Source organism: Arachis hypogaea, chromosome 8, assembly GCF_003086295.3.
Source record: "Arachis hypogaea cultivar Tifrunner chromosome 8, arahy.Tifrunner.gnm2.J5K5, whole genome shotgun sequence".
Classification (NCBI taxonomy): domain Eukaryota; kingdom Viridiplantae; phylum Streptophyta; class Magnoliopsida; order Fabales; family Fabaceae; genus Arachis; species Arachis hypogaea.
This window is the reverse complement of record NC_092043.1, coordinates 41,965,115-42,032,629: the sequence shown is the minus strand read 5'-3', so window position 1 is coordinate 42,032,629 and position 67,515 is coordinate 41,965,115. Positions and strand designations below refer to the sequence as shown.

The 67,515-nt window shown below is 34.9% G+C and overlaps 2 protein-coding genes and 3 long non-coding RNA genes across 5 annotated transcripts; 4 read left to right on the top strand and 1 right to left on the bottom strand.

The window, feature by feature from the left end:
- Positions 1 to 6,883: 6,883 nt before the first annotated feature.
- LOC112708449 (uncharacterized) lies at positions 6,884 to 8,341 on the top strand. Its single transcript, XR_003156337.2, has 2 exons — positions 6,884 to 7,178; positions 8,099 to 8,341. It is a non-coding gene; the product is annotated as an uncharacterized lncRNA (long non-coding RNA).
- Positions 8,342 to 12,092: 3,751 nt separating this feature from the next.
- LOC112707550 (protein FORGETTER 1) lies at positions 12,093 to 42,544 on the top strand. The gene is made up of 32 exons (XM_025759311.3): positions 12,093 to 12,959; positions 15,944 to 16,009; positions 16,109 to 16,282; positions 16,380 to 16,510; positions 17,024 to 17,100; positions 23,649 to 23,830; positions 23,964 to 24,041; positions 24,275 to 24,407; positions 27,392 to 27,452; positions 27,544 to 27,625; positions 28,482 to 28,613; positions 28,722 to 28,865; positions 28,944 to 29,043; positions 29,123 to 29,254; positions 31,301 to 31,371; positions 31,463 to 31,635; positions 32,516 to 32,609; positions 34,927 to 35,024; positions 35,226 to 35,361; positions 35,499 to 35,605; positions 36,960 to 37,055; positions 37,158 to 37,245; positions 37,345 to 37,465; positions 37,574 to 37,685; positions 37,765 to 37,888; positions 37,989 to 38,066; positions 38,158 to 38,276; positions 38,782 to 38,835; positions 38,917 to 39,019; positions 40,551 to 40,679; positions 41,563 to 41,674; positions 42,019 to 42,544. The coding sequence occupies exons 1-32, from the start codon at positions 12,447 to 12,449 to the stop codon at positions 42,048 to 42,050; spliced, it is 3,852 nt and encodes a 1,283-aa protein (XP_025615096.1). The 5' UTR covers positions 12,093 to 12,446; the 3' UTR covers positions 42,051 to 42,544.
- A 7,432-nt stretch (positions 42,545 to 49,976) lies between these two features.
- LOC140174615 (uncharacterized) lies at positions 49,977 to 50,789 on the top strand. Its single transcript, XR_011864352.1, has 2 exons — positions 49,977 to 50,156; positions 50,260 to 50,789. It is a non-coding gene; the product is annotated as an uncharacterized lncRNA (long non-coding RNA).
- A 3,051-nt stretch (positions 50,790 to 53,840) lies between these two features.
- On the bottom strand, positions 53,841 to 57,151 carry LOC112707547 (non-specific lipid transfer protein GPI-anchored 14). The gene is made up of 3 exons (XM_025759310.3): positions 56,121 to 57,151; positions 54,954 to 55,046; positions 53,841 to 54,276 (listed from the first exon to the last, which is right to left on the bottom strand). The coding sequence occupies exons 1-3, from the start codon at positions 56,455 to 56,457 to the stop codon at positions 54,113 to 54,115; spliced, it is 594 nt and encodes a 197-aa protein (XP_025615095.1). The 5' UTR covers positions 56,458 to 57,151; the 3' UTR covers positions 53,841 to 54,112.
- An 849-nt stretch (positions 57,152 to 58,000) lies between these two features.
- On the top strand, positions 58,001 to 60,860 carry LOC112707549 (uncharacterized). Its single transcript, XR_003156102.3, has 6 exons — positions 58,001 to 59,339; positions 59,432 to 59,485; positions 59,580 to 59,836; positions 59,967 to 60,081; positions 60,191 to 60,269; positions 60,373 to 60,860. It is a non-coding gene; the product is annotated as an uncharacterized lncRNA (long non-coding RNA).
- The last annotated feature ends 6,655 nt before the right edge of the window (positions 60,861 to 67,515 follow it).

Genomic DNA, 67,515 nt, shown 5'->3' with positions numbered 1-67,515 from the left:
TCGACCCAAAATGAAACATGTTACTCAAGTGACACTCATAAATATACTTTTGGGCATTAATTCAAGCATGAAATTACAAATTTGCACTAGCTCATAACCTCCGCAGAATCACCTTCTCGTATCCTAATACACGACATGCATTCCTTCACGTTTCTAAACCCCTAACAAGGTGTCTTTATAGAATTTGACCCCACACCGGCCGCAGCAAAGATCCAACAAACCATAAGCCATATCCTAAGACGTGAATAAAAACCATGAACGCCTAATAAGTTTGTATCCTTATCGCAAGAACGACAACTCCAACTACACAATCAACAAACAACTCGTAAGCAGCAACGATTTTGCCTCAGCTCTGTGTTCTTCTTTTCTAAGGATACAAGTCACTTCGAAATGGACATATGGGCCTCACGCTTCAACTCTTGCACCTCTCATCGAAAATGTTTAGTCCTGTCTCCGACAACAACTGCTCAAGAGAGATAAATGCAGCATCCTGCGTAGCTTGTCCCTCATCTGTGGACAATTGGCTGCTTGTAATTATATTTACCTCTTTGCCTAAGGATTGAAGGACAACAGTGAAACAGAAATATTTCAAGCCACCCACGGGGATGCTGTCTCGCCCGAGGAAAATCAGAGTCCCCACCCGAAGCTGGCAACATGTTCGATTTAGCAGCTACTCCAAGCCCTCCATAAACATAAACTCATTAACATCGAATTTGGGAACCACTTGCATGTCTGCTGCACCATTAATAGTATAACAAGTAACCACAATAAGCCATGCAGTATCATTTCAGCACCAATGTATGAAAAAGAATATTCAAACTTTACCAATCTCTGATGAAACCATTGTAGAGATAGCTCATTGCCCTACGCTTCTCCCCTCTCTGTTGACCAAACAAGACCCACCCAGTTTCAGTTTTCGATTTTACCGACCAAACCTTCTCCATCGATGCCACCCAGTTTTGCCCTCCTAGATCGAGGTCTTTATAGCCATGCCTCATCATCATCTCTGCGCATGAAGCCTTTGTACTCGTTGTTGCTGACGCCATCTTCTACTTCATCATTGGCTTCCTCCCAGTCCATGTATATCCCCCGGACGTCCTCCCACCCGAATGGCATAATATCGAAACCTCCCTTATTTCATGAACACCACAAACACGTAAAACATGTGCCTTACATGTAGAAAGTATATATAAAGAAGAGTATCTCTGTATTAGTGCATGTGATATTCTTTCTTAGGCCCCACTAAACCCTTCCACCAAGCCCGTTTCAATATTAATAACGGTTGAACACAACCTCCCACTACTACAAGAAAGTTGTAGGATCCCATAGTATTTATTCGCGAATTTATCAAAAAAATTCATTTTACCGCTAGAATAAATCCGACGCTATAAATTTTATCGATAATTATTTATTGACAAAATTTTTGTCTGTCGTTAATTACTAGTAAATTTTTAGTGATGGATATAAATTTTTAATTGTAAAATTCTGGAGCTTGTTATTGTCAAATTTTTCTCTCGATAAATCCGACGGTAAACTTATATTTTAATTTTTTAAAAAATTTGTTTGAAAATTTAATATATAATTTTAAATATTAAATTTAATAATTTATAAACTAACAAAATTCAATGTTTTACAATTTTTTATAATAATTTGTCTATAATTTTTAGTTAAAACTTCATAAACAAGTTTAAATATCAAAGTTTATTATTAAAAAAAAGAATTCAATTAAGCAGAGAAATCATATTTAAAATGCACCAATTAACTAACAACTAAAAATTAACTAATTTATCATCTACAACATCAACCATACATTGTCATAAATTAAGACAATACAATTATCAAATCAAACAATAATACCTAACCAATAAAAATTTCATTGTCAACTATCATTAATATTAATTGTCTGAGACAATTCTAAAAGTTAAAAAGTAAATAGGTTTTCATACTTACCAAAGATTCAGTCCTAATTCTTTGATTAAGTTTGATATAACTTGACCTGTCAAATTATTATTTCATAGAAATTTGCAACAGTCAAAGAGAGTCCAATAAAAAAATAACAAAGAATAAAAAAGATAAAAAGAACTACAGGAACAATATATTAATAATCAATAATAAGCAGTAGATAAAATTATTGTCTTCTAGATATTATTATGTGATATTATTAGATTAATTTTATATTTATTGATACTATTTTACTATACCAACTTAGAAGATGGCGTTATTATTAGATTAAGTATGCACTTAGAGTGTAACAAATTTATTTTTAATAATGCCATTTCTTTAAAATTATTTTTGTAGTATTCATAAATAACTAGTACAACAATACAAGTATATTTCTTTCTATTGAATTAAATTAAATTATAATCATCTAAATTTTAAATTAAATATTTTTATAATTTTAAATTTAAAATTATTTAAATTAAATTGGATGAAATAGAATAATAAAAATCAAACAAATATAGAGTTAAACCCAAAGTGGTCCCTGAGATTCACGATTTGCACCAATTTAGTCCCTAACTTACCAATCACATCGTTTATGTCCCCGACTTTGTTAAAATTACACCAGGGTCGTCCCTCCCCACATCTCTAGGCAAATTAACTGCCGCAGTGACATGGTGCTGAGATGCCATGCTGGCGTAGATAACAACTAGCTGAGGTGACAATTGAAACAGTTTGACCTAATGTGGTCCCTGTACCTAGTTTTAACCCTAATTTCTAGGATGACATCATTATCCCTCTTCATCTTCTTGTCTCTGTCCAGTAATGTTCTTTTCTGTCCAGCAACGTTCTTCTCCTACTTCGTTATTGTTACTCGTTGAACTAAAACGAAAACTATGATTGGGTGTGCAAGCCAGGGTCAAGGAAGCTCTACACGATCGACGACGAGAACGTGGAGTCGGACCAGACCGTCGTGGGTGCTAGAGCGCTGTGGGTATAGCTGTCGGCCCGAGCTTCGTTGGTCCGAAACAAATACCAACCCAGATAAGCTCTTCTCCGGTTGTCCGGATTACAATGTGAGTTTTTGGTAAGAAAAATTATTTAGTGATTTTTCTGTTCTTTACTTCTTATCATATCTCATATTCATACGAAGGGCAAAACATGGTGTGAATTTTTTCTCTGGGCTGATGATGTAGAAGAAGAAGAGGAACATGAAAGAAGAGTGGATGCAACTACAATTGACAATGAGCAAGTGAAAGTCAATTTAGCTTGGAGGATTGAGAAATTGGAAGCTAAAGTGAGGACCCAAAAATGTATGATACGATTGTTAGGCATAGTAGTGTTTTTCACTGTAGTTGTTATATTGGTTATGACTTTGAAGTTCTGACAATGTTGTATGTAATGTGTTCTTGGATGAATGAAAGTAAGAGTTGGTTTTTTATCTTCAATTATATGCCCTATTTTTGATAGACTAGTTATCATAAAGAGAAATAATTACAAATCATCTGACATCATAATAGCATAATGCATAATGCATAATTACAAAAGTAGCAAAGATAAATATATTTGAGTAGAAAACATTAACATGTTTGAGTTGAAAACATTAAAGGAACAAAAGAAGTACCATAGCTAAGATATCAAGCCTGTCAATACAAAAGTTTTGACAATTGTCCTAAACAAAGCTACTATCTATTAATTGCCTTTAACAAAACAAAGAAGTACTGTCCTAAAACATCCTGATATCAAAGTCATCAATTGTTCTTTTTCCTTGGTGCTTTGAAACCGAGAGTTGGAACAAACTTCATAAAATTGGCCAATCTGAAAGATGTTGTCACACTGGCTCCTTGCATTAGATCTACACCAATGGATTGAGGTAGTGGTGAGCTCCTCCTTTTGGGGGGCAACTTCTTTGGCCTTGATGGTGCAGGTGCAGCAGATCCTGTTATGTCCCACAGCAGAAAAATAGTTCAACACATGAGCCCAGATAACAAAAAAAATATATTTTGTTATGTTGTGACGTCAAGAAGTGTATTACCTGTGATCCTTTGTAGTTTAGTTGTGATATCTCAATCTCCACAGCAAGAGGTTTATCAACTGGTGCAGCAGCAGTATGAGGTTGATGGCCAGCCTCAGAAGTAGAAGCAACAGCATTTGATTTGACTTTATCTGCAGTAGCCTTTGCAGCTGCAACAGCAGCAGCTACTTCATCCAGCCTCTTCTTTGAGCACCCTCTCTTAGTATGCGCTTTTACCCCACAATACCTACATGTGAATGACTTCAAATGCCTTTTCAAACTTCCACTTGATTTGGCTTTCTTGTTACTTTGAGCACCCTCATCAGCATCTTTTCTCCTTTTCTTTGTCAGAGCTCCAGGCCTCCTCCTAATGTTAGGGGCCTGTGGCTGAGTGTACATAGATTTCTCCCACAATGATTGGCTAGGAAGAGGATTAATGTGATGGGCATAAGTCTTGTTGTATGCCTCCATAGTACACAATTGGTGGCAAAAGTCTTCCGGCCTCTTGTTTACCCTTGCAAGGGCAGCACAGGCATGAATACATAGAATGCCTAGAGTTAGTGACACAAATGCAGAGTAAGACAATCACAGTCATCAAAGTACACAAATATTAATAATTAAGTCAAAGAGATTGATAAAGGACACCGGTCAGCATCCAGAATTGGCAAGTGCATAGTCTTTTTCCAAGATCCACCACCATGTTTGTTGGATGGCTATGAACCTCAAATTTTTCATAGTCTTCATCACCGATCCAGATAGGCATCCAGTTTTTTTATTCTTTTTGATTTTATCTAGGCGACTTTGAATTACAGTGGGGTATGCCAACATGATTTGCCAGTTTTACCTTATTCTTGGCAATAGTTCTCATCACAAACATTCTCACCTCTTCAAGTAATGTGATGATGGGTTTGTTTCTGGCCTCTTTGATTCTTGCGTTGAAAACCTCATAGGCGTTGTTGCAAACGTTGTCTAGTTTTGGCCTATGGCTGAACTGGGACTTTGTCCATGACTCTCTAGGCCATTTGTTGAGATATGCCCAAGCCTCCTTGTTCAACCTCTTAATCTTGTTCAGATTATCAATGAAATCATGGAATGTTGTTGATCTGGAACATTTCCAAAGCAGTCCCCTCAACTCAAGGTCCTTCCATTGTTTGTTGAAATTCCTCCAGAGGTGCCAAACACAGAAACGGTGGTAAACTTTTGGCATCACCTCCTAGACAGCATGAATTAAACCCTACAAACAATGTTACACTATGTATCAGAACCAAAAAGTGATGTACACACTTTTTATCGTGCCACAGAACAGTCCATGAGTTTATATTAGTGACCCTAATATAGTCCCTGACTTTTGCATTTTAATACAATTTAGTCCCTTCATTTAGGTGTAAAATGCACGATTCATCCCATGTGCTATTTGGACATAACTAACTGTGCATATCAACAACCAACCTCATACATACAAACTCCAGAGGTCATATATAAGATACAAAGTTAACAACCATTATTCCAAGACAATTCACTTACATCCAGAGACTCATAGAAATTTAAAAACACATGAAAGGTAACATTACCTTCTGCATATAAAAAATAAAGCACCATTCGTTAGTCTTGTAGTCTCCAAGATCAGCATGAAGCAGCTCCAGGAACCATTTCCAAGTGTCTGTATTCTCTACTTCAACTATAGCCAGGCAATCATGTAAATGTAATGATTGGCATCTTGTGCCACAGCAGCCAAGATCTGACCTCCAAATTGTGTCTTCAGAAATGCCCCATCAAGCCGAATCAAGGGGGTGACAACCTGCCTTGAATCCCCATCAAGCCAGGATTCGTCTTCAATAAAGTCTCAGCATAGTCCCTTAGCTTCGCATATTGTGCCTTCTCATCCCCGTGTACTACATTTCTTGCATCTGTTAGTGCTCTTGCAATGGAATTTGAATTCAGCATAAGGTCACACTTTGTCCTGAAGTACACAGCAGCCTCATATTGCTTGAAATTGGGGTATTTTATTACCTTTTTCACTAATTTACTAGCAACCCAAGCCCTATTAGCAGCCCTGTTGGTGTTCTCCCTCACACATGTATGATCGCCGTTGAAAGTTTTTATTTGCCAACATGAGTCGTCACAGTCCCTTGAGGCATACACAACCCAGGCACACTCTTTCACCTTGCACACAGCCCTGCATCTAATATTGTCATTTTTCTTAAACTTAATTCTCCTCCTGTCTTAGATAGTATACTCTCTTATAGCCTCTTTGAACTCATACTTGGTGTTGAATTTCATACCCACTTGTAGTTGTAGCTCACCGAATCTTGCCCTATTTCTAAAGATTGGGAATTCATCTGAGTCCTCATCAGATTGTAGCTCATCTTCAGAATTAGAGGAGTCTTCATCTCCTCTGAGTGCCAAGAATTAGCACCATCATACTCTGCACCTGGGTCAAATGTTTCATACACATCAATAATCCCTAGAGTTTCCACAAACCCCAAGTCCACCTCTCCATCTGACACATCCTCAACCAATGCATCATCTGGTTGCATTATGTTCTCTTTTGTCTTATAAGCAGCATATGCACCTCTCTTGATGTCTTTTAGTTTCTTATTTCTTGGTTTGGACATACTTGCATTGTCTTTACTAGGGGTGTTCAAAATCAAACTAGACCAAATAAAATCGGCCAACCGAACCGAAAAAATCGAGAACCGAATAAACCAAAAATCGAAAAATCGAAAAAATCATATTTTGCTATTTTTTATGCAACATTCGATTCGATTTTCAGTTTTGATACTGAAAACCCTAACCGAACCGAACCGAACCGATCAACTAAAAACCATAAAAAAACCATTCGCCCTCCTACCCCCCAAACGACCCAAGCCCAACCCATCAGATAACCTAACATGACTACTAACTCAGTAACTCCTATTCTCCTAACCTAGCGCAGCCAAGAAACCCTATTACCCCAACCCCTCCTAGCCCCCTCCCAGCAGCGCCTCCCACTCCCACTCAGTAACCCCTATTCTCCTATTCTTCTATTCTCCCAACCGCCTCCCAGCCCCTCCCACTCCCAGTCCCGCAAACCAGTGCCTCCCAGTCCCGTAAACCAGTGCCTCGCAGCAACGCCTCCCAGCCGCGCCTCGCAGCAACGCCTCCCAGCAGCGCCGGACCAGCCACCCAGTAGCACCGGACCAGCACCTCCCAACACCGAACACCAGATATGGAGGATCTAAGTCAGGTATTAATTTGAATTATTTTTGTTTCATGTTCAGTGAATTTTCGTTTGAATTTCTGGTAATTGTTAAATAATTTTATTTTGTTTGAATTTATGCTTTTGTTTGAATAATTTCTGTTCTTTGTTCAGTGTAATTTTGCTTTTGTTTGAATAATTTCATTTCTTTGTTCAGTGTAATTTTGTTTGAATTTATGCTTTTGTTTGAATAATTTTGTTCTATGTTCAGTGTATTTTTGTTTGAATTTCTGGTAATTGTCAATAATTTTATTTTGTTTGAATTTCTGCTTCTGTTTGAATAATTTCTGTTCTATGTTCATTGTTCAGTGTATTGTTGTTCATTGTATAATATATTTGTTGTTAATTTACTAAAATTACTTCTGATGGTTGGTTTGTTGTTCATTATTTAATGTTCAAGCTCAAAGGATGTCCTTAACAATTAACATAGAAAGCTTTTCCATTTTTTGCATATGGTAGTTGTTAAAAGTTTTTTGAAAATATAATCCACTTAAGAATCAATTTTACATGTTTTCATCTTCAAATTATATTAAACTTGCATAGGGTTTAAATTTATATTTTACTGTTATTAATAATGTGGTAAGAACAAAGGGTAATTTTTTATGGTGAACAATAACAAAGAAAAGTTATTGTCATCACTCACAACATTGCATAAAATTGACGCACAAGTTTATATAAAAAAGTAATAATACTGTGATTTAGGTGTTCTTTGATCCAAACTTATAATGCATAATTATAAGAACAAATAAGTACTTGATATAGACTAGACAGCTATTTGTTTTTCATTGTTTAGAGAAATTTATTGTTCTATTATTTTACTTGTTATTGATTCATTAATTTCATTGTTGCTGGATGTTGTTTTATTGCTGATTCAGTGTTCATTGTTTTATTTGTTGTTCATTCTTCAGGAAAATTGATTCTGATTGGTAGTTCACTGGTTCAGTGGGTTTCTCTCTATGCATCAATTCTAGACCACATGTTTTGTAAACAAGATCTTGATTTTGTAAATTGCTTGTAAATTGATTTTGTTGTTTAATGTATTTGTTTAGTATGTTTGATGTCAGTTCAAGTGAGAATATGGGTGACACTGGATTGCTGATTTCAATTGTGTATTTGTGTTAGTCAATTTCAATGTATAAGACTTTGTAAAATAGTATGGTAGTATTTTTTGGAGTTGATTAAAAAAACCGAACAAACCGAACCAAACCAAACCGATTTTAATTGGTTTGGTTTGGTTCGGATGGCCTCGACTCAAAAACCGAACCAAACCGAACCGCAGTTTAATTAGACGATCGGATCGGATGATATTTCTCTCAAAAATCGAACCAAACCGCACCGCGAACACCCCTAGTCTGTATTGCTAGAGCTGTCTTCTTGGATTGGCTTAAATGAACTATCCTCTGAACTATCATCATTTACAGTTAAGTCAATATGAAGAGCTTCCTTGCCCTTATTAGCAGACCTTCTAAATGTTCCAGCAGCCTGAGATCTTGTAATTCTCCTAGGTAAGAACTAAGGTTTGGACTTCATTTTTGAGTTGCCTTTACCTTTTGCTGTGGATCATGCCTTGGTAGTCTCTCTCAACTTGGTTTTCAGGCTTGGGTTGGGCTTTTGAATGAGCTTTTCAGTCAATTTGGGTTTAGAGATGGATGTTGGATTGGGCTTTGACTTAAGCTTGGGCTTTGGATTAGAATTGGGCTTCATAATGGGTTTGTCATGAGCCCTAGCAGGATTTGGATTAGGGGTTGTGTTATCATCAATTGTGTTTGGAATAGTGACATGGTTGGTTTCAGGGAGGGGGGTTTGGAGTAGGATTGTTTATGGGGCTTGGATTTGCATTTGGGATAGGATTCGGTTCTGTAGTTGGGTTCGACGTGTTACCATCAGCTTTGGGACCCTCACTTGTATTCTTCTTGCTCACCAAGTCTCCCTCACAAGTATCATAAAGCCATACTACAACTTCCTTCCCTGCAATCACCTTTGGTGTGGACACCCCATGCTCAAAATACACATCAACAACTCCATCATTCTTCTTTGCAACAAAACACATCTCTCTTAACTCACCATCACATGTAAGAGCCCTCAGTCCACCATCTAAGCTCTTCCCCGGAGGCAGCCACCAACACTGAAGTATGTTGTCATACCCAAGCTCCTTGTAATAGTTCCTTACGAAGAACACATCTAACGTGTCCTCATCTAAATCTCCTAAGCAAGTTCTGTTATCTGGTGAGTACACTAGTATTCCATCATATTTTTTTTAAATGTTCCCTATGATAGAACATAATATCCATCAAAGTCTCCATCTGCATTATGCAAAAAATCAAATTGAGGAATCAAACAATCAGATTCACACATGCAAAAACAAACATTGACATTCAACCACATACAAAACACCAGAAACACCCATCAACCAACCCAACTAAGATTGCATTAAAAATAGAGCATGGAAAAAATTTCTCCACTACCCACAAAAATCCTAATAGATAATGAAAAACTTTAAACTTTCATCAACCAAAATTAATTTTTTCAACAAACACAGACATTGATGCATATCTTTTTGTTGAAAAGCATTATTTTTTGCGAGTTCAGACGTACCTTTGTGTGCTCGCGATGAACTCCTTCTCCTTCTGTCAGCGACAACGATCGCACAAAACTATCACAGTGATAGCGAACTCCATGGAGCCAAACGTTTTCAACATTCAAATTCTATACAGTGGCCAGAACTCAGGATTTCATGGTGCGTTGTTTTGGTCTTCAAAAGACAAAGAGGAAGATGAAGTGATCACAGAGGTTTTGTTTCTAAATATATGCCCAACGACGCCGTTCCATCCATCCATATTATTAGCGCCAAAATGTACACTCCAGCGTGGCACCCAGCGTGGCATCTCAGCGCCATGTCACTGCCGGCGGCAGTTAATTTGCCTGGAGATGTGGGGAGGGACGACCCTGGTGCAATTTTAACAAAGTCGGGGACATAAACGGTGCAATTGGTAAGTCAGAAATTTTGGTACAAATCGTGAATCTCAATACCACTTTGGGGTTTAACTCAACAAATATAACATCAATTCAATTATACATGCATTTTAGTAATTGAGATTTGAGACGTCATTTGAAACTTTGTGCATATCTCGATACCGAGAATTTTGCATGTATCTCAGCAACTCGATACCCATTTAGCTCTTATGACACAGTGTCTGAATATCCGAGATTTATTCATTTTTTTAAAATTCATTCGATAACCGAAATGTAATACATTGTGCATTTAAGTAATTACGTTATATTTTATATATTTTCATAAATTTTATATTTTTTAATTTAAATAAAAAATTCTTCGAAGAAATTTGGATCTAGGATTTTTAAATTTGTGATAAAAATATAATGAATCGTGTCAATTTTTCTGTCTGTCACATATGCCACTTTATTTGCCACATCGGACCAAAACGTTAATGAATCATTCCTATTTCTATAGATGTGCAATTTTTATACATTTTAAAATTATTTAAGAGTATTTTTGTCAAAAACAAAATCAAAAATATTTTTGTCTAAAATATTTCGAGAATATGTTTAATAATTTATCTAATACCTTAAATAATATATAACGAATGATAGATAATAAATCAACATAAAGCTATATAATATAAGTTACTTTTTGTTTAGGAAAAATTATTGTAAAGGACCGTTAAGAAGATTTAATTATTAAAAAAAACCTTTAATACCAAAATTAGTAAGAAAGACCAAATCTTTTTATAATATTTAAGAAGAAAAATCAAATTTTTTTATAAGGAGATAAATATATCCTTAATTATTTTTTATAATCTTTAATATATGCTGTTTGATTCTCAACGTTATATAAATATGTATGAATATTCACTTGAGATTAATTAATTAATTACTTAAAAAAATTACTCTAAAAGAACGTTAGAAAGATTTAATTATTAAAATATTAATTTTTAACTATTTATTTATTTATTTTTTATAATTTTTATATTAACAAATTTTTTCTAAAATTTTAATAATTTTTATTATTTATTTATTTTTTACTTTTATGATCTTTTGTCTTTTTTTCTCTTTAGCTAAAAATCACAAAAACAAAAAAATAAATAAGTAATTAATAAAAAATAATCAAATAATAAATGTCTACCATTCAATTATTAGCAAGAGTATAAATGAATATTCAAATATCTTAATATTTTTTGAATTAATTTTGTCCGAAATTATTTCATGTATACGCTATTGTTGTACAGTGCACCTATATATAAACATGTTTAATATGTGCAAGATTCACACAAATTGGAGCACCATCCAATTTTTTTTCTCACTAGAAAGGATTCATTCCCTAAGATTATATTGTCTAAATGGCTCTTAGTGCACTTATATATAAACATGTTTAATATGTGCAAGATTCACCTGAAACACAAATTAGAGCACCATCCAATTTTTTTCTCACTAGAAAGGATCCATTTCCTAAGATTATATTGTCTAAATGGCTCTTAGATGGCTTGTTCACTCAGCTTGCCATGTTTTGGGTATTACCTTATCGACAAAACTGTTGAAGAAGGATTGACCCAACAATAGTATCCTACTACTTATTCAAAATTTCATATGAAATCATGGAGGAGTGGAAGGTGGATTTGCTTCTTCAGCAGTATGGGTTAAGCTTCAAGGACACCTTTTATGACAAGAGAGCTTTTTATAAAAAGATTTATCTCTTTATTATAAAAAGATTTGATTCGTCTTCTTAAATATTATAAAAGATTTGGTTCTTCTTACTAATTTTAGTATTAAAGATCCTTTTTAATAATTGAATCTCCCTAACGGTCCTTCAGAATAATTTTCCCTTTTGTTGTTTATTTTGTCGTTGTCATTTGTTTAACATAAGCTAAATTAAATTCTGTTTTATTTGTACATGTTTGATTAATTAATTTTAGGATTTAATAGTCAACAAAAAAAAAGTTTTTTTTTTTTTTTAAGTATTTAACCAGTAACATTACCGGCTAAATCACCGATCTAGTAATCCGATATCTTGACCGGTGGATTGCTGGGGTGGTTTCAATACCTATGCGGCTATGCGGCTATGCCTAAACCCCCGTCAAGCACAATACGAAGTCCCAACATTGGCCTCATTTTCTCACACATCCACAATCGCCAATCAACCCAAAACTCAGAGAATCTTCCGCCAGGAAGCACAGCAAACAACCCAATATCTCTCTCTTTTTCTCTATTCTTAACCCATCCTATTATTCCTCACCAAAACAAATGACTCAGCAGCCATCGGTCACTCACCAGCCGCTCTCGGCGCCACCGCCGATACCGCCACCACCGGCTCACCCGCCCTCACAGACCTCCGAGAGTGTCCGCGTGCGCTGCGCCGGCTGCCGCATGATCCTGACCGTGGCCCCTGGCCTGACCGAGTTCGCTTGCCCTAGCTGCAGAATGCCGCAGATGCTTCCTCCGGAGCTCATGCCTAGGTCCCACCAGGCGGCGCGAACAACGCCACCGCCGCCCCCTTTGCATGCGCCACTGCCTCCGCCTCCTCCTCTTCCTCTTCTGTCTTCGCAATCGCAGCCTTCGCACGTTCCCGCTCATGGCATTGATCCCACCAAGATCCAGCTTCCCTGCGCTTCCTGCAAGGCCATCCTCAACGTTCCTCACGGCCTCACACGCTTCGCTTGCCCGCAATGTGGGATTGACCTGGCCGTCGATATTTCCAAGGTCAAGCAGTTCTACCCTTCTGTGCTGCCGTCGGTTCCTCCAGAAGAAGTCAACGAGGTTCGGCTCGGTTACCTTGATTCTAATTGCTCTTTACGAGTCTAATTGTGCTTTCCCAGTAATTTTTTTGGAATGTGAAGTGATGAAAAACGAGTAAACCACCAAAACTACGATACTCGAAGATTATGGTACTTGACAAAATGAACCCAAAAGAACAAAAGTCCCTCCTAAAGATTAGAACGATTGACGAAATGGTTCTCCTGTGGTCCATTTTGTCATCTCTGAAATATTTGATATCGTGATATTTGGTGGTTATATTGGTTGAAAAAGATATAAAAACAATATAAGTGTGAGCTTATGAAGAAATATTTTATGAATAAGAAGAAGTCCCAATAATGAGGAACTGGACTTTAGCTTCATCGTGTGATCATTTTGCTCTGAAAGGAATTCAATGTCAAATGTCCTATATAGCACAGTTGAATACTTAGATCTCTGGTGATTGAGTAGAGCTATTCTTTCCTTTTATTCAGACCTTATAATGGCCTTAAACTTAGGTTTGAAAGCTTAAAGCGAGTGATTTCATTTGAACGAAGAATACTAATAGATATAGAACAATAGGTTCTCCTTACAAAGCAAGAAGCCTACAGAAATAAAAACATTATTAAAGCAATGCTTTCCAACCTCTCAATATATTGTAGAGGGAAATCCCTCTAACTTTACACCGAGTAGAAACCAATTTCTAATCTTGCCCGATAAGAACATGTCAGGAAGCTTCATATATTGTAAAGTGTAAACGTGGAACTGGGTGTCAGTTTCCTAAAGTAAGTGAAATTGTGTAATGGTCTTTAAGTCTTTTGCTTAAGTGACACTACATCTGCAGCTATTGTCAATGATAAACAAAAAGGATTTTGACCTTTTGGTATTTTGTTCTACTACAAATTTATGAAAGGTTTGTTGTGAAAGTGGAGGAAGTTCATTTATATTCTGATTGAACATTCCCTTCGTTCAAAGATATTTTAGAATGGAAATATATGTAATGAAATGACAGATTATCATGTAAGTAATCAGTCATCCCATATTTGTTTTAATAAACATTTTAAACTCATCTCAAGATAGAATAGAAATACTAACTGTCCTTCCTTGCCCTTCGTCTTCCCACCAACGTCTTCGATCAGAGCATTTTTTCTTTTTTGATAAAAGAAGAATTTCATTAAGATGAGCAGGAGGATAATACAGGTTAGATGGTAAGAATTCCTCTATACAAAAGCAAAACAAACCAAGATTTATCTGTAAGGCAAAGTTTCCAATCTCTCTACATGTTTGTTAGAAAATTTTTCATTGAATGTGTAGCATTATGTTCCAACCAAATACTCCAAACACTGGTGTGTATTGCATACTGCCACAAAGATATTGCCTCTTTCTTGCTTCCAAACCCAACAAGCCTAATTAATAGGGGGCAATCTAAAGTTCTGGGGCACACCCAACATGTTACCAAATAAATTGTTCCATAAAAACACAGCCACAGGACACTGTAAAAATAGATGTGAATTTGTTCCTGAAATTGCCACACATAACACACACAACAGGAGAGATAGCCTTATGAGGCCTTCGAACTTTTGACATGTCATTTTCATTAATTTTATTAAGAATAACTGGCCGTTCAAACGATTTGTAATTAGAGGGAGCTTTGAATTTCCTATTAGGTTTTATGAATATGGGAAGACATTGTATTTGAAGACAGAGTTCCAAATTGGAGAAAAGGATTTACAACTAAATTTACTAGAGGAGTCAAGAGGCTATATCCTTTTGTTAGGATTAGAAAGTAGTAAAATTATTGAGGAACCTAAGATTATCTAAAGTTCACAGGTATCATTTAGGTTATGAAAGAAATGGAAGTCAGAGAAGGAAGAACCCTGTGTAGTGTAAAAGGACTGAATAGTGGAATTATGCAAGGAAAATAGATGATAAAGATGAGCAAAGTCTAGTTTAGAATAGCTATCTCCTATCTAGTGATCTTCCCAAAAGTTAAAGTGTGACCCATCACCTACCTTAAAAGAAAGAAAGGGTGTGAAAGTACGAAGTAGTATAACCTTGAGAAATGAATTTCTAGGGGTTAGAATGAGCAGCCTAGGCAGCAGCATTAGCATCCCCCAACCATTCCTGTCCAAACCATACTTACTTCTGATAACTTGGTGCCATGGAGAGTGAGACTCTAAAGGAAAGTGCTGTAGCTATTTTCTACCAAAGTAATGATTTTAGACACAATATTGCCAATACCCAAGCCTCCTTCCATTTTAGGGTGGGAACAAACTCTCTAGTGCACCAAATGATCCCTGTTTGAATCCAAAGCACAACATTGAAGAAAGTCCTTTGCAATCTTTTCAATGTGTTGGCCACTGCCGCCGGAATATGGAACAAGGATAATAAGGAGGAAGAATGGCGGACAGTCATGACTGAATGAGAGTGATATGGTCCATTAGAGAAAAATGGTCCTGTTCCAAATCCCAAAATGCTTAGGAATCTTCTTATCAACAAGATCCCAAATGAGAGTAGATCTAGGATTGCAGTCAACGGAACTCCTTGGCCCTAGATAAACAAGGGGCCACTCCAAAATTGGACTCTCACTTCAAAATGCTTACCTCTTGCATTATGACATGCAATAAACTTGGTTGAGTTGGTATAGAGTTGGCTGGAGGAAAATTTGGAATGAAAAAATGCATTTTACTTGCTTGTTGTAACAGCATATGCAACATTGTAAATTGTAAAACTCTTGGTTTTAGCCAAAACTCTGTTGAAATTTCTCGGTTTTACACCTTCCCACTTTTCATTGACTCGGCCAAGAAAATACTGTATTTCTTCTAGAAGCATGAGATTGCCGCAAGTAGTTCTAGTATCTTTTCCTTGCTCTTCTCCATTTATCTATTGAAATCATTTGTTCAAAAGTTTTGAGGTCTTTTTTTATTTTGAAATAAATTGTTTTGAATATTTTAGCTTTCTTATATTTATTCTTCTTGTTTTTTCTGTTGTGCATTAAATTAAATCAGCTAGCTGTTGAGGTGGAGCGGGACGAGGATGAAGGAGGGTTGCTTGGAGAAACATTTACAGATTATGTGAGTTGCTAATTGTTTCTTTTCAGAGCGTTATATTTTAGAAGTTTTGTTTGGCTGAAAGAGGAACCTTTTTTTTTGTTGATATATCTCTGTGTGCAGCGACCTCCAAAAGTATCCATTGGGCCTCTGCACCCAGATCCTGTCGTGGAGACATCTTCCTTGTCTGCAGTGCAGCCACCTGAGCCAACTTATGATCCTCAAATAAAAGATAGTTTGGAAAGTTCAAAGGCTTTGTCATGCTTGCAAATTGAGACATTGATCTATGCTTGCCAGGTTTCTTCTATAACGTAATTCATAATTGATAATATGTATATATCTATGTTTTACCTTTCTGTTGTATTGATCTGGCCTGTGGGTTTCCTTTTGACAGAGACATCTTCAACACCTACCTAATGGTGCTAGGGCAGGATTTTTTATCGGAGATGGAGCTGGTATAGGTAAAGGTCGAACTATTGCAGGGCTAATTTGGGAGAATTGGCACCATGGAAGGAGGAAAGCATTGTAAGTTTAGGTCATAGTCTCCAAATGAAATCACGCTTTTGTTTATTGAAAAAATGTGATAAATAATAGTTAATGCACCAGATGTACTTTTATTTGTTCTTACAATCACCTTTTTTATTGCTTGTTTGTGATTTTAACCAAGTTCTAGGCTTCTAGCACCATGGAAGGAAAAAAGTTTTACAAATTTAGGTCACAGTCCCCAAATGCAATCATGCGTGTGCTTTATTAATAATTGTGATAAACACCCATTAACAATGTAGATCCAATTTGTATGTTTGAAATGCACATGTTTAGTATCTCTTTTGTGCCAACATGGGAGTATCCCAGTTGGTACCCCTTAGAGTGGTTAGATTCCCCCCTCCCCAATGACTCGGTTTCGAGTCCCTTGTCAGACCAAAAAAAAAAAAAAGAAAAAGAAAAAGAAAAATCATTTGTGATTTCAATTAGGTTTTTGGCTATAAACTGGAGGTTTTGTTTTGATTATGTTGCTATGTTTCCAATGATCTTACACAGGTGGATTTCTGTTGGTTCAGACTTGAAGTTTGATGCAAGAAGAGACTTAGATGATGTGGAAGCAACGTGCATTGATGGTAAATTCTTTGCTGATTTTAATTTTGTTGTATTGACATATTTGTTAATTATGTGGTGTATTTATTAGTGTTTGACACTTTCAGTGTGCTTCCTAAAGCAACTTAATCTAATCTAATCATGTTTCATTTTTTTTTTATTTTTTTCCCATTTGCTTAATATATATATATATATATATATATATATATTGAAATGTGAGGTGTGTGGATAGAGGTCCCTTATATTTCGTTAACTGAAGCTGTGTGTAAACTCTTCTTGATCTTTTTATGTATGGTTTGCACCCGAATGGTTGGGGCAATGATATTGCAAGTAGGATAATATACATGTCTTTTGAAATTCGTCTCGAGGGTTACCATAATGTTCTTTTTTTATCCTTCTATTTGGTTGATGATTCTCGAATTAAAATTTGGTAAGATACTTAGGATGATAATGATATTGTTTCCTCTCATTGCCCATTTATTGTCTATCATCCCTTGGTTTGCTATCTTTTTCATGAAATCACTTATCCCAGAAGTTTAAGCTAATATGAGAAAGCACATGAATGGTTATATCTGTAACATGCCCTTTCGTGCAATAGCTTCTTTTGGGCTTGAAGCGTGATTATGCATAAGTATTTTTCTTTCTCTTTTTTTTTTTGCCTTGTGCTAATTTTTTTCCTGTTTCGGGAGTTACAAGGATTGAACTTTAGTTCTTTTGGTTATAGAAACACTTATACCGCGTCGTGAAACCACTTTTCCCAAAACTTTAAATTGATAGGTAGAGATACTTGAATGGTTATGTATCTAATACACCCTCTCCAATAAAAGCCACTTTTTGGGCTTAATCTTTGATTATACATATACATAGGTCTTTTTCTATCTTTTTAGTTTACCTTGTGTTGAATATATTTGTTCTGGGGGTAATAAGGACTCCAGACCTTTTGGTCATATAAAAGCTATACCGTGTCATGAAATCACTTATCCCAAAGCTTAGACGGATGAAAAGGTTACTAAACTAGTCAGTCCTTCATTTCCTTTACCCTATCCCCTTTTTCAAAACTCCTAACACTAGGACTTTAGCACTTGACAACTCTATTATTTTCTCATGTAAGCAGCTTTATCTTTCCTCCACCTCCTCCTCCTTTTTTTTATTTTATTTTATTTTTATTTTTTCCAATTCTTGACTTTCTCTGCTGAACATAGAAAGGTAAGTTAGTTTTTCCAAAAACCTCACAATTCTTGTCTTTAATGCAACTAGCTTGATCCAAATCTCTCGTTCTTCTTTCTCAACCTTTTGCAATTTTATATATACCTCTTTCCCATTCCTTTGTACCCAAGGACTGACAAAGACACTCATATGTTCTTGTTCTTGCTTCGTTTATTGCCACTTTTGTCTCTTTAGCCATTTTATATTTTTTGCAATTTTCATTGTTGTGGCACAAAGACCACTCTTTAAAACATTTTTTCTTTACCATTACCTTCTCTTGTACACTTGTATTCCGCCACCATAACTCCTTGTCTCTTGCTCCAATTCCTCTAGTTTTACCAAAGCTTTCTTTTTCCACTTTTCCGATAACTTCTAACATCTCACTCCACATCTCATCCGCACTTCCAGTCCTTCCCACCTTGTTTCTTCTTCTACCCGTCTTTGGAAGTTTCTTTGTTTCTCACCTCTTATCTGGCTCCTCCTCCTGCTGGAGTGCTTTTCTTAATGTCTTTTCCTCACCTTTTGGTCAGTGCGAAAAGGATATACTACTCTTATGTGATGTGTTTCATAAGAGGATTCTAGCCTCTATTTATAATAATAATAAAACCTTTATACTAATAAGGAAAGAAAAAAGGAGAATAATGATAAATATATAAAAAAAATCATAGGAGATCATATTTGGTACTCTGATTTGATATGATATGATTCTATCCTGATTTCTAACACTTCCCTCAAGCTAAAACTCGCTAACCTTTAAGCTTGTAACAATTTAACCCCTTGAAAATATAAAATCATCTCCATTGAAGACTAGCAATGCAACTTTGGGATTTGGATATGTGAAATATAGCACAAGGTAGTTGGAATAACCATCAACTTATCAACTTGTTGATCAATTGCATTATTTGGAAGAAGGCCATAAGTGGAGTTTTTTTAACAGAAATGATGGCTATGAATTCTAACAATGATGGTGGGAGAAGGCACACTGAAAGCAGCGGAAGTTTCCTATACATGCAACAATAGACTCCAAAGAACGACATAAGGAACTTCTGAGAACTTGGAGACCCAATGAAGCCTTGAAATGGCCTGAGTGAAATAACAAATATAGCCATTGGTTTGATTCTAATTGGAGGTTGGAAGGAAAACTCAATCCAATATTCATCACTTTATCCCATGGGGAAAATTAGAGGTGAAATGCAGAATAGGTATGTTGAGGCACTTGGAAGGTGGCTTACTCTTCCTCAATGTGACAGTGTCATTGAACAATCAGCCAAAGGCAAATCATGAACTTAAATTTGTGAGCAGAGAAAAGGCACACTGTTGCAAGCGGATAACATAGGTAGCTAAGAAGACATTTCACACTACAACAACAACAACAACAACAACAACAAAGCCTTATCCCACTAAGTGGGGTCGGCTACATGAATCAAACGACGCCATTGTGCTCTGTCATGTATCATGTCTACAGAGAGACCGTTTACATGTAGATCTCGTTTGACCACCTCATGGATGGTCTTCTTAGGTCTTCCTCTGCCTTTCGCCCTTTGTCCATCTTCCATCTCATCCACCCTCCTGACTGGATGTTCTATCGGTCTTCTTCTCACATGTCCAAACCACCTGAGACGCGATTCAACCGTCTTTTCCACAATGGGTGCTACTCCAACTCTCTCCCTTATATCTTCATTCCTTATTTTATCCAATCGCGTGTGACCACTCATCCATCTCAACATCTTCATCTCTGCCACACTCAGCTTATGTTCGTGCTCTCCTTTAGCCGCCCAACACTCCGTACCATACAGCATAGCCGGTCTTATAGCGGTGCGATAGAATTTACCTTTAAGTTTTAAAGGCACTTTTTTGTCGCATATAAAACCAGATGCACTCCGCCATTTTGACTAACCTGCTTGGATCCTATGATTTACATCATGTTCAATCTCTCCATTATCCTGTATGATGCACCTAAGATACTTAAAACTTTTAACTTTTCGTAAGGTGTTCTCTCCAATTTTCACCTCTATATTGGAGTTTTCCCTTCTCAGACTGAACTTACATTCCATATATTCCGTCTTGCTACGGCTTATGCACAGACCATACACTTCTAGAGCTTCTCTCCATAACTCCAACTTCTTATTTAGGTCTTCCCTTGACTCTCCCATAAGGACGATATCATCGGCAAAAAGCATGCACCATGGCACAGGCTCTTGGATGTGCTCTGTGAGTACTTCCAAGACTAATGTGAAAAGGTATGGACTTAAGGATGATCTCTGGTGTAATCCTATACCAATAAGAAATTCCTCTGTCACACCACCTTGAGTCTTCACACTAGTTGTGGCCCCATCATACATGTCTTTAATTGCCCGAATATATGCGATCCTTACTCTCCTCTTTTCTAAAACCTTCCATAAGACCTCCCTTGGTACCCTATCATACGCTTTTTCCAAATCAATAAACACCATGTGTAGATCCCTTTTATTACTACGATACCTCTCCATCATCCTTCTTAATAGGTATATCGCTTCAGTGGTAGATCTGCCTGGCATAAATCCAAATTGGTTCTCTGTTACTTGTGTCTCTTTTCTCAACCTCCGTTCTATCACCCTTTCCCATAACTTCATAGTATGACTCATAAGCTTAATCCCTCTATAATTTTCGCAACTTTGTATATCCCCCTTATTCTTGTAGATAGGTACCAAGGTGCTCTTTCTCCACTCATCAGGCATCTTTTTTGACCTTAAAATCTCATTAAAAAGCTTGGTTAACCAGTTGATGCCTTTTCCTCCAAGACCCTTCCAAACCTCAATCGGGATATTATCAGGTCCTACTGCCCTGCCATTTTTCATCTGCTTTAGAGCCTCTTTTACCTCGAAGTCTCGAATCCTTCGATAGTAGTCAAAGTTTTGATCTTCTTCCCTTGTGCATAATCGACCAAGGCTCGGAAGAGTCTTCTGTCCCTCATTAAATAACTCGTAGAAGTAGCTCTTCCACCTTTCATTAATCTTCTCCTCTTGAGCCAACACCTCTCCATCCTTATCCTTTATGCACTTAACCTGATCCAAATCTCTCGTTCTTCTTTCCCGGCTCTTTGCAATTCTATATATACCTTTTTCTCCTTCTTTCGTGTCCAAAGATTGGTAGAGACCCTCATATGCTCTTGTTCTTGCTTCACTTACAGCCACTTTTGCCTCTTTCTTAGCCGCCTTATATTTTTCCCAGTTATCTGCATTGCGGCATAAAGACCACTCTTTAAAGCATTCTCTTTTTATCTTTATCTTTTCTTGTATACTCGCATTCCACCACCAGGACTCCTTGTCTCTTGGTCCTATTCCTTTAGATTCACCAAAACTTTCTTTTGCTGTTCTTCTAATAACTTCTGCCATCTCCCTCCACATCTCTTCCGCGCTTCCATTCCCATCCCACCTTGCCTCTTCTCCTACCCGTCTTAGGAAGCTTCTTTGTTCCTCACCTTTCATCCGCCACCACCTCGTCCTTGGGTTCTTCGTATGATGTCTTTTCCTCAACTTTTGCTCAACGCGAAAATCCATGACGAGCACCCTATGTTGTGTTGTCAAACTCTCTCTCGGGATAATTTTACAGTTAATGCAAAATTTCCGGTCGACTCTCCTCAACAAGAAGAAGTCGATTTGAGAGCTTGTCATGCCACTCTTATAGGTTATAAGATGTTCGTCTCTCTTTTTAAAACATGTATTTGCGATGAGAAGATCAAAAGTTGAGGAAAAGTCCAAAATAGTTTTACCCTCGGCATTGATCACCCCGAAACCATGGCCTCCGTGAATACTCCCATATCCAGTCACTTCTCTCCCAACATGGCCATTTAAATCTCCTCCTAAGAAAATCTTATCTCCCAAAGATATGCCTTGAACTAAACTCTCTAGATCCTCCCAAAACCTTATCTTGTGTTGTTCGTCCGAACCCACTTGCGGTGCATAGGCGCTAATCACATGAAAAGCACCTCCCTCCACCACAAGTTTGATAGAGATGATCCGATCTCCCACCCTCTTGACATCAACTACGTCCTTCTTCCACTGCTTATCCACAATTATTCCAACTCCATTCCTATTCTTCACCTTTCCTGTATACCAAAGTTTGAAACCAGAAGAATCCAACTCCCTAGCCTTTGCACCAACCCATTTCGTTTCTTGTAGGCACATAATGTTAATCTTCCTCCTTATCATGGTATCCACCACCTCCATGGACTTTCCTGTTAGAGTGCCTATGTTCCATGTCCCAAATCTCAACCTTTTGTCGCTTCGACCTTTACCTTTTCCTTTGTGAACTAGCTTATTTACCCTCGTCCGTTCACGAAAACGCGAGAACCCTTGCTCATTTAACACTACATCCGGGCACCGATGCAGCGGCTCTTGCTTTGACACCGTACTCGAGCCATACGGCGCGTTACTTCCGGGTAACGACCTAGCTTTAGCGCAATAATGTCTTTGATTCATGTCATGGGGGGTTCGGCTATATTTTTACGTTGGTTGCCGAAGACCTAACACAACCCTCCTCCTTTATCCGGGTTTGGGACCGGCTATGTACCGCAAGTGTAACATAGGCGGAGTTAAGAAGACATTTCACACTGATCCGAGAATTTTCGTAGGACATTTTCTTCCTTCTTGTGAGGATGTCGTATTTGCTATGTGCTCTCTTTCAAATTGATTTTTAGCATTTACAATATGTACATAGCTCATGTAGATTCAAGGTAGGATTTTATTGTTGGTGATTTTAGGTGTGTGAATATTGATGTCCTTGGGTTGAAAAGATATGATGGAAGTTAGCATCTTGGTGAGAAGAAGTGGGAGATGAAGAAAAACTGTTGATAAAAAAAAATAAAAAATAGTTATTTGGATGATTCTACCTTAAATGTGGTTTATGATAGAACACTCTGCTGATCTCTGATTCATGTTGCCATTCTCCATTACTGTAACAAGGCTTGGCTGTTTTATATCATTAATATTGGTGGTGGTGTTTCCCCTTCCTCGTCAAAATTTGTGGTCTCATTACTTTCAGTTTGTTTCCTCTGCTTGGACCATACATCAACTTGAAATTTCTTGTCATCTAATGCTGCAGGCTTATCATGCCAGAATTGACGCACTTGGACTTCATAATAGATTATTTGTTTTCTTTGCTCATTCTCCTACATTATTGGCTACAATAATTCATTTTTTTATTCATAGAATGAATAGTTTTTGATGAGTTGTTGTCTTCATGGGAAAAGTTCCTTTCTGTAGTCCATTTCAGATTTCACTTTTATGTAGAGTTGAATTTGAAAAAGTGCCTATATGTTTCTCGTCCACGAGCATATAGTATTATTATGTATTTAAGTTTCTTTATTTTTCTTCCCCTTATCCAGTGCATGCTTTGAACAAACTGCCTTATTCTAAGCTTGATTCAAAGTCTGTTGGGGTCAGGGAGGGAGTTGTTTTCTTGACATACAATAGTCTCATAGCATCCTCTGAGAAAGGTCGTTCACGTCTCCAACAGCTTGTACAGTGGTGTGGACCAGGGTTTGACGGTCTTGTAATTTTTGATGAGGTATGGAAATATTTCCCAATGTTATTCGCATGTCTATTCAATTTGAAAGATGGTGATTGGTGATTTGAGTGCTTATTAGTTCAATTTGATTTTCTTTACCTTTTCTTACTAAGGTTTGATTTGCTGATTGTAGTGTCACAAAGCGAAAAATTTGGTCCCTGAATCTGGAAGTCAGCCAACACGAACCGGAGAAGCAGTGCTTGAAATTCAGGTTTGTTCTTTGTTCTCTATCTTTTGAAGACTTGGATTATTATTAAAGTGACCTACAGAAGCTCACATGTTTGACAACTACTTATAAGATTGGTGACTAATCTAAGGCTGTGTGCGCGCGCATGTGTGCGCATTTGGTCCGTCTGCAATAATATTTCCGGATATGGTAATATTTACTGTTGAAGTGGTTGATAAAAGTGGGTTTCTGTAACTATTGCTATTTAAATTAAACAGGACCGGCTACCTGACGCTCGTGTTGTTTATTGCTCTGCTACTGGTGCATCAGAACCTCGCAATATGGGTTATATGGTTCGACTTGGTCTTTGGGGAGATGGGACCTCTTTCTCTGATTTCCGTGAATTTCTAGGTATTGTTTTTCTTCCTCCTTTTCTAGTATTGAAAATTTCCCTTTTCCTTACTTAACTGTTAGTATTCTTGTTTCTGTTTTTGTTTTTGTTGTGTTTTTTCTTTCTTTTAGCTTTTTACCCAGATTTTGAAGTTGATGCATTTATACTGTTTATACCCATATATTCTCTTATTATATTCCGTGTCCAACTTGTCCTTAAACAGGAAATACAATTATAGCTGGTGATCTTGTTCTGAAGAAGTCTTTTCTTTCATTCACAAAAATTGCTTGATAAGTTTGAAACCTTTTTCGTTTTAGATACTTGCTGCTGTTACTTTCTGAGTCATACATGATTTGTACATGACGACTACATTATGATTTTCATTAATAAGCTGTTGGTGGATATTGATTGAGAATAATTTGATGTGTTTTGCTTACACAAATGCTGAGGGAGGAGGCTTGAAAAATTTGGCAATGCTTAAAAGTGTCTCGCTAAGTTGGGGTGTAAGTTAGTCATCAAAAGGTCTTTGGTTATAGTAGACCTGATATAAGAGATCAAACTACTAACAAAACTTTAGTAAATGCCTGTATTGTCTTATGTTGATGTTAGTTACTTCATCAATCAAGGATAATTAAAGGAAGTAGAACATGTAAATATTTTGATGGAAATGGTAACCTACTAACCTCTGTACAAGTTATTTGCAGTTCTTGCATGTAATTCTATGTGATTCTATTACTATCAATGCTACTTATCCTTTTCCCTCTAACTCTGCATGTTTCTTTCCTTTATATACTTTGATGCGTACCTTTACTACTGTTCCACTACCTGTGCATTTTCGCAAGGTGAAATTCTGGAAATCGCTTAGTAATGGCTGAGCATTTTCCCAAGTATTCTCAAACTCATCGTTGTCCTTCCACTTAATTAATGTTGCCCAAATCTTTTTGTTCACCTTTCACAGGAGATGCCACAAAAGTGCAGGCCTTATTTTGTCTCTTATCTGTTGATCTAGTAGTTCAGAGCTAGCGTCTCCTATAATTTGTATTATTCTGCTGTCAATTATGACTGCATCATGCTTTTTGACATTTTTATAGAAAGCTTGGTTTGCAAATGGACTTTCAACAGTTTCTTTTTACTAAATTCAGATGCTTTGGGATTCACAAACAATGCAAAACTGTGGTTTTTTATTTAAATAAATAAAAAATTAATTATTTCAAACAAACAAACGTTGTAGAAGTTGCAAGTATACGCAACTGATACCATTTCGCAGTAAGGTATTGCGTTGAATAATTAAACTGCATTTCACAGCAGGGAAATGTGAAATCAACATGTTTCATGCAACTATGAACATTTTGCATTAGGGACTTGGGGGAATTGAGTTGTTCTTGTTCCACTCATGTTGAATTTCCCAGTGGGATTTGAGTTTCACACAAAACTCAAGCACATTTTGCATGTCTCCCATGGGGTTTTAGCTTAAAAAACAAAGTCAACACATTTCCCATTACCCTCATGCAAAATGAGTGGAACAAGTGCGCCCAAAAAAAAATCAACATATTTCCCACTAGCCTGATGCGAAATGAGTAGAACAAATGCAAAAAAATTAACTCAATTTTCCCAACCGCTTCATGCAAAAATGCTCATAGTTGCATGAAACATGTTGATTTCGCAACTCCTTGGTGCGAAATGCAGTTTAATTTTTCAATGCAATGCCCTATTGCGAAATGGAATCAGTTGCATATATTCGCAACTTCTATAACTTTTGCGTATATTTGGAAATAACTATATTTTTTAATTTATTTAAATAAAAAAACCGTAAAAGTGTGGCAATGCTCATCCTTTGCTATTTTCTGGAGATTTTGCTAGAAAGAAAATGCTATAGTTTTCAAACTGGTTTCTCCATCTCTAGACAATATTTCGGATAGGATTAACTTCTTAGTTTCTTTGTGGTGTTCTGCAAACAGTCATTTGTGAAGTGGTTGTTTGGTAGATATGCAGAGTAAATGGCATGCCTTATTACATTGCTCAGTGTTATATGTCCCATATTTTCTTTTTCTTGTGAGAATATTAAGATTCTCTGTGTACTGCTTGCTTTCTTGTTTATAAGTTTATTTTTCAAGAAAAATAAATCTAATCATATAAATGCATTTATGAATATATGGAGATAAAAATTATTGAAATTGAAATTGACTAGGTTTTTGGGTTTGGTAGTAGAAAAGAGGAAAATTTTGTGGGATTGTGTAGTTTTTCCCACTATTTGGACTATTTTCATCCGAGTATAATGCTCGCACCTTGATTACAAATTTTCTGAAAAGCATGTTTTGTGGGATAGGATTAGAAGCCTATCCCTCTGAGGGAAGTTGAGACATTTGAAAGTTTTGCTTTTTAGATAAATCTTTTGTTTGCTTTGCTTTTGTATATGGAAGCCCTTATCCCCAATTTGTATAATCCTTCTGTTCATCTTTATTAATTTTTTTTAATTAAAAAAGGGTATAAAATTGGATATACAATTAATGGGTACGTTTGTAAGGAGTTATAATTAATAGTAAGTAACAAGTAACAACAAATCTCTTGAGGGTATTATGTGTGGGATGCTATTGATTGAGAAATTAGAAATTTAAGAACTTCCGCGAACAAGGAGGCAGTCAAATGTCCCTACTTCATTATAATCTAATTGAAAAAATATTGAATTATGTTAGGGGCTTGGGTATTATGGGGTGCCCAAAGTCCCACATCGAGTAGTATGGGATACTTCATGTTGTATTTCAGGAAAGTGGTTCTTTCCCTTAATAGTTAGCTTTTAAGGTATGGTTTTCCCCACTTCTTAGGTACTTAAGAAATTAGTTATCTAAATTTTCATTTTTTCATTTGATTTTTCTACAGAATATTGGTTGTTAGTGTTAAAGAATTTCTTATTCACCAAAATGAAAAAGGAAAAAATGTTCTTTCTCTCTGAACGTGTTTCTGTCTCTGTTAAATTATTGAAAATAACCGAGTATATATTATCCAGGTGCTCTTGACAGAGGGGGTGTTGGAGCTCTAGAACTAGTTGCCATGGACATGAAAGCAAGGTTAAAAAATTTCTAGTGCATGCCAATCCTCAGCTTTATAAGCATATGTTTTTCAATATTTTATCTGTTGGTTTCACTTTTTCTGTTTTAGGGGGATGTATTTATGTCGAACACTTAGCTACAAGGGTGCTGAGTTTGAGGTTATCGAAGCACCACTTGAAGATGAAATGATGGTATGGGGCATGAATTTGTTTATATCCTTAGTCTTGTTACCGGATCTGTATTTGCCCTTCAAAAGTAATACTGTTTGGGATTATTTTGTGAAATGTTGGTTAGCTGAAGCATAGATCATGGCATTTACACTTAACACGAGACTCTGAATTAAGTGAAACACCAGTTTTATAATTGTCTGACAAGGACATGGCATATACGTTCATATACATAAATATTAACATATATGTTACAAATTCAACGCCAAGAAAATCTCTATTTGATATTTCACCATGTTTTACATATATACTTGTGAGATTTAGTATAACTTTATGTATTAATAGAATGCTTTATTAAATATATATCATTTATATCAGTCTTATATATTTATATTAACAAATTCCTGTGTTGTACACTACACTGAAAGTACAGTCTTGTTATTTTTAGCAGATGGCTTATGCTCTTTCTTAGAGGTTTTTCTTCCCCTTCATATTAAAAATCTCTCTCTGAAAAAGCTACAGAGGAAATTTTTTTTTTGGCAAGGGCTGGTATCTTGAAAAATATAGATTTCCACTGTATTATTTCTCAGACATGTTGAGAGACTGGAAAGCTATGCTTTATAGACAAATCTTCTGTTTTCTTTTGCTTTTGTATAGCAGAACCTTTATGCCCAATTTTTATTATGCTTCTCATCTTAGTGAATTTATTTTTTTATCAAAAAGGGAAAAAAAAGAACTCAGAATTTCCCATCACTTTGTTCAATGTTCTTTTAATATCATATTAATTTATAATAGTCATCTAAAGTATCTGCAAGTTTACACATTTACCCATGAATTCAATATTTTCATCTCATGTAATTCTCCATATCATACATTTTAGGATATGTATAAAAAGGCAGCAGAATTTTGGGCAGAATTGCGTGTAGAGTTACTAACGGCCAGTGCCTTCCTGAATGATAAAGATAAACCTAATTCTAGTCAGCTTTGGAGATTGTACTGGGCAAGTCACCAGGTATTAGATTTAAGTTGTTGCTGATACAATTTCTTTTCTTTCTGACTTCTTTTTGCACTAAATATATGTAATTGTTGCTTTTCTGTTAATGTTACTTGTCTGTTGTAGCGTTTCTTTAGACATATGTGTATGTCTGCAAAAGTTCCTGCTACTGTTAGACTTGCAAAACAAGCTTTAAGTGAGGATAAGTGTGTGGTCATTGGTCTTCAGAGTACAGGAGAGGCAAGAACAGAGGAAGCTGTGACAAGATACGTATGTTTTCAAATGCTATTGTTATTCCTTAAAGTGTAGTTTAGTTTTCTGGTACTTTCTAATTAATGTTTTGTATAGGGTTCTGAACTTGATGATTTTGTTTCGGGACCTCGAGAATTACTGCTTAAATTTGTGGAAGAAAATTACCCATTACCAGAAAAACCTGAACTTCTTCCAGGTTTGAGTCTTGTTTTGCTAGATGCTTTTCATTATTATATAATTGGTATTATCAACTCTTCTTTTTGTTTGTCTTATAGGGGAGGATGGGGTAAAGGAGCTCCAAAGGAAGAGGCACTCGGCAACACCTGGTGTTTCAGTAAAAGGAAGGGTCCGAAAAGTTGCCAAATGGCAACCTCCAAGCGATGTTGAAAGTGATGAAGAATCTGAAAGTAAGTCTTGCAAAACAGAATTTTACATCTTCTCTACTTATCCTTGTTTCTGTTGTGCTAAAGTTTGATCTCTTATAATGCTCTTATTGGAACCATTTACAACCGTGACCTTCCCTAACTATATTAGGTGCACTGCATAACAAAAATAAAGCTATTGTTTTCAAAAAGTCAAATATTTAGGAAAGAGCAATGGTATGGTCTATGGACCTATATTTATAATGCCAGGATTTTTGACAAAATAACGTTTTAAGTATTACCCATATATTCATCTTTACATGGGACTTTCCCTCTTAAGAGGTTGAGTCTAGAAGGCTGTGTGTTTATTGCCTAAGGAAATTGAGAAACCATACCTTAAAAGCTAGCTATTAAGGGAAAAAAAACCACTCTTCTTGGACATTAGGCACCCCATAATACCCAAGTCCCTAACAATACACCGGGCCTAGAGAGCCATATGGTGGCTTCATTCGACACTGACCCAGTGGTAACCACTTGGCTGTCAGCTTTCTGTATTCAGTAATTACTCTAATCCAGCCTATAGGTAATTCTTTCTATGCCATCTACAACCAGGCTTGAAGCTTGATAACATTGTTAAGTACCGAAGGAAAGTGCAAACACCTTAAAAGCAAGCTATTAAGGGGGAAGAACCACCCACCTTAAATATAACATCAAGCATCTTATACTAATTGATGTGGGAGTGGGATGTTGCGCACCCTATGTTACCCAAGTCCCTAACACTATGCTTTTAGATAAACCTTTTGCTTTGTTTTGCTTTTGTATAGGGGAACCCTTATTCCCAGTTTGTATTATCCTTCTCCTCATCTTAGTGGATTCATTTTTATCAAACAAATAAAAAATGGAAAATGGGCTTGCACTTTTATGTTAGTTACAGCTGGTACAGCTATCATCCTAGCTGGCTGAAGGTAGTTACTGCTGTCCTAATGTTCTAAGCCTATCTGTCACTTCCAAGTTTTCTCTATTAATGTCAATAAGCCTGCTACGTCACTGGTTTGTGTGAAAGATCTCTCGATATACAACATGTTTTGCTGTACCTAAAGTATTCAAATCAAAGTCAATCTTTCTAAGTTCATTCCACTACCATTTTCTTTCTAAAGTATTCAAATGACAGTCACTGATGTCTCTAACTTCCTCTTTTTTGTTGGGGTGTGGGGGCTGTTGAAAGAAAGGGGGGGGGGGGTTGGACTGAGAATCTTCATGCAATGTTCACTTGTTGATTCGTTACTACACTCCTCTATTGGTATTTATGTTAGATATTGATTATGGACTAGCATTTTGAAGTCCATGGTTGTCTGAAAGAAATGGAAGATTTTAGTGAAATCCATAACTCAAGTAGTTTTCTATTATGCAGGACCTGGCTTGAGATAAGATTCTGCTGCTTGCATTTAGTTGGTACAGCTTTTCTTAGATAATAGGATGTATTTGCGTGTACGTGTGAGGGAGAGTAATTAAGGTATGGAGACTGGTGCAGTGCCTTTCACAGGGTCAGAATTATTTATTACAGCTGGTGTTCGTTATTCCAGCTTGCACTGGTGTAATCCTAACCAACACACACTAATACAATCAACTACACTCATAAAATCAACTCACTCCATTATTACTGTTTTCTCTGTTTTGCAATATGACACATTAATGTCTTGCAACATGTTGTCGACATTGCAATTTAAAAATGGGCAAATTACATTGGCTTCCCTTGGGGTTTGGTGAAACTTACCATTTCCTCCCTATATTTGTCTAGTGATGTTGACCTCCCCAAAACCATGCTACAAGGGATGTTAGTGTTGCTTAGAAGGGTGTCTAGTGTTATATTTTAGAAAATACAAGACTACCAGGTGTATGATTACCTAATATTGGGAATTGACTAAAGGGGGTTGAATTTCACCTAACTGAAGTGGAGTTTTTTTTTGGTTGGCTTTTTTGAAAATGGAAAGCGAGTTTAATATGGTCTTTAGAGTTATATAATTTCTTCTCAAGGTATTAGTGTTAAATTCTTAAGTTGCATTTTGTTAATATTCTTTTGGGTTGGTCCAGGTGAATCGGCTATTGATTCCACAGATTCTGACGATGAGTTTCAGATATGCGAAATTTGCACTACTGAGGATGTAATCTTTCATTTGATAATTTCTTTAAAATAGAGGGAAAAATAAATATTTTGATGATGGTGATGCTAGATTAATTTATTTTATCCTGCAGGAAAAGAAAAAACTATTGCGGTGTTCCTGCTGTGGTAAATTAGTTCATTCAGCTTGCTTGGTGCCACCAATTGGTGATATAGTGCCTGAAGAGTGGTCGTGCCATTTGTGCAAGGAAAAAACTGATGAATATCTTCAAGCAAGACAAGCATACATATTGGAACTCCAAAAGAGGTGTACAATATGGACAATTTTCTTGACTTGTGGTATTGCTTTTTATGGTTATGAGTGTTTGCTTTTAGGTAGCTGTTTACAAAAGAAACTGCATGTTCCATTTTCTTCAGTAGCGAAAAGGGTAAACAACAAAAAATGCATCTGAAAGATTTAGGATCTGACAAACATAACTATAAATGATGAAAATGATTAAAAAGCTCCTAAAGATACCAAAGAGCTCTAGAGATCGGATATGATGATATCTTTCCATTGCTAAAATTTGTTGATTTTGCTCCATGTGGTTTTTTTTTTGGCGATATTATTTTAAAAAAATGATAAAAGGGGTTTAATGATCGAATTTTGCAGTATCTATTTGCATGTACATCCTAAATAATTATCCAAATGTTTATAAAAAAGGTTGGATAGAATGCACAAGCCAGCTGCCACTTTCAGAAACCAATGGTAGTTTCCCTTTTTTTTTTTGTTATTTTTGTTGAACTAATACCATCTTTTGGTGTTTTTTGTTTTCATATTTTTAAGTTATTACTTTTCCCCGTCTTATTCATTCTGGGTGTATTTTGGTAATTTACCTGTAGCAAAAATTAGTATAGTAACCTAATAAAGTTAATTGTTTGTCTGAGCATAGGTTATAATTCACCTAGTCAGGTAAAGATAAAATACCTCCAGCTGTCATAACTAACTTCAGAATAGCTTGCTGGTCAATCTTCTGCATCAGTGTGTAAATACCTTATACACTGGAAATCATAATGCAAATATCTCACCCGTCAATTAATTAAAAATTCTGAGTCTAGATTTTGTGTGTGGCCCTGTGTGTGTTGCTATTTCAAAAAGTGTTGTTTACAATAACTAGTAAGGAATTGATTAATGTTATATGATGCAGGTATGATGCTGCCTTGGAACGCAAGACAAATATATTAGAGATCATTCGTTCTTTAGATCTTCCAAATAATCCTTTGGATGATATTATTGACCAGGTAGTGTTTTCATGTTTATTGTCACTATTGCTTTGTAAAATATTCCTCAGATTATTTACTTGGTAATGATAAAATATTAACCTGTTATTGATCACTACTAAAAAATAGTAGCCACTTGTTGGTTTCCTAATATATGTGTGAATGTGAAATTTTATTTTATTTTTATAAAAGAATAATTTCACTAAGATGTGGAGAAGGATAATACAGCATAGAGGATACGATACAAAAGCAAAACAAACAAGCTTTATCTATAATGCATAGTTTTCAAATATCTCAACATGCCTAAGAGGAAAACGGTGGATGCTTCCCTAATAATGTTCTTTAGCTTTTCCCTGTCTTCAACTCAAGACACTGTCCTTTTTAATCCCTGAAGGAGTGTCCAGTTTAAACTTTAAAGGGCCTCCCATGGTAGGTTGATCATCACTAGGATCCTAATAATCATCACAAAACTAGACAACATTTGAGATGGATTTCTCCCGAAATATAAGTTGGGACAGTGGAGGAGGGGCAGTGTATTGGTTTGTTTTCGATAGCCTTGGCAGGATCAGATACAAAGAATTCTGCAGAAGCCTTCCCCAATTGGTTCCATCCGATTCCCAAACAACCGTTGGGAACAAGTACCAGTGTAATAAAACTCATAAGAAACTCCCTCGTCAATGGCATATCTAGTCCTCCTCAGTCTGTTAGATAGGAGAGACATTCAAAAACTTTGAAAAATGGGGATGAGAGAGAAGAGATAATATTTGTTTTTGCTGTTTAATGCAACATGATTAGCATCAGGCAAGGCCTGTAATTAATGGTATTGAAGAGACCTTCACTCCTTTTTTTTTCAACAATTGAATTCCTCTTATTCTTGTTCCTTTGCTGTCTACTGATATACCAACTACACCCTACATCTCACTAATGCTTAACAATTAATTTTTTTTTAATTTTCTTATTTATCTTTTTAGAAACTAAATAAGGTTTGATCTCTTGCTACTCTTGCTCTATTAAACACTTGAATAGGATTAAGCAGTTAATCAATTTGTTAGGAAGTTAGAACAAGTGCCAGATAGGATAGACTTCCCTAACTAAAGCACGCAAAGACTCTTCTGCCCTTTACACTAGTTTGCTGAACAAGCTTCTCCTCTATATATATAAGCTCAGATTCAATGCTTCAATGATGATGATTTGAGAATGAACAATTCGCATTACACTCTCTGATTCTCTACTTCCTCACTCCTCTCTCTTCTCTCACTTTCTCAAATACTAATATGGTGTTAGAGCCTATCTGATTCAAATTTGTTGGGCCACCCATCCGCAAATGTTTACGCTCCAAATGATCATTCTTGGGCATGAAGGCGGTGTATTACAAGTTCCACATCTATCAATGGTAAGGTCTCTATAGTGTGAGGCAACCCTCACCCTTTGAGCTTGCTTTTGGGGTGAGTTAGGCCTATTGAATTCTAATAGCAAACATGGTGTTGCACCCAATTATTTACTGTTAGTACCAAACGATTTTGGATTTGAGGAACAGGATTTGAGATTTTATGTGAAGAACTGGGTTTGCCGCTAGGATTTGTGTTGGTCTCGGCTTACAAAATTAACATATTTGGATTCATAAGTAATATATGAGCCCTACATTCTGCTTTCATCATTCAACTTTTCTTGGTTTCCACTTCGGCAATGGAAAGTAAAAACAGAATTCTCCTTGTTCAAATTTTCCCATTCAATTTTCTTGCATCATAGGTGTTAAGACAGTGATTTAATATGAAAGCTTGAGGTTACTGAACTCCTGAGCTTGTATATTTATATACACTAGCTAATCATTACACATAATTACATTACCTACTAAAGATAAACACAATCATTCATAATTGATCCTAATTGATTCTAATCTAACCTAATTGACTGAATATAGCTGATTGACTGAATATAATATCAACAATAAGCATAACTGTATTTGTATTGGGAAAGTAGTTTGATCTTGCGATATGGATACACCATTACAGCTTGGGCAGATATGATAAGAGCTTATTTGGTTTGTGTTTTCATTTTCTATTTTCATTTTCGTTTTTAGTGTGTTCTATTTTCAGAATTTGGTGAAGGAAAAAAAAAAAAAACTAGAAATGGAAACATGAAACAGGATATCGTGTTTCAGTGTTTTCTTTTTTCTTTTTCCCATAAAATTCTAAAAGGAAAACACATAATAAAAGCGGAAAATGGTTTCTCAAACCAAACAGATCCTAAATTTAGTTTAAAGTTAATCTTTTGCATATTGGGGGATGCAGTGCTGAGACTAATTCTTTCCTGTTACTGTAATCTAACTCAATTGCAGCTAGGAGGCCCTGAAAAGGTTGCTGAAGTGACAGGAAGGAGAGGAATGCTTGTGAGGGCATCTACTGGGAAGGGTGTAACTTACCAGGCTCGCAATACGTAAGTTGTATTTTGTGTCCATCAGTTTTATAAAATTTTTGAAATGGGATGGTTGAGAATTGATGATTATGCACTAATGAAGTGGATTTGGTATTAGAAAAAAGATAAAGGATGGTGAGGAACTGTGCTATTATATGTAATAAAGAACATATTTTTGTACCTCTCTGTACATAATATACTGTTTTCTCTGCATCTCACTAGAAAGGATGTCACTATGGAGATGGTTAACATGCATGAAAGACAGCTCTTTATGGATGGTAAAAAGTTAGTTGCTATTATATCAGAAGCTGGATCAGCTGGTGTTTCCTTGCAGGCAGACAGACGAGCTGCAAATCAGGTATATCAAACTAATTCAAAGTATCGTTTCCCAATTCTGCTCTGTCCTACATTATTTTGTCTTCAAATGTTCAGCTTTGTGTTTCTTTCTCTGTTCAATGATCCTCGTTCTGTGCTCTTCTTACTTTAAAAAAACAGAAAAGAAGGGTTCATTTAACTTTGGAACTTCCATGGAGTGCTGATCGAGCAATTCAGCAGTTTGGAAGAACTCATCGTTCAAATCAAGCTTCAGCACCTGAATATCGGTCAGTAGCCTCAGTAGGCATTATTGACTAAATTTGTGTACCATGTTTCTTTTTTTTTCCCCTATTGGTTACATATCATTCTTTTGTTTTTGTTCCTAGAGCTGTATATTGAGTTCCATCCACACACGGAGGGGTAAATAGTAATTTGCCTGGAATTAGTTGTCCTTTAATTTAGTGGGTCTGTATTTGCCTGGCATAAACTTGTGGGTTGCCCATAAATTAACATGGTCTACAAATAACTTAATAAATAGATTTCTCGTTACTTTTTAAAGTATAATGTACTAAATTATTTTCTGAAAAGAATTATACATTTTGTTTTCGCGCATCTTTTGGGTTTGGTTTAGTAATACATAATTGTACTTGTACCAGAAGTATATTCAGGCGAAGCAGTCAATCTTTAGTATTGGGCCTCCCACAAAGCAATAGCCAAACAAATAATTCGACTTTGGGGGTAACCGCTAAGCACCACACCTTGATAATTAAGTTAGCGTCGGCCACCACGATACTTGAGATTTCCTACACCTTTTGATCTTGTACATTTAGTAGAGAATTTTCCTCCAGCTCCCTAGAATGAAGTTACCTCATCTTGTTATTCTATGCTTGAAGATATATCATTTAAAATTTCCTGCAGTTGCTGCAACCAAGTCTACTCCCTCTCATAGGGGTTTCTTAGCCAAGTTAATCTACAATGCCAAGCATGACATCCCATATAATCTTGGGAATAAGTCTTTGAGACAATAGTAACTAGACAAATGAAAAAATCTCTGCTACGTTATTGGGAATAAGTATAAAAGGGAAAATATAATACCAATGAAACAGTGAAATTAAGTAGGAATTAAGCTAAAAATGGAAAAAACAGCAGCAACAGTACAAAAAGAAAGTCAACACTGTCTTATCTCTCGGTATCAGTTACCCAGGGGCCATTGCCACAACCTTTCAGTATACACCTGCAATCATGCCTTCAATGAGCTGGTTTCTTTACTCATATAGCTTCAAGTATTAGACAGGCTGAAATTACCTCTGCCCAATTACTCATATAGCTTCAAGCATTAGACAGGCTGAAAATACCTCTATAGCTCTTGGTATCATGAAATAGCAATAAAACGCCATTAGGGTGTGCAACCCTCTAGATCTCTATTGTTTGTATCAATTATTACATGATTAAATCTGTTAATTTTACGGATTGAGATAGATATGCAGAGGCAAAATGATTTTCTTTCTAGGGATTGTGGCCCTATCTCCAACTCTAGAGTCTGTGGTCTTATTCTTGCACAACCACTTTGATGTTCAGTACAGCTGTTGCATTTTCTTTTCTTGGCCTACCCTTAATTTGCATTCTCATAAAACTTTACAGGTTACTCTTTACTAATCTTGGTGGAGAACGACGGTTTGCATCAATTGTTGCCAAGAGATTAGAATCACTTGGTGCTTTGACTCAAGGGGACCGCAGGCATGTGGTACTTGAAAACTTTTTCTCTTTTGTCTGAGCTAAGCATGGTTGAATGCTGACATCTTTGGCTATGTTGTGTCTGCTTTCCTTGAATTCCTATAGAGCTGGACCTACATTAAGTGCTTATAATTACGATAGTGCTTATGGAAAACGGGCACTCATGATTATGTACAAAGGAATAATGGATCAGGTCTAATAATTTTCTTTGACAATGCAAATATCTATATTGTAATGTTTAGTTCGCATGCATTGACTTAAATCTATCTCTTGATGAAAATGGTTTCTTTAGGATTCTTTGCCTGTAGTACCTCAAGGATGTTCATCTGACAGACCAGAAACTATTCAAGATTTTATTAATCATGCAAAAGCTGCTCTCGTATCTGTTGGAATAGTTAGGGACACAACTATTGGTAACTCTTTTATGGCCATCATCTGAGAGTTAGATTTGTGGTATGATTGTTGTAAATATTCATATTTTATCTAATATTCACATGATTAAACACATGCCTATTTTGTAGCTAATGGTAAAGAGCTTGGAAGGTTGTCTGGTCGCATTATCGATTCAGATATGCATGATGTTGGACGATTTCTCAATCGGCTTCTGGGACTACCTCCTGAGATTCAGAATAAGTCTGTCTTTTATTAATCGAAAGCTTTTTAATGCCTTTTAGTATTTTATTCAATATGCTAATCACAGCTGTAATAATAGGTTATTTGAGTTATTCGTTAGTATCTTGGATCTTCTCGTTCAGAATGCTCGCATTGAAGGTAACCTTGACACAGGCATTGTTGACTTGAAAGCTAACGTCATTGAACTACAAGGGACACCAAAGGTATTGTATTGCTTTTTCTTTTTGAACATGTGGTGGCAACTTATTTTGTGTTAATTTTATCTAGCTAATACTAGCTGGAGACATTTTCTTGTTCATGCAGACAGTACATGTTGATCAGATGACTGGGGCTTCAACTGTTCTATTTACATTCATCTTGGATCGGGGAATCACGTGGGAGGTGATTGGTCTTATGCACATTACTAAATTAACAGTATGCTGTATTTCAAGCTTAAGACAATGACCTATTATTCACAATTTTAACTGACCAGTCAGCAAGCACCATGTTGAATGAAAAGCAGAAGGATGGGCTTGGTTCATCTAATGATGGGTTTTACGAGTCCAAGAGGGAGTGGCTGGGAAAACGTCATTTCATTCTCGCATTTGAAAGGTATAGTTCACTATTTCCGTTAGACTCACATAAGAAAAAATAGCATTATGTTGACATCAAACCTGCAGCATGCCATAACACTGTCCATTTGTAGCGTCCCATCCTGTTCCTCTTCAATATTCTTGAAGAAAAGTTGGTTCTTTTGCTTATTGTCACTGTTGAGATCCATGATTAATCAGGGAAATAATAGAGTAAATTAACAAATGAGGCAATGAATATATTACTCTTTTGTACTCGACAATGAAGGAGACAAAACATATATATAGGAGAGTAATCTATGCTGTTGGGCTGCACCATTCGCGTTGTATCTCTACCTGCTGTACACCTGCCCACGTGTTCATAATGTCTATACTTGAGGTGGAGTGTTAGAAATACACAGGTTCATAATGTACGATGCCATGTAATTAATATACAAATGTCTACTTGATCACTTCTATTTACTAGTGAGTTAAAGTTTTGTTGTTGATCACTTATGTTATTTTCTTGTTTTGTTTATTCTTCTCAGTTCTGCTTCGGGTATGTACAAAATAGTTCGCCCTGCTGTTGGAGAATCAATTCGGTATGTAGTGCTATTTGTCAGCCTTGACCAGCCTTTGCATTTAGTTGTGTTTTTTAATCACAATTTTCTATGCTTATACAGAGAGATGTCTCTGTCAGAACTAAAAAATAAATATAGAAAAATTTCATCGATAGAGAAGGCTCAGACTGGTTGGGAAGATGAATATGAAGTTTCATCTAAGCAGGTATATTGCTTCCCTGAATTATTACTCTTGATTTTATTTTTTCCAAGGGAACTGGTGTTAATGAAATATTGAAAGGGGTTTGGCACAGAAATCAACTGCTACATTGCAATGTTCAAGCAGGGTGGCAATCTTTAGTGAAATGTATCGGAAGATCTTTTAGCAAAATATATAGTTCTGTCTACTATTTACTGTTTTAGCCAATTTTTATATAAATTTTAAAGTTGAATTGATTGGGATGAGAAGATGTGCCTCGATCAGTAAGGCTGTATAGTTGATTGCTCTTTATCGTGGCAAGTATGAGACTGCTTGTCATTAAGTTTGAGTGACAGAGATGGAGGCGGTTTCCTCAATTCAAATGAATGAGGGGGCGGATATTCCATCTGCAGTGTGGTATTGATTGGAATCTCCATTGCGCTAGTAATTCTAAGCTCTGGATACCGTAGTAGAGATCTGAACAGAGAGAAAGAGAGAGGAGAGGTGAAATTTCTTTTAACTGAGTACGGTGCATGTCAAGTCCTCAATTGAGTGACTTGTAGGGGAAACTACCCTAAGGGTAGTTTGGACCTTTCACTGCTAAGTTTGTTACAGCTAGTACAGCTGTCATCCTAGCTTGCAGAAGGTAGTTAATGCTACTTCTAGTTCTGTAGGCCTAGCTGATGTGGGTAGGCTTTATTGTACAAATTGACTATTAAACCAGCCACACTTGAGGTATATAATGCCTGGTCTACTGAATTTTAGAATTACTTGAACGACGTGACCATGTGCCTTGAAGACAGTAATAATATCTTTAGTTTGCTTGATAAGAACTAAGAATTAAAATTTCAGTTGATATTTGAATATGAGAAATGCTAGGTGAACAAGTTATTTTTGTAATCAAGTTCAACTAAGTCTTTTTTCTTCTTCTTATGCATCTCCTTCTTCAATTGGTTTTTATTGTGCCAATAAGCTATTGGACCAACTTGGTTGAACTTGGTTATTAAAATGACTTGGTCATGTAGCATCATCATATTAATATTAGGAGAAATCAGCTTCTTTTTTCCAAAACAAATTACATTTTTCTGCTACCTACCCAGCATACAAGTTCTCGTGTCACCTCACGGTCACTTGTTCATTCCATGGAATCACTCACTAATACTTGCATCAGGTTGCCTATTTTGTGCAAGTTATTTTAAATGAATCCAAACCTTTATTGTGTTGCAAATTGGTCGTATACTTAAAAGCTGTGCCCTCCAACTTTTGCATGGATTATTATGAAAAACCTTCAATACTTCAAAAGTAATTTATGAATTGTTATGAATCTGTCAGTCCAGTTGTCGCACACTGAACTGAACGAATATCTAGAAATGGATTGATTAATTTTAATATCTTGTTGCTTTGATGTTGAGTTTCTACACCATCTATAACCTATCCCATGTGTATGTTGTGAACCGAGAATTCATGGATACTAGAACCTAATGATGGTTTTAACTATTGGACGAGAAATTATATATTGTTGACGTTTTTGGTACCCTGTTTTTCTTTCTGTTGGCAGTGCATGCATGGTCCCAATTGTAAGATAGGTACTTTCTGCACAGTAGGCAGAAGATTGCAGGAAGTAAATGTCTTGGGCGGCCTCATTCTTCCTGTTTGGGGAACCGTTGAAAAGGCCCTGTCTAAGCAGGTATGTCACTGGCATAAAATATCTTAGTGTGGATAAAAAGGTCTTTTTCATGCAAATATTATCAATTCAGACAGTGATTCACTTTCTTGTTTGAGTTCGGTTTCCAAATGGTTCCGTACTTCCGTTTGTACAGCTACAATAATGGCTTAGTGATAAGAGTAAATGGTCAAATTAGGCCCCGAAGGATCACTCGTTCTTCAAATTGGTTCTCGAAAGATTTTTTTAATCAAATTCGTCCTTTAAAAAATTTAAATTAGTCATGTTAGTTCTTCGGTCACTTTCTTTGTTGATGGTGCCAAAATTTGCTAATATATCACGTTAAGTGACACTCCAACACACTTAGGAGTCTTAATTGACTATTAACATAATAAGTTTATGAAATTAGATCAAATCAAAACCTAATTGAGGGGAGAACTTGAGGCATTGGAATCTCTCAATTTGGGATTGATTTGATCTAATTTCATAAACTAATCATGTTAATAGTCAATTAAAACTCCTAGGTGTTTGTTGGGTGTCACTTAACGTGCCACATTAGCAAATTTTGACACTATCAACAAAGAAAGTGACGGAAGGACTAACATGACTAATTTAAAATCTTTAAAGAACGAATTTGATTAAAAGAATCTTCCGGGGACCAATTTAGAGAACGAGTGATCTTTCAGGGACTAATTTGACTATTTACTCGTGATAATAATAAGTAATTTATTAGTCGCTTCTGGTTTCATTAAGAGTTTATTTCATCATTTCATGACACAATTCCGTTTTCGTAAGGGCTGTGGTTCGTCTCACAATGATAATGGGATTTGGGCCACTATGTATTACTTTTTACTTTAATTACAATCATGTATTTTTTGTGGAAAATGCTAAGTTAGAATCTATACAGGCTCGTCTAAGCCATAGGAGGCTACGTGTTGTACGCATTGAAACTACTGGGGATAACCAGCGTATTGTTGGACTTCTTGTTCCTAATGCAGCAGTTGAAACTGTGCTTCAAGGTCTCTCTCTCTCTCTCTCCCAATGTGCATTACATTAATTCTTATACCACTTTTGATCTTCATGCCGTTTGACCCTGGTTGATGTGGACTGTTAACTTCTATCACAAACATGGCTTTGTTGCATCCTGTGGAACTTAACACTCCCCATTAAACACAAGTCAAACAACTTGAAAATGACAAATGGGCAGGAGAGCCCCTTGGTTCAATGAAAAATTGAGACCAGCTTGTCTCACAAATTTTATGGACCAATTTACCATTTACTAGATGATTTTGTTTCAATCTAATTCATTTTTGTCAGATTTGATAAAGAGATACCATCCTAATTTTTCCTTCAACATTTGCAGGTTTAGCATGGGTTCAAGAAATCGATGATTGAATGCGTATGGTACCTTAGTTGAATTATTCAAGTTTGCATACAGTTGCGGCCATCTAATTTCTTGTGCAACCGCCAATATTGGTGTCCTAGGAAAATGCTCAGCCTTAGCGCTGTAATTTTTTGGGAATGGGGAGGACTCATCCTCTGCACCGGTAACACATACGTGCAGCTGCATTTAATTTTGTTTTTCTTTCATCCATTTTGTCTTGTATAATTGGATTTTTGTATATTTGTAAAGATGATCCGCTGATAAAAACGGTGATGGCTAGGTTGTGTTAACGTGTAGTCCAGTCTGTATTTTAAGTAACTCGTTTGCATTGGATATAAATGATTGCTGAAATTATAGTTGAAGTACATATTCCATTTGTGCATATGAACACAATACAATTCCAGCAATCTTGATAATTTACTTGAGTACCGAGATTACAGCGGGAATACTCAATGGAAGAAACAGTCAGGTTTAATATCAAATCTCATAGGTTATCCCTTCGACACATTGATTGGTGTCATTTGCAAAGCAATATGATAGTTCCTGCACTCATTCTTTATTCTGCTTCTTGTATGGATACAAATTAATTGATTCGGCTGTGGATCTAACTCGGCTATTCTAGATTTTGGAAATAAGTGGTTATTTTTTTCAATACACCATGATTTGAATATGTTCATTCATTTAAAGTACTTGAGATTACATATTAATACATCTGATGTAGATCGCGATCCTGATTCAATATTTACCTTTTGAATCTTGAAACTCTGTTAAAGATTTTACTCAAGAGACTTACCTTCCTATTGGGATATGGAAGCTCAAGCAACTGAGGCATCTTTCTGTGTCTTCATATTGGATAAGGAGTGAGACTTTTCTACCAGATGCGTCAGCAGAAGATTGTTTTCCAAATTTCTAAAGTACAAATTGTGAGTGTTGGAGGAAGGACAATGTCTCATTGTTAATGGAAGATTCCCAAAGCTGAGGAAATTGGGTTTACTATTGAATGTAAGAAGAAAAGTGTAATGTGCGAAAAATTATAAGGGTTGCATCAACTAAACAACTACAAAACCTAAGATTAGTGGGAATTCAGGAATGGTTGTAAGCTTATAATTGAAGATAGTATTTGGTACGTTCTTAACCCAAACACTATCATATGTTTATTAATCGGTTTTGGCAAGTTCTTTTTTCCCCTTCCTCATTTTATATCTAGGATAGGCTTTGTTGTTTCTTCAAAAGGTTTACGTTTTTTTTTTTTTTGTCTATTTGACTTTATCAACCGAAAATCTTCATATTAGTTTTTGACTGAAATACAATATAAGCATCCCCATTTATTGTGTACTCTTTGATTATTAACAATGATCATAATGCTAGAACTAAGAAGCTTGAAGTGTCATGCGAGTTTTTAAATTAAAAACTTGAGCAATATGCAGTCTATATAGTATGTGTTGTTTCAAGGCTTGACACAAGTAATTTGATTATGTTGTCTGGGTTGGTAAAGGTGGCTTCTCACGAATTCAACAAGAATGTGATATTTCTTTGTAGTTCTAACCAAAACAATAATTTTGCTTCACAGCATATAGGACTGATTTGTGTGCATACCTATCAATCTTACTACATACTAAAAAAGAGAGATAGAAATCAAGAGACTAGCTTAGTTAGCTGAAAATTTCTTTTCATAACATGGCAGCATGCTATGAATGATTTTTTTAATATCATTTTCTATTTTTACTTGCTTGTTAGTAAAGTATTTTTCTTTCTTCAACGTTTATGAGAAAAGGCTTTACATAAACGTATTTGATATGAAAAATGATTGCATACACATGATAATTGAAGAAAGTGAATAAGGCATCAATGTTGTATTCATCATGATAGCTTTTCAATTTACAATAATGGTCTTAATTTAAAGAACTTGAAGCTCTCAGGTTCAAGAGAAATCGACCATCAAATTAAAATGATTCATGGAATTAGCAGTGTTCGTTGTGTAACTCTATCGCCAAGTACAATGAACTGGGATCGTTGAATTTTGTTTAACTGCTCTGAAACCGCATAATTTACTGATATCCTTGGTCATTACTAATTACTAGTATGACATTAAGTTAAAGTTTGACTAATTTCATTGGGATGTACCTAATATTATACGTATGCACATCAGCTAAAAATTTATTTATGGGGTCACTTGTGCATAGGGGTGGCAAATGGGGAAGCCCGCCCCGCCCCGTCCCGCCAGAAGCCCGCTCTTTGGCGGGGTGACCCGCCCCGCCCTGCCTAGTGAGGCGGTCCCAGAATTCCAGCCCACCCCGTTTAACGGCGGGCTGGCGGACTAAGTCCGCCAAATATTCTTTTTTTTTTAATTTTTAACTGTTAAATAATATATATAAAGGCATAAAAAAATCTTTTCTATTTTTTACTTTTAATTATTATAATTTCTAAAAGTATAAACAAATTATAATTTTTATATTCACAAACATTAAAGTCTTTGTAATTATAAATATCTAATAAACATAATTATAAACCAAATTTTTATACAAAACATAATTATAAATATTGTTTCCAAAGCAAAATGAACATAATCCAAAACATAATTATAAATATTGTCTCTAAAACAAAATAAACATAATCCAAAACACTCAATTTTCATCTTCATTCTCTTATAAGTTGGGTTGGAGAAAGTTGGGTTTTGGCAAAAAAATTGTAAAAATACGCCTTGCCAAAAAAATACTAAGTCCGGCGGGGAAGCCCGCCCCGCCCCGCCAAAACCCGCGATTTAAGCAGTGCGGGTTAGGCGGGCTTTTGCTATTTGGCGGTCCCAATTTTTCAGCCCGACCCGCCTTTTTTGGCGGGTTGCGCGGGCCGACCCGGCGGGTTTAGGCCCGTTTGCTACCCCTACTTGTGCATGCTGCTAAATCTACGTATTAACTAAAAGTATATTTATTTATCTAATAGTAATCGACAGTTTCAAAACAATAATATAACGTGTGAAAACTAGATTTTCAAACTAGTTTATAAAAATTAATTTTTAAAAGTTATAGTATCTATATTTGGTAAATCAAATTAAAAATAATTTTAATAAGTATAAATAACAATATTTATATTTGGTAAAATAGTTTTTAAAATTTGAAAATACTATTAATAATTTAATATTATAGACATAAATATAAGTTTTAAATTTAAAAAGTAATTAATATATGAGATTTTATTAGACTTTTTAAATTTTGATAAGCACATATTAATTTCACTTAGGACTATAAATAGGATAGAGATCCGTCCTCGCGGGGACTTCTCCTCTCCTAATTTTCATTCCGCAATTACACACTTTTTTCTCCTAGGATTTTCTCCACACTATGAGCAACTAAACCTTCATTATTACGGTTAAGAGCTCTGTTTACTTTGAAGAATTAATAATATTTGTTCTTCTATCCTTGATTAATGAATTGATTCGTATTTAAGAATTGGTTTCCTTCTTCATCCTACGGATTAGTGATTGTTGAAAAATAACTCTAACCTAATTTGAATTCTCTTGAATCTTGAAAAAGTTATATCATTAGAATTACAACTTGAAACTACTTTCTCACAAGTCACAACTCTTTAATTATCTGCACTTAATGTGGTACGTGACATATAACTGCATCATTTTTGGGTTCTTAGAATTTTGTGTGGCTTATCAATAAGAAATTATACTTAACTCTCTAGTATAATTGATTAATCAAGGAATTGACAGTTGTTTGGATTAGAGGAGATTGAATTGCCTAGGAGTAAGAATTCAAGCACCTAGGATTTGTTATAAACTAAATCATTATTGCATGATCAAGGTAGATGACATTGAATATTAATCCGGACATCTGAATATTTCCAAAATCTTAAGGGTTTGCTATAAACTAAATCGTGTCCAGTTCTCTGTTCCCCTCTTTTCCACGTTTTTGGTTTGGGTATTGAGAGATTTTGATGATTTTGGTGGTTTAGGTACAATCTAATATTGGATAATTATTGGATTTTACCCAATCATCAATGGATGAGGTAAAGAACCATTAAAATTTTTGAATCTTCCAATTTTATGAGGTTAGAATTTTGAAATTTTGAATGTGTATAAAGTTATATGGAATTAGATTGAATATATGTGAAGTTGAAGTCAAATTGGTGAAATTGGAACAAAATTGTGGTGATTAAAGATTGATGAATTGATTTGAAACCCTTGGAAGCTTGTCAAGTGGACTTCGGAGGCTTGGAAATTTTGAAAATGAGGTTGTGTAGTGTTTTGTGGGAGAAAATCGATTAAGGTATGGTTTTAGTTTTTTGTAGTTAATTTATAATATTGCGTGAAAATTTAGGTTAGTTACCTTAGGATAGACTTGAATGTTTGAATAGTTGGATTTTTAATGGAATAAATGTATATGTATGTATGAATGTAATGAGTATCATGCTGGATGTGGTAGTGAAATAGTGGAATTTGATGCAAATATTGTATATGTGTATATATGTGATGAATATGATATAGAATTGATAATAAAGTATTAGTATTTCGGGTGATTAAATAATTGATAAGTAGTGAAATTGGTATTTGGTGAATTATGATCATGTTTGGGATGGATTTGGTTATGATTTGGTTGATTTTTGAATTGAAAACTTTGGAAAAAAGTAAGGTTTTAATTTGAGTTTTGGTAAAAACACAATTTTCAACTAACTTTGATGCGTTGTAACTTGGCTCTCGGACCCTCAAATTTAGTTAAACGTATCTTAAATAAAAAAATGGATCTATGTAGTTTTTGACGTTCAAAGAATGGACGAAAAATAATTTTTAACGAAAAAGTTATGCACGTTTGAAATTTGGGTTTAAAAACAGAATTTTGCCAAAAAACCAGAAAATCTGGTATGCATGCATACGCACACTATTGTGCACACACAGGTCAGAGTGTGTGGGGAGACTTGTGCGTACGCACACTCTGAGAGTTTTGCAAGTTGTGCGTATACATACTATGATGCATACGCACACGCTGGAAAAATTATCTGGTGCGTACGTATGCACAGCATAATGCGTACGCACGATGCCCCTGTTTTGCACAAAAATTCTGTTTTTAACTATTTGACATTTCTGACAGGCTTGTAAATTTCCGCAACCCCCCGTTGAAGGTCTGCTAGCTAGTTTTTAGACTTTGGAATAAGAGCGAACATGTTGAGGGTGATAAATTGATATTGAAAACAAAATGGATTACATGAAATGAGAGTTATGATGGGGCTGATTATGATAGTAAGAAATGATAATGATTGAGATGACTAAGTATGATGAATATGGCTATGACACTGAGAGATGATGATGAATGAATTTGATTGAGATATGAAGAGAATGATTATGAAAATGGAAGTAAGTCTGATTGAGATGTGCCTGCTCGGATAGTATGCAAGGGTTGGGCCTCGTCCCGCTTACTCTAGATTAGTATTTGAGACGCCTGAGTAGTACGCAAAGGTTGTGGTTCGTTCCACTTGCTCTGGGTTGAGTTATAAACACCTGCCTGGGTAGTAGTAGCAGTTCGTTTCACTTACTCTGGGTCAAGCGGGTAGTATGCAAGGGGTTGTGGCTCAGTCCCACTTGCTTCGCGAGGTGGTGTTCTGTCCAAAGTTAGCTATTTAACATGTCGTGTTTGGCTATACAACTGACGGATGAAACTCATCTGCTATAGGACAGACATACATAATATGAATTTGTATGTTTTGCTTAAGTGTACATTGCTTTGGATTGCCTAACTACTTATCCATGCTTATCTACTACCTGCTTTACTTGCTATATCTATACTCTATCTGTGCTTTCTTTGTTTAATTTGTATGTGTTTGTATCTAAGAGATCCCTTAGTGGTGGAGGGGTGTTGAGGGTTCTTCTATTTTTGGCAATTTGAAGGTTTGAGAGAAATAATAGGGAAAGAGTTAGAATAGAACTAGAATTCCGTAAATAGAGTACCAAATTTCTAGTTTAGTATAACTTCTAAGTTAAAATCTTAGTGTTAGAGTTCTAGGAATGCCTTTGACTTTCCCGAGACCTTATATATTATTTATGTGGGTACCTTAACCATACTGAGAACCCCCGGTTCTCTTTCCATACATATTTTGCTATTTTTTAGATGTAGGTCGAGAGGCACCTCACTGAGCATTTTAGAGATCCTTTGGAAGCGAAGAACCATTTCAAGGCTTGGTGTTTTGTATTTTGTTTATGTATATCGATGTATATATATTTTCCACCCTATATATATATTTTGAAGGAAAAGGCTAGAGTTTCTTGGAATCATGGTGGTTCTTCGTATACTTACTTGGACGCGTTAGTTAATTTCATTTTGTCATTTGAACCAAAACAGTAGGTTCTGTTAGGAAACATGAAGAAAAGATCATTAATAATGATGCTCTTGTTAAATTTATTGACAATTCGATTCATCAAATGTTGGGAGGTATATTATTGTTATTCATTTTAATTGTATTTTAAATGCTATATCTGTTGTTAAACAACAAAAATGCTATTTACATACTAAAATTAGTCACTAAAATTAATCACAATATATTTATATATAAATATATATATAGTTCAACTCATCTTTAGTGTGTGTACTTTTGTATTTTAATATCCAGACGAATGCGATGCGATTTCTGTTATGCTTTTGTTTAGCTTCTTCTTTAAAGCTTCTAGTTAAAATTTCTTTTATCTATATTTATATACGTCATTTTCTTTTAGAGTTCATAATACATTACCACTTCTGCTTTACGACTTAAGCGTAAAGTTCCGTGTAGTAGGATGCTACATTATGGTATCAAAGCAGTTCGTTCCTGTAGAGCCTGAGGGACGGACTAACTATGCTTCTGAGTATACTCTGGGTTGTGTGTACATGTTATTTAAGATGTTTGCTTGACATATATAGCATAAATGTTCATTAGCATTATTTTTGGAGATTCAAAGCACTAGCCTTGAGATATTAAGACTGATCGCCTTAATATCGATTGTTCAGTGTGGACAAGACCCAAATGACGTCTCGTGGACGCAACCGAGATGATACGGCTGATTTTTTACCTGCTGTTGTGCGAGCTACTGTTGAAGGGATGGAGCGAATAACCTAGGAATGGTGATGGAGGCGGTAATAGACCTGGTGTTGGAGACAACCAAGGGATTAGAACTCGTGCAGTTGAAGTAAAGATCGATGGTGTTTAGTTAGAAAGTTACAGAGATTCAAGGAGGTTCTGGTGGAAGAGAGTGAAGGATTAAGTCCTTAATGTTTTATAATCAGAGTGACGTTGCAAAAGTGCGGTGATTTTGGTGGCTCTACAATTGCAGTGATGTGAGTAAGGAGTCTTGGGATATGAGATTGTTTCCAGGATGAAAGTAGGATCGATGAATGAAAAGTGCGAGTGTATGATTTAGGTTATAATGAATTGACTCAGACTAAGAGATTGAGCAATTGTTTAGCGTTTGAGATAGTTGAAAAGGACTTAAGATTGATTTTAGTTAGATAGGACCTTAAAGGGTAAGGAAGTTTGTAGTCATTGAGAAAGAGTTAGACGAAGCTAAAAATGAAACAAATAGGTATGGCTTAGGCTTGAACTTGGTCAATTTTATGATCCTGTACATAAGAATGAAGAATGTGAATTGGTAATTGAATTGATGTTGGAGAATGGTAGAATGAATGGTGTGAAATTGGAGGAACAAATTTTGAGGACAAAATTCTTAATTACGGGGGTAGGATACAAAATTTCATAAGTTAATAAATAATTAATTAATAAATTAATTATAAATCAAGAAAATTAGAGAATTAAATTTTATAATTAGAAGGAATCAAAATATTAAAAATACGAATTTTAACACTAATTTTAAAGAATTGTTCCAAAGATAGACCAACAGGCCAAATTAGTTGAATCGTGCTCGTTTTGGGCCCAAGGCCCAACATATATACATGCCACACTTGAGCTTTTCAGCTTATAACACAAAGAGGGGGGGGGGGAGCACGCTGAAGGAAGAGAGATTGAAGAACCCTAACCCCTAAATCACCCAAATTTCATTTTCTCAAAACTTTCAATTCTGAGCTCCGATTGACAAGCCGTTTGTGATCACGCACTCGTCTTGGAATCCTCTTCAATTATAATCCAACAAAGTGGTAATTATCTTTAATTTTTGTTTCTAGTTCTCTGTTCTTCTCTTTTTCATATTTTTGGTTTGGATATTGAGGGATTTTAATGATTTTGGTGGTTTATGTACAGTTTAACATTGGATAATTATTGGGTTTTACCCCAATCATCAATGGAGGACGTAAGAAACCATTAACCCTTTTGAATCTTCTAATTTTATGAGGTTAAGATTTTGAAATTTTGAATGTGTATGAAATTATATGGAATTATATTGAATATATGTGAAGTTGAAGTCAAATTAGTGAAATTAGAACAAAATTATAGTGATTGAAGATTGATAAATTGATTTGGAACCCTTGGAAGCTTGTCAAGTGGACTTTGGAGGCATGAAAATTGTGAAAATGAGGTTATGTGGTGTTTTGTGGCTTGGGAGAAATCAATCAAGATATGATTTTGCAAGAAAACTTAGGTTAGTTGCCTCAGGATAGGCTTGAATGTTTGAATGGTTGAAATTTTAATGGAATAAATGTATATGTGTATATGTAATGAGTATGATGCTGGATGTGGTAGTGAAATGGTGGGATTACATATAAATATTGTATATGTGTATATATGTGATGAATATGACGTGGAATTGATAATGAAGTATTAGTATTTTGGGTGACTAAATGATTTATAAGTAGTGGAATTGGTACTTGGTGAGTTATGATAATGTTTGGGATAGATTTGATTATGATTTGGTTGATTTTGGATTGAAAACTTTAGAAAAACTTGAGGTTTTGAATTTTGGTAAAAACACAATTTTCAACCAACTTTGACACGCTGTAACTTTGCCCTTGGATCCTTAAATTTGGTGAAACTCGTCTTAAATAAAAATTGGGTCCAAGTAGTTTATGATGATTAAAGAACGGATAAAAAATAATTTTTAACAAAAAAATTATGCACGTTTGAAATTTGGGTTTAAAAATAGAATTTTGCCAAAAAAAACAGAAAATCCGGTATGCGTGCGTACGCACACTATCGTGCGCACGCACAAACCAAAGCGTGTGGGGAGATTCATGCGTACACATACTCTAGGAGTTTTACAAGTTATGCGTACGCTCACTATGATGCATACGCACACGCTAGGAGAGTTGTCTGGTGCGTACACACAATGCCTTATTTTGCACAAAAATTCTGTTTTTAACTATTTGACCTTCTTGGTAGGTTTGTAAACTTCTGCAATTTTCGTTGAAGGTTCGATAGCTAGTTTTTAGGCTTTGGAGTAAGAGCGAACATGTTGAGGGTGATGAATTGATATTAAAGAAAAATGGATTACATAAAATGAGAGTTGTGATTGGGATGATTATGATAATAAGAAATGAGAATGATTGATGATGACTAAGTATAATGAGTATGGTTATGACACTAAAAGATGATGATGAATGAATTTGATTGAGATAGAAAGATAATGATTATGAAAATGGAAGTAAGTCTCATTGACATGTGCCTGCTCGAATAGCATGCAAGGGTCGGGCCTCATCCCACTTGCTCCGGGTTAGTATTTGAGTTTCCTGAAAAGTAGCAAGAGTTGTGGTTCGTCCCACTTGCTCCAAGTCAGTAATTGTGACACCTGGGCAGTAGCAATAGTAGTAGTTTATTCCACTTGCTCTGTGTTGAGTTGTAAACACCCGTCTGGATAGTAGCAGCAATAGTAGTTCATTTCACTTGCTTTGGGTCAAGCGGGTAGTATGTAAGGGGTTGTGGCTCAGTCCCACTTGCTCCGCGAGGTGGTGTTTTGTCCAAGGTTAGCTATCGAACATGTTGGGTTTGGCTATACAATCGACAGATGAGACTCATCAGCCATAGGACAGGCATACATAATATGTATTTGTATGTTTTGTTTGAGTATGCATTGTTTTAAATTGCCTAACTACTTATCCATGCTTATCTGCTACCTGCTTTACTTGCTATATCTGTACTCTATTTGTATTTTTTTTTTATTTGTATGTGTTTGTATCTAAGAGATACCTCAGTGGTGGAGGAGTATTGAGAGTTGTTCTACTTTTAGCAATTTGAAGGTTTGAGGGAAATAGAAGGGGAAAAGTTAGATTAGAACTAGAATTTTGTAGATAGAGTACCAAATTTCTGGTTTAGTATAACCTTTAAGTTAAAATCTGAGTGTCAGAGTTTTAGGAATGTCTCTGACTTTTTCAAAATCTTATATATTATCTGTGTAGACACCTTAACCAGTTAACCATACTGAGAACCCAGTTCTCATTCCATACATATTTTGCCATTTTTCATATGTAAGTCGAGAGGCACCTAGTTGAGCATTCTGGAGATCTTTTGGAAGCGAAAAACTATTTCAAAACTTGATGTTTTGTATTTTGTTTTTATATATAGATGCATAGATATTATTCGCCATAAATATATATATATATATATTCTCTTTTTTCAGGGATTTAACTCCTACATGTTAAAACCCTTCCCTAAATGATGTCGTTTATGTTCTTTTTGAGTGTCAAAAACAAAACGACAACATTTTACCCGTCTAGTGTGACTTTCAGCATAGCCTTTGTCTAATCACATCATTATTTTGTCATTGGAAAGTATCTCAGGTACTACCATTATTAATTTGGGGGGACAAATTTAAAACAATTTTAAGTTTAGGGACGATAAGGCTCAACTACAAATTCAGAAATAACTTTAAGTATTAATTCAAGTTTTTTTTTTATTCTTACTGTATTTTAGTCAAAAAACTCCTGCAAACATAAAAATATTATTCTAACTCTCAATAATCGATTAATTATTAATTATCATAAAAAACATACAAAATTTAATTAAAACTTAAAAAATAAATAAATAAATCTTAAAAATTATTTAAGATGACATGTCATTACCGGATACCATCCCTTCTCGTAAAGCTCATTTAGAGCAAGTGCTTATAATATTGCGTGACAAGAAGGGAGTATTCGAGTATGCTTGACTGCTTGAGCTATGCTGTGGATCTACATGCATTGCTCCGATTTTTGTGTCCGAATTTTAACGAATTTAATCAACGGTGACCAGATTTAACCAAATTTTTTCTTATATAGTTTAATGGGCAAACCGAATCGGCTAAACTTTTATTTTTTCAATTTTTAGGTCAAACTTGACCAATTGAATCCGATTCTAATAATAATGGGTTAAAAATTTTCTCTTTCTTCCCCTCTCTTCTTTTAGTTGATAATCTAAAAAAAAATTTATTTTTAAAATATATAATAGCATTTAAAATTTCTTGACTTGGACATTCAAAAAATCGACAATAATAACATCCAGGTCACATTTTATATCTAAATCTCTTTTTTTTTAAGTAATAAAAATGCTGCAATATTTTTTCGAGAACACATAAAAATGATACACACAACATAGCAAAATATCCAATATTCAACGATTATATCATCCAAAATCTTAATTGCAGCATTTAAAACTATTCAATGATATAAATATACAATATATTAGCCTGATATATAATTATATATATAGAAATGTTTGATAACTTAAAAAAATCAGGCAAAAACAATCATAACTTTTGTATATGTAATACTTATCTAAAGGTAAGATAAACTTTTCGTATATATAATTTTGTCGACTGGCTATGTAAATAGAATGGTAAAACATTCTTTTTATTAATTAAACTCATAAATGAGTCTTCATTTAACTTTTAGATAATTATTGTGTAAGACCAATAGTATCGTCCAATTAGAATAGTATCCACTAATAAGAAATAACAGAATACAAAAATCAATTTCAAAGTAAACTTAGGACCCACTGCAATAATCGTACCGAAATATTGTCCCTCCCTTTACTCCCTTCTTTAAACAATATTTTTATTTTTTACATCCAACTTTTCTCTATACCATTTCGTAGATGGCATTGATACAATAACGCAAATGGCACAAAATCATTTATGCCCCCAAAGAAAGAAGCTCTCTCCCTATGAAAGAAGATCGTTTTTGAAGTTTTAAAGCCAAAAAAAGAGCCCAACAATTTGAAGACCAAAACCCAAAATTGCTAAAACGAACAGCTTTTTGTCCTTCCATGGTGCCTCATTCTTCTGAGCAGAGCTGGTTTCCTGACTACTTTTCCCTTTACTCTCTCCTTTTTCGCTTGCTGGACTTACTCCATCTACGACCGCATTATAAAATACACATAAATAATGCTTACTATATGCACATCAATAATGACTATGCTAATGCTAGAGTGACTATAATGATTATAATATTTTTAGAAGTATTATTAAAATTAAAAATAATATTTTTATTATTAAATAATATTTTTTTAAAAGTATTGTTATAAGAAATATATTATTAGAATATAAAAAAATATAATTTTACTTTTAACAACATTTTGTATAACTACACTGTAGTATAAACATATTAAAATTCTCACATATATATATTTCATGCTATATAATGTAGAATAATTTTAAATGGAGAACGAAGATTATCTTTTTTTATATTAAAAAAAAATGTTCAATACGCATTTAATGATAATCTTATTTTTCATTTTTTTTTATTATTATTTGGATTTTTCAAATTTCAAATTTTTATTTTAGAAGATAAAATATAATCTTTTACCCTTAAATAATTTTTTTTATATTTTTTATTAATTCTATCTATAAAATAAATGATAAAAAATCATATTTTATCGTAAAATTTAAAATTTAAAAAATTTAAATCTATAATTAAATAGCAGAGAAGTTTAAATTGTGGGTGTGTGAGATTGGATCAGAATAAATCACCGTAAGTTTATATACTAAACAAAATTAAACAAAATTTCATATCAATGTCACTTTTAGTTACCAAAAGGAGCGGGTGCGACAGGACTTGTTCCATTTTTCTCAGCCTGATAAAATACTTGAGCCTCTGGTGATTTTGGATCCATGTGCAACAACTCTGTTACCATTGAAAGTAATAAATAAATAAATAATCATTATATATAATATATATTAGAAGAATGCCCAGATAATTTTTACATGAATAAAAAATTAAATATATGTTTTATTTCTTAAAACATAGATAGAGAAGATGGAAAAAAAATCAACGATTAGGTGGATGAACAAGGTAGTTTTAAAATTTTTTTTTAATTTAAAAATTATTAAAAAAATAATTAAAATTAAAATGATTTAAAACTACTAACAATTGTTCTACATAAATTTGATATTCTCTACCCATTTATATAGAAGTTAGCATCTTTTATATATTATTTATAGAAAAATATCCCAATACTTATTAATCGAATAAGTAGGTAACTTTATAAGTTATAGGATTAACTCTATGATTTTATGTTTTCATATTAATTGGAAAATTTTCTTTTTGTAAGCAAAATTGAGGAGTATTTTGCATAGAAATTTGAATTGAATAAAATTCTTTTACAATCTTTATCAAAATATTTAAACAAATAATTGACCGTCCAAATCCATTTACTTAATTATTTTCTATCATGCAATACGGATACGGACACGATACGATATGAAAATTTTAAAATTTTATAAGATATGTAGACACACATATATATAAAATATAAAATATTTTTTTAAAATAAATTGTAATGATATTTTAATATTTTATTGATATTAAAATATAAATTAATTTTTTAATTATTTTTAATGTCTTATTTTAATTATATCACGTATTTAAAATATTTTTTATTTTAAAAAATAATAATATATACTATATCTAAATTTATTTTAAAAATATATGTTAAGAATAAGACTAGACATACTGACACGTGATGATATTTAGGTGTGTCCAAATGTGTTCAGAGAAAATTTTTTTATTTTTTTATTAAGATACGGTTGGACACAGCGAACACTCGTGTCGGACAAGTGTCGGTGAATGTCGTGTCCAAAATATGTCAAACACGACAACTCAACGAAGTGTTCATACTTCATAAATTATTTCTCTAGCTATTAAATAAAAAATAAAATATATATTTAAAATATTACGATAATTAGGAACAAAATATACCTGGACACTTGGAGATATTGGCAGGGGCATTGCAAACTGTTGGCAGGCCCAAAGCTAAAGTCAAATTAATCTGTATTCCACCAAGGTCTGGATCATTACGATCTTTGATAATAAAACACAAGCACTTCTTGCTGTTCTTCAGCACTTGCTTCAGACCGTTACAACAATCCGGTGTCGGTGCCTTTGCTCCGCCGCCGCCGCCGACATAAGGCAGACATGTTGCTAACCCTCCTAATTGTTGTGTACATTCCTCTTTGTCCTTGTCATTCGATGAATTTCCCGTTGCCCTTCCTATTGTCACAAATGCTAACAGCAATATGTAAGCCCGGGGATTCATGTTGTGCTACAACAACAACTAACTTTTCTTTTTTTTTTTTTTTTCACTTTTTTGGAAAGATAGACGGGAAGTGACTGAAGCAAGTATGAGATAAACCGAAGGTACTTATATATTTACAAAGCAGTATGGTGTTGGTGAAGAATGCTTAGCTTTCTGTGAAGCTTATAATTATTTATTTTAGAATAACGTTAGAAATCAACACTGTATCAACCAATTTTAACCAACAAAATAATACAGTAGATTGAATAAGTTTTTTAAGGTTTGAGTTTCAGATATTTTTTTTAATTAAATTTTGGATATTTTTATTTTTAAGAATTTTAAATTTTTAGATAAATATATTTTTTATTTTTAAAATTTGTTACATCTTTTAAAAATATTATTAAATTTTATTTTGTTTTAATTTTATTTTAAAAATTTTAATTTCATTAAATATATGTCTCTCGATTAATTTTTAATTTCAAAATATTTAGAATTAATTCAGTAATAATTTTATAAAAATATTTTTTATAAGAAAATTATACATAATTGTTATATATTATTATTAAATTGATCTTAAAATTTTTTAAAATTTAATTGTTAAAAATATATTTGATGAAAATAATTTTTTCTTAAATAACATAAAATAAAATTTAAAAATATTTTTTGCGAGAGTTCTTCTTTAAACCTTTAATGGGGTTTTTGTATACTTTCTAATGAATAATGGGAACACACATTACAATTAAATATGCCGCTGTGGTTGATGTTGGGACAAGCTAAGCAATAGATAATCATTACAACTATGGGTTCTGCTTCGTAATCCAGTTCTTTTTTGTTTCTTGGTGATGTGGGATGTGGGATAACATTTGTTGAAAGTGCTACTCGAACACACTTTAAATTATTGTTTTCTTGAAAATTATATTTTCTTCTACGGGGAATAGACTGGTTAGTGTGAACACGCAAAACTGAAAAGAGTGAGTGGCCTCACTTCAACAACCCACTAAGCTTAAAATAGCATGCCAAAGCCACTCCTCATGCATAGCGACAAGTGGGAATGAATAGCGATGATTTCATATTTAGCTTTCCATGACATCATCACAAATCTTATGCCAAAGGACGTTGCTAATTTTTAACTATCACTAAAACCGGCTATAAAATTATCGAAGATTTTCACATATCTAGCATTTTGTTATGTCATGTATTTTTACGTTACAAATGTGATTTTTGTCTTGTAATATGAATGTAAATGTCTAAAAAGCCCTTAAACTTGTTAGAAAAAAAAATCGAAAAAACCCAGTAACAGTAACGGCTTTGACAGCACAGCACAGTGCGATCTACATGCATGTATAACACTGCTAAAAATATTCAGAATTGTAGATGATGGGTTGTTCTTTTAGAAGGCCTATCTCATTTTGTTTGAGCTATATGTATGGTGAAATCATAGAAAAAAACCTTTCTCTTATGGACTCATTTTTTTTTTTGTAAGACTACTATACCATATAAAAAGTATACCAAAAAAAAAAAAAAGAGAAGTGTCTTCAATAGAGGACCAAAGCAAGTAAAAATTATCTTTTGAAATGGGGACTTGGGATTGACGGAGAAAAAAGCGCTAGGGTTAAGGCTGAGTAAAAATTGTAGAAATGAAAGGGATGTTAACAATGAAATGAGAAAGGTAAAGGTGGATAGCGGTGAGTGGAGATGATCGCCGAATTCTGAAAGCTAGGTAACGGCGGTGGTCGGCGAATAACTCGTTGGAGAAAGCAAACCCAACACTAGTCACAATGAAAAATGTTTGCGTCGTTGCATCATTTAATGGAAAAATAATTTTTTTTATGTCATAATGGACGTGTTTTTGTTATATTGTGGGTAATTGCAGAGAGTGGAAGTTAGGATGATCGAAAGTGATAGGAGGTTAATTGACATTGCTAGGCGGGTGGAGCACAGTCAATTAGCATTGGATGATCTGAAGTAGATGCTCACCGCCAAGGAAGGATGCAGCAGTGGGGTGCGGACGCCAACCATGTCTTCTACTACGGCCGAGAATATCAATGTGACTAGCATGGACATGGGTCTAGCTGAACTGCTTAGGCTTGCAGCACAACCGGGCTATGCACCTCCCAAAACAGACACAGGGGGCGAACGTGGATGTTATACCCACCTGATTAGCCAAACCAAAAAGGATAAGGGTCAGCTTGATTCCAAAGTGTGTGGGTTGTTAGATGTAATAGTCCTAAATTCTCCTAGGCATGACGATGATGTCATCATCGACGGATTCCTCTCAACTCCTTGGCCACGTGCCCAAAGCACCACTGTATCTTTGCCCAACCATAACAGCTGCTGTCCTCATAGAAGGGAACATGGTAGTTGTCCCTTTGTCCAAGTTATTGCAATGGTATGCACATAATGATCTATAAATTGCATGCTGAAGTGTCTTTGTAATAACAAATCATGACACAACTTCCAACTCTCTCCCACTTGGACACCACAAGTCAAGTTTGCAACCTATTCAGCTCGGACCTCATTCGGCAAGGCCCGTCAAAGGTCCCAAAGATGGAGGCAGGTGAAATTGCGTGCAGGATCCCATCGCCGGTGATGTGCAATATGCCACAGATACCCCCTGCAGCGAATGCAACTTTTGGAGTTGGGGCTTTTAAGCCTATACCCAAGTCGTGGTCGCGGAATACCCCCAACAGTGCTAATTCCACTAGCAAGTTGATTTTCTAAATATAGCAACTGATGTAGTTTCATGTATGAAGTTAAAATCTAACCAGTGGATAATGATGCCAACTTCATGTGTAAGGCTATGAGATGGAGTTTCGGCCGACGATCAACATGTCACTCTCATACAACAAGACTGTCATGGCAGCCTATATATTCAAAAAGCCTAAGTCCAAAGAAGATTACGAGTAAGTTTTGGTTACTTTGTAAGTGTTTAATGCTTTGTTACAAAATGGGGGTTCCATCGATTGTTACAACTTTGGTACTTAACTGGTTACAGATGCCTTGACGGATGTTCTTGTCTCTATGCCTTAGATACGTTCCTCACACAGATGTGAGTGTTAATGAATCATACACTTTATTCGGAGTCCCGTCATAACTACCTTACGCTCCACATGCTTAATATAACTACTTTTTTGTTTTAGCAGATAGTGAACACCATTGTGTGGCTTGCCTCACTCAGAGCACATCGAACCAAACCTGTGCGTGACTGGTTTTTGCCTTCCTCATTTGCGGACCACATCCTACACCTGAAGCCAGTTGAAGCAATCCTTCAGACTTATCTTGGCTGGTGGATGCTAGAAACAAATGAACTGGAGCATGTAAGAAAAGGTAAGGTGTTAGTGCTTGACATTTGCAGGACTGCTGAGAAATGGCAAGAAGAGAGAGAAATATGAGGACTATAGTAAGTTATTGTTGTATGCCTGGAAAATGAATGTTTTGCTGCAATGCATGTCATTACTGTTGGTAGCTGACACGATCATTTTGATATTCATATGTCTGTCTCCTTCTTCCAACTTGTCGTGCTTGGCTAGATATTTAGACTTGATAGAAACTTGCCAAGTTTCAATGTGATCTCTCCGGATCCAACTACCGGGGGGCGGGGGGGGGCATAGAATACCCACCTACGATTCCAAACCATCCAGACAAGTACGAATACTTTCTTCCCCAAAGCCCACAATTTTAACATCATTTTCACTTTGCTTTGCTGGCCATAGCCTAAGATTTGCTTCTGAAACCTTTTCCCTTTCACTTTCAGGGATGATGATACTCCAATTTGGTGCTTCTATTGGCTACAGCATGATGGCAACTTCAACCCTGCACTACTTTTGAAGAAGGTAAATTCCATGATCTTTCTAACTTTCATCAGCTTGATAACATTTAACATGTTGACCCATCAGCTTCCACCAGTAGTCCTAACACCAACACTCCCTTTTCAAGTGTTCAGATCAACCAAGGCAGAGTCAGAATGAAGACTGCAAAAAACATTGTCAATTCAGAAACCAATTAGAACAAGCTAGAAGTCAAAGTCAACAGTGAAATGGCATGGCGCGAACTTCTTCGCACTATTGCCTAGCTTGCACCCTCCCAACTTATGTCACTGTCTTTTTTGCATGGCATAAATCTTTATTTTCTCATATGCCATGACAACTTATGTCAAGTTTCCTTTTCTTTATTTTGTTAAGCATGTATGTGTTATCTTCGGCTCCTTGGGTCCGAGAAACTTGAAGTGGCTCCGATACCGCATGTGTCTTATTATCATCTGTATGCCTTGTTAACATAGTTAGTAATAAGTTTGATTACTGATGTTGTGTTTTGTGGAGAAGCGTGGTCCTGCTTGTGAGCAGGAGCACACAATCGACATTCACCTTTTGTATGGGTTATGTCAATATGAATGAATGCAAGCAGTGGTCTCTGATGTTAGTCCATCTTTGTTACATTGCAAACACACCTGTGCATGGCTTACTTAACTAATGATACCCAAGTAACATGTACTCCTGTGCTAAGGATGTTTAAATTACCAAGATCTTTTGCCACTTTTCATTGTAATTTGTTGACCCAACCGTGTTGAACCCCACCGTGTGCTGAAATTGTATGGATTAAATATAAAAGCAACCAACATACTTGTAGGTATTTTTTTCTGCACAAACTAGCTTCATCTTTTTCCTTCTTCAGTAATAGACATAGTAAAACTAAAGAATAAGTCACACATAAAATGTGTAGGTAGAAAGTAAATAAAGTTAAAAACTTACAACTTGGCAATAATTAGAATTTCATTAGTTATTGCAATAGAATTCTTGTAATAAAAATTCAAATTCTAATTTAACGTTAAGAATTCTATTTTCACTTTCAAGTAAGTGTTAAAAGTAGTTTTTATAAGTAGCTGTACATCGGTAATGTTATATAAATTTAAAACATGAATACATAGGAAACACATGATTTAACTTGTAAGTAGGTGAAAAAGTAATAATTTCTAGAAGAAATTTAGAGTACGATTTGATCTGAAATTTTTGTTTCCACATGTATATAAATCATAATGAGTTATCCGATCAAGCGGAAAAGGTGAGCATAATTTAATATGAATTTAATCATGGTAACAAGGAAAAACAATTGTTGCGTTGTGCCAAATTTCATATTTAGAACATGAGTTTGGATGATCAACTAAAGTTCAGCATTAATACCTCCAATTAGGTGTGAGTAAGGGATTAAGTTCAGTAAATTAATGATTTAGTTCCTATTTACAAAATAAATTTGATATAAAATCAACTCCTCGGCCACATGTAAGGAGGTTTCATCTAATACCATCAATTAAGTATAGAGTATGAATTCATGTACCATCATTTGTGAACCTAAAAGTTTTATTCGTTCTTTAGACGACAAGTAGAACATAATTTATCATCAGTATCTCGATTTTATCTCTAACAATAAGGTATTAATATCAAGTTCATAGCACTAAGTCACACGGTCTTTACTCCTGCATCAAAAAATATCACCAATTTTATTTTCATGACATTAAATTTGAGACCTGAATTGGATTTAATTATATGTATTAACGTCGTTAAAAGGGCCACTTAAAAAAATTTCACCATTGAACCACAAACATTATACATATTACTACCTTAATTTTCAGAAAACTAGATCAGAAATTTTAGAAGATTCAAAATAGCTACCATACATGACCATACACTCTCCAAGTACCCTCTAACAGAGTCCATATGTATAACACAACTTGGAATTCATGAAGCACATTTTCACGGTGCGGAAAAATGCCAATAGCAAGCAAACAACACCAAAATGAAAGCATCATCACATAGTAACAGTCCATAACATGATTCATAACTTCATTCAGGTTCAAATTAATGTCACAATCCTTAGTATCATCTACTCATGAAGAATAATACATCCCTCCCAATTCACTTATCACGGTAACTGTCTTCTACCTATACAAGCCTTTGGCCAAAGAAAACATACACATTACAAGTGGCTTGTAAACATTGAAATTGTTCGAAATCAGAGGGACCTGGTAAAGGTCTCCAGAAGCTTGCATGTCTTTTTTTGTGACCTTGTCTGCTCCGCTGAACCTTCTGCCTGCAACATCAACAACAACAACATCTTTACATGGACACACGACATTGATTTTTCGACCAACTCACATCATAAAAATGTAAACTGACTCACTACCCAAACACAGATCATATTATCGCTAACAATACTTATTGCCAAAATGGAGACAACATATTCCAAAAGTTGCAACTCAATTTAAGTCGCTATTGCTAACCATAACATAATACAATTAAATGCTCTTACCTGAATTGATTGGCCACTGGTGCCTGCCTCTGCATGAAGTCCATCGCCAATTGTCCCTGATGCAGCCACACCTGGGCACCTAGTCCTTTGATGGCCCAATCGACCACAGCTGCTGCATTTCCATCTCTTTCTACCGGTTGATGGGGATGCTTGGTTGCCATGTCCAGTCCCTTTGGTTCTTACACAAACCGGATCCTTCACGCATCCTCCCTACGCTTCATTTGAAACGGGATTGTCCCCTCGAAGTCCATACTTTATTTCCAAAGACGTGTCGTTCACAACCTTTTGCGAAATCGATTTGAAGTCCTCGTTGCTCATGCAGGCAACCTTTCCGAGCCTCTTGCATAACTATGAGAATGCACCCAATCTAGTACGGTAGATTGTCGATGATTTCTCGGATAGACACGAGCATGTCTCTGAATTCATATCAATATTTGCTGTCTTCGACCACCATCGCAGCACAAGGCTATCGGGAATAACCACAACATCAAGCTGTACAAGAACAACTAGTATACATGGGAGTCCGAACGACTCCATTCTCAAACAGGAGCACGTGAAGGTGTTCATTGCGTTCTCGTGCTTAACCTGCCATGCCGTTTCTAGTTTGTGAAACTTCTGGATGTTGAACATCTGGCCACCTTCTATCTCGACACAAGCATTTATCCTCACCCACACACACCGTTTTAGCGACTCACGATATCTCCAAAACATCTCGTGCATGAATCGCGTGGCACCAGACTTCTCTAACCCTATGAACTGAGTTTGCACACCGGAGTCCCGTAGCACTATCGAAATTCCAACTTTGGTGCTATACCCCCCACGCATTTCAAAAATTGTTCAAGCACCCATACATAAGATTTCTGTGACTCGCATGACACCAAATCCATGCCAAATACGCATGTCTGGTTGTGATGGTTAACCCCAGAAAAAATTACTACGGGTAGATTATATTTGTTCAGTCTGTAGGTTTCATCGAGTGCCATCACATCACCAAATACCCCATAATTATACTAACTGTGCCTATCACTCCAAAACAGGTCGCACAAATGTTATCCAAGACCCAATCTATGCCTCTAAAACATTTTTCCATCAACACGACCAACACCTTCTAGGAGCCGAATTGCCGCATTCACATATCCATCCTACAATGCTCTTTGCCTCCTCACCTCGTTATACATATCTTTCTTTGTAAACGTGATCATGTTGAAGCCATCAAGCTGGGCTACAAACGATTCATAGATTTTAGGAATGCTAATTCCTATATCCCGCATGCTTGTTAGGTGAGCAATCTCAACTCTGAAATTTTTCTGTGTGATCTCAAGAAATCCACAAACTTCCCCAAAACAAGCTTGTGATTATGCTCATCAACAAATCATGAGACATGCCACTTTTCGTTGTCTTTCCTCTTAATCCTCATCACGGCCACACAACCACAACGAGTTATTACTTTATGTTCATTCTTTTTATCAGTCTTCTCCAACCATTTCTTTTCTTTGAACCCCTCTCTATTGCAGACCCCTTAAAGCGGCTAACAATCTCTCTGACAATATTTATTACCTTATTTCCTTGTCTTGTTACAAATCCCTTAATGCGGCTATAGATATTATAAAAACCACTTGCTTCCTCAGGCGTGTTAAATTCCATTAGAAGAACGTCTTCCGGTCTAAGTCCACCCATATCTATATATACATGCGACGCCTTCCCCCCACCCCTCGCACTCCAAATTCCTAACCACATCGTCAGCTTCAGTGTCCAGGTCAAACAATGCTTTCTGCAAAAAAGTCAACAAAACCATGACGGCAAAATCATATATACCTTACAAATTTGACAAAAGTATTTGATGGAGCTCTTGTAGAAAGGTCCATCAAATGAAGTTGACTAAAATACTTATATGTCGAGAACAAAACTCTCAAGAATTGATTAACAACTTCTTCTATTTCATGGTTGCGATTCTCACCCTACTTTATTTTATCCACACAAATTTCACAGGTTGCAAATGTGACTCAACTTTACTCATCTATAAATATTAATTTAGTTAAATTATTAAATTGTTCACGATACAAAGTTAATGAGAGGCACATTTATATTTTAATATTCTTAATTATTTCATATTTTATAGCCATTCTTTATATATATCTTTAATGAACGATATAGATAAAAAATTTATAATTAATAGTATACGTGTTTCTCCTTTTAAGGTTAGGGTTCTACAGATTGGCAAATGAAACATTAGTTGTACTGTGACAATTCATATTTACCTAAATAAAAATATTTGTACGCTTCGGTGAAAGTTTTATTTAATTTAAAACAAATGCCAACTATTATATTGTAAAATGTAACAAGTTATTTAATTTTCATAACGTGTATAATAGTTAACATTTAGTTTATAATTCGTAACGTACAGAATAATTAATATCCACTTAGGAAGTTATTTCAATTTCCAATACTATACCAATCTTACTTTATTTTATGCAGATCCCAAATTATTAATTTATATTTTTATTATGTCTCTTAATTGTTTCACACATTATTATTATTTAAGTTTAATTATTTTGTTGATTTCTATAGTTTTTGTCAAATTTTTAATTAAATTTCTATATTTTTTTTAATTAGATCCCTATACAATTAAACAATTACTATCAAGAGGGATCTAATTAAAAAAATTTTGGTATAAAAACTAAATTAAAAAAATGTATAAAAATCCAATTAAAAATTTTATAAAAATATAAAGACTAACAAATAATTAAATTTATTTTTTTATTATTACTCTCTATATATGTATCTACCATTATCATTCAGATTTTTTTTGCTTAAATTATCAAAATTTAATGCTAATAATTCTTAAACACAATATTAAAATATATTATTTTTCTCTAGTATAAACAAAAATGCGCTATTGTAAGTTTTCAGCTAACAATTACAAATCTAACTTGCAATCTAACATAGTGTAAGAACATTATATATAGTTTATTATATTTTATTATATTATCTTTGTACCACATAACATAAAATAGAATTCTATATCTTACCACATCTTTAACATTATATACCAATCTAATATATGTTAATTTATATGTTTATCGGGTTACCAAGTTATTTAAAAAATTAATTAATAAATATTCTTATCTTACCGCATCTTTAACATTATATGTCAATCTAATAATTAGTAAAAAAATATTATTAACTAACATAGAATCGATTAAAAATTCAAAAAAGAATTAGCTAAATATCCATAAAAAAAATTTTACTCAATCATTAGTAGGTATAAATAATATTGTATCTTATATATGCCAATCAAATGATCAGTGTTATATGTCAAAAGAATAATATTAAATTAATAAATTTTTTAAATTATAATTTTTTTATTTTAATTTAATTATAAACAAATTTGCATGTACTTAACTATAGTACTCTACAAAAGCAAAACAACAACATCCATAAAAAATTATTTATCAACACTGATTACACACTTCCTTGTATCCTAATTATTCTTTTTCTCCTCTCGTACAGGGCGCCAACAACTAACCTTTGTTCTAACACCTTAACTTATAACACGTCATGATTGTACTAAAAATAAAAAATTATTAACCTATTTTTTTATTATTTATTTAATATTAAATCTTTACGTCGGTATCGCATTTCAGTTTTTAAAAAAATTTCAGAAAATAGATTTTAGTAATTAAAATCACATAATAAAAGATCTTCAAATAATAATAATAATCACGTAATTATTAATAATAATAGATGCTATACAATTAAATTCAATGTGAAATTCAAATACAATACTTATCCCTCTAAATAAAATATAAACCCTAAAGCAACAAGGGCGAGAAAACTCTATAAAAACAACAGAAATCACAAGTAAATCTATTAATCGTCTGCAGCTTCTTACTGAATCTTCAAACCTGTCACTAAAAAGATGGAATATGTTGGGGTGAGAACAAACCACACGTTTTCAGTAGGAATTGATAATGCCGTAAAAGTATGAATTTAATGCAAATAATTAACTTAGTAAAACTATTTTGTCAAACCTTTGGAAATACTTTTATTTCTACTTCAGATAAATAATTACTTTTCTTTAAATTTCTAAACTCAAAACATATTTTAATCACAAAATTAGTCATACTAACCATCTCTCAACCACATAATCATATTTCAAACACAACATCTTATCTCAATACATCCGTGAACTAACAGCACAAGTAAGGAATTCAAACCAACATACAAACAAGTCAAATAGCACAATCATAGAGAAGTAATACAAGCAAACACAACCAAATACAAATATGCAAACAACATGATGCATGTCTATTCCTAATACAGGCCATAAACTCATGTGTCGGTTGCCTACCCGCTCCCGACATTATCCAGGCACAAATTCCAGATATGACTTTCCAGATGTATACAGTGTGCTTATAAGTTGTACGGCTAAGTCGCATACAGTGTGACTTTAAGTCGTACGGCTAGGCCGCATACAGTGTGACTTTCCAAATCAATAAGCGTATATCTGGAAAACAGTTCTCAGTGTGTGGGCGTCCCCACTTTACATTTCGCACTAAGACCCAAACAATGTCACATCTGCTCTCCTGTGGCAGAAAATTTCTTTAAATTAATATACTCTTTAAATCCTTATTCTCTGCTCTCCTGTGGCAGATATTCTTTTTCTTAAAAGACCGAACTCAAAACAATACTTAAAACAAAATCTCTCCTTACAAAATTGGATTTAAAACATTATATTTTTCTTAATAAATCAAGTTTAAAAATAGAGTACACATT

Excerpts from the sequence above, each read along its gene's own strand:
- LOC112707550 (XM_025759311.3), top strand. The coding sequence starts at position 12,447 with ATGACTCAGCAGCCATCGGTCACTCACCAGCCGCTCTCGGCGCCACCG. Across the intron at positions 29,044-29,122 it reads AAAACCTGAACTTCTTCCAG|GGGAGGATGGGGTAAAGGAG; the intron begins GTTTGAGTCTTG and ends TTTGTCTTATAG. Across the intron at positions 37,466-37,573 it reads AGTTAGGGACACAACTATTG|CTAATGGTAAAGAGCTTGGA; the intron begins GTAACTCTTTTA and ends CCTATTTTGTAG.
- LOC112707547 (XM_025759310.3), bottom strand. The coding sequence starts at position 56,457 with ATGAATCCCCGGGCTTACATATTGCTGTTAGCATTTGTGACAATAGGA. Across the intron at positions 55,047-56,120 it reads CAATATCTCCAAGTGTCCAG|AGTTGTTGCACATGGATCCA; the intron begins GTATATTTTGTT and ends CAATGGTAACAG. Across the intron at positions 54,277-54,953 it reads TGTCGCACCCGCTCCTTTTG|ATGGAGTAAGTCCAGCAAGC; the intron begins GTAACTAAAAGT and ends ATGCGGTCGTAG.